This window comes from Zingiber officinale, chromosome 1B (genome assembly GCF_018446385.1).
Source record: "Zingiber officinale cultivar Zhangliang chromosome 1B, Zo_v1.1, whole genome shotgun sequence".
NCBI lineage: Eukaryota > Viridiplantae > Streptophyta > Magnoliopsida > Zingiberales > Zingiberaceae > Zingiber > Zingiber officinale.
This window is the reverse complement of record NC_055986.1, coordinates 108,765,618-108,837,706: the sequence shown is the minus strand read 5'-3', so window position 1 is coordinate 108,837,706 and position 72,089 is coordinate 108,765,618. Positions and strand designations below refer to the sequence as shown.

Below are 72,089 nucleotides of genomic sequence, written 5' to 3'. Positions count from 1 at the left end.
CCCTTTTCTTATAAGAGACAATCACCTGGTACATGGCTACTTCCGTGCTTCTAAGTAGCTTCAAGATATGAAGTTCGACAGCACTTCTCTACTCGAGGAGAGACTCCTTCACATGTTTGAGTTGAGCCCTCTTCCAATTTCTCTTTGACAATCTTTTTTTAATCATCCTGCCTCTTTCCTTTATATATATATATATATCACTAATTAGCAATAAACTTTAATGTTTCGTCACTATATTTTTCATATGAAATTTAAAAAGTTATAAATTAGTGATGAAAATTTAATATTTCATCTTTAATTAGCATAAATTTTTATATTCAGTGACATAATATTTAATTATCGTTAGGGGTGTAATCGAGCCGAGCCGAACTCTTGAATGTTTGAGTTTGACTCATTTATAATCGAGTCGAGCTCGAGTTTTATTTAACGAATATATTCATGGCTCACAAGTTTATTCGAGCTTTTATCGAGCCTAAACGAGCTTAATAAATATAAATTATAAATTTAAATATTCATTAAAAATTAAATTATATATTTAGAGAAAATTATAATATTATTATTAAAATTTATAATTTTATTCTAATAAATAAATTTAATATATTTGTTTATATTTTCATAAGTAGAGTGTAAAATATATAAATTTACATATATTTTACACTCTACTTATGAAAATATAGACAAATATATTAAATTTATTTATTAGAATAAAATTATAAATTTTAATAATAATATTATAATTTTCTCTAAATATATAATTTAATTTTTAATGAATATTTAAATTTATAATTTATATTTATTAAGCTCGTTTAGGCTCGATAAAAGCTCGAATAAACTTGTGAGCCATGAATATATTCGTTAAATAAAACTCGAGCTCGACTCGATTATAAATGAGTCAAACTCAAACATTCAAGAGTTCGGCTCGGCTCGATTACACCTCTAACGACAATTAGTCCGACATGACGATAAGATTAAGTGGTACTACTCTTGGAGCTAGATATTAATTAAGTGAGTTATCAGTAACTCATTTAATTAGTGGACATTAAATATCTTAAACACACTGAAACTAACACACTCATGATAAGAAGGAGCCCAAAATGTAATTTGAGATTGGTGTGGTAGTTCAATAATAGTTTTTTAGTGGTATGAGTTATTATTGATGAACTTGAGTTGGGTGTTCGGGGTGAACACGGGAAGTTCAAGTTCATCGAGAGATCATAATCAATTCCTCCTCTCGGTCCCTATCGTAGCCTCTTATATATAGCCTTATATCCACCCAAAGCCTAGCCTCTTAGCCTATGCTAGGGGCCAGCCCCTATCCTTGCTTGGTGTTGGTTGGTCCTAGGAAGATCGTACCGGTTCCACTGTACAAAAATTTTGTACACATGTCGAACCTTTCCTAAACAACCTATTGTGTTCTTTAAAAGTTAAATTAGGAATCACAGACAGAACTTAACATCATTGATTCTAAATTTAACTTATCTGTTCTTGATGATTTAGATTTGGATCGCAAGCGGAACTTAACACTATTAATCCAAATCCACCTATGTTATTAATTCCATTAAATATTAATTTCTAAAATTGGCTTCCAGGACTATATGGCGAGGCACATGACCTTCTTGGATATAGGAGCAACCACCACCGCCTAGACAAAGCCTTTTAAGGAAAGCTAATATTTAATTTCCTTAAATAACTCTAGGTTTAATAAAAAAGAACAATTGAATCACAAATTCAAAAAATAAAACAAAAGAAACACAAATTCGAAACAAATCCGAAAACTCTAAAATCATATGCCTCTTGTGTTTGGTATTTCCAAAAATAACTATACAAAGAAAACTAGTATGGTGCGGAAAACAATTACTAGTTATACCTTTCTTTGTAAGTAAATAACCTCTTGATCTTCTACCGTATTCCTCTTCTTATCCCAGACGTTGTGTGGGCAACGATCTACCGAGATGAGAATCCACCTAAGCCACCTTCTTCTCCAAGCAAGATTACCACAATAACTCCATGAAAGGATGAGGTTCGACCACCATCAAGCTCCAAGGGATGCTTCCTTTCTCTCCTTCTTCTCCAAGCTAGAATCCGTCCACCTTCAAACTCCATGAGATGATGAGGTTCGGCCAATGAAGAAGAAAGAAAAGGAAGAAGAGAAAACTTCTATGGCCGACCACACCTAGAAAGAGAGGGAGAGAAAAAGAATAGAGTCGTTAGCCATGAAGGCACCTCTACCCCCTCTTTTATAATCCTTGGCCTTGGCAAATAAGGAAATTTTAATAAAAACTTCCTTAATTCTTTTGCCATGAAAAAAAAATTAATTAATTAAAATTTAAAAACTTTTCTCACATATCATGGCCAGCCACTATAAACTCCAAAACAAGGAGAGTTTTAATTAACATAAGAATTAAAACTTCCTAATTTGTTTCCGAAAATTTATAAAAAATTTCTCCAATAATTTTTCCCTTCATGGTGGTTTGTAAAAAGGAAATTTTATAAATTAAAATCTTTCTTTTAAACATGTGGATGATTTCAAAAAGGAAAGTTATCTCTAAAAATTAAAATCTCCTTTCAATCTACAAATAAGGAAAGATATCAAATCTTTTCTTAATCTTTTGTAGAAACTTATAAAAGAGAATATTTAATTTTTTAAACTCTCTTTTAAATCATCAACATGGTTAAAAAAGGAAAGTTTTCTTAAAATTAAAATCCACCTTTCAATCTACAAATAAGGAAAGATTTCAAATTTTTTCTTAATCCTTTGTAGAATGCTATAAAAGGAAAGATTTAAATTTTAAACTCTCTTTTAAAACCATGATATCCACATTAAGAAAAAATTTTAAATAAAAATAAAATCCTTTTTAATATGGCCGGCCAATCAAGCTTGGGCTCCAAGCTATGGTCGACCAATTAACTTGGCTCAATCCTTTGATCTTGGCCGACCCTAGCTTGGGTTTCAAGCTAGCTTGGCCGACCCCATTAGGATGGGTAAGAAGTGGGTATAGGTGGGTATAATTCTCTATATACAAGAGGCTACGATAGGGACCGAGAGGAGGAATTGGTTTTGGTCTTTCGATGAAATTAAGCTTCCCGTGTTCTTCCCGAACACACAACTTAATTTCATCAATAATAATTCATACTACTAAAGAATTATTATTAAACTACCGCACTAATCCCAAATTACATTTTGAGCTCCTTCTTATTATGAGTGTGTTAGTCTCCCTGTGTTTAAGATGTCGAATGCCCACTAATTAAATGAGTTACTGACAACTCACTTAATTAATATCTTAGTCCAAGAGTAGTACCACTCAACCTCATCGTCATGTCGGACTAAGTCCACCTACAGGGTTTAACATGACAATCCTTATGAGCTCCTCTTGGGGACACTATCAACCTAGATTACTAGGACACAGTTTCCTTCTATAATCAACAACACACACTATAAGTAGTATTATTTCCCAACTTATCAGGCTTATTGATTTATCGAGCTAAATCTCACACATTGATAAGTCAAAGAAATAAATACTAAATATATGTGTTTGTTATTATATTAGGATTAAGAGCACACACTTCCATAATAACTAAGGTCTAGTTCTTTTATCAAGTCAGTATAAAAAGAACTTATCTAAAATGGTCTTACTCAATATACTTAAAATGTACTAGTGTAATTTATCAGTCAAGATAAACTAATCCCTAATCACACTACGACTTTACCGATGGTTTGTTCCTTTCCATCTTAGTCGTGAGCAACTGTTTATAATTTATAAAGAACTGATAACATGATCTTCTGTGCGTGACACCACACACCATGTTATCTATGATATAAATTAATTGAACAACTACACTTAACATAAATGTAGATACTTGACCAATGTGATTCTTATTTCTAAATAAATGTTTACACAAAATCTAGGTTTTTAGTATATACTCTAACAATCTCCCACTTATACTAAAAGACTATGCTATCATAAATGTTGTCATACATCTGATTCCCAACCCTTCAACATGCTCATCAAAAGTTTTTGCCTTAAGGACCTTAGTGAAAGGATCTACATGTCATCACCTGATGCAATCTAGGCGGCAACAACTTTTCCTCGTTATACGATGTCTCGTATTGGGTGGTACTTGTGCTCTATTGTGTTTACTTGTCTTATGGACTTATGTTTTCTTCGAGTTTGCTACTGCACCACTATTATTACAATAAATTGTAATAATTTTTGGACAAACCAGAAATCATATCTAAGTCCATCATGAAGTTTCTGAGCCATACAACTTTTATAGTTGCCTTAGAGGTTGCCACATACTCAGCTTCTATGGTGGAGACCGAAAAACATCTATGCTTAACACTCCTCCATTGTTATGGCTTTACCTCCTAAAGTAAACACAAAATCCCGAGGTCGACTTACTATTGTCCTTATCTGATTGGAAGTCTGAATCCATACAACCCACAGGGAGCAAATTATCTGCCTTATAAGTTAGTATATAATCTCTAGTGCCTCTAAGGTACTTTTTCCAGGGTTACTTTGATATTTGCTAACCATGCCCACGGTAAAGCAGATATCCGATCTCGAATACAGCATTGCATACATTAGGCTTCCCACAGCCGAAGCATAAGGAACTGCTTTCATGTCCTCTATCTCCTTTGATGTCTTCGGAGACATCTCTTTAGATAAAGATACTCCATGCATAAAAGGTAAGAAACCTTTCTTGGAGTTTTGCATGCTTAAAACGAGCAAGGATTGTTTCGATATATGAAGCTTAGGATAAGTAAAATATATTCTTTTCTTGTGATCCCTTTGATCCCAAGAATATATGTATTCTCCCAAGTTCTTCATATCAAATTGTTTGGACAACCATACCCTTACTTCTGACAACACTTTGATATTGTTTCCAACTATCAAAAATGTTATCTACATATAGTACAAGAAATACCACCACGTTTCCATCACACTTCTTGTATACACAAAACTCATTCAGTTATAAAATAAATCCATAGGTCTGGATTACTTTATTAAACCGGATGTACCAAGACCTTGAAGCTTTACTTCAGTTCATAGACTGATTGAGCTTACTCACAAGATGCTATTTGCTCTTTGCAATGAACCCTTCTGGTTACTTTATATGGATGTTTTCTTCAAGATTTCCATTAAGGAAAGCTGTCTTGACATCTACTTGCTAAATCTCATAGATAAAAGAATCCGGATAGACTTAAGCATGAATACCGGTAAAAAAGTTTCCTTTTCCAACAAACCTTGCTTTGAAAGTTTCTACCTTCCTGTCTATCCCTCTTTTCCTATTGTAGACTTATTTTCACTCAATGACTTTTACACCATTTGGTGATTTTATAAGCTCTCAGACTCTATTAGAATACATATATTCTAATTCTGTATTCTTTGCAAAGATGCTGCATCTTTATCTTGGAGTGCTTCGTCATATGTCCGGGTATCAGGTTCATGTCTACCAGGGATCAAGTCCAAAGACTCTTCCAAAATATGAATCTTTTAGGTTGCCTAACAACCCTCCCACTACGACGAGACACTTTCTGTAATTGTGTATCATTTGTGATACGTGTTGCAGTTTCTTGTGATATTTCATCTTGTACAGTTGGTACTAGATTAGACATGACCTTTAAGAATAATTTTTACTCATGGGCCAGTGATTCATAGTATAGTCCTTTTCTAAAATTGGGCATTGGTGCCAATAATGACCTTCCGATTTTAAGGACTATAAACCTCTTTTCGTTTTTCTAGGATAACTCACAAACAAGTGAACTCATGTTCAACTTATCAGTGTCTCTCATGTGCTAGACCACCCAAATCTGAATATGCTTCAGACTAGGCTTACGCCCATTCTACAATTCTATGGGAGTAGAAAGTTCTAACTTAGAAGGTACTACGTTCACTTCCGTTTCCAGTGTATATGCTTAAAATGATTTTTGTAATTTTTTGAATAACTCATCTTCGATCTAATTATTCCATAAGAGATCCGGTCAGCCCGTCGACCTGTCTGGACTTCTCCTGCACACTCGGTCAGAGTGTTAGATCAATAGCAAAATCAACTTAACCTATTTTTTCATTCATCAAAATCTGGGTTAGACCATTAGTGCTAACTGCACCAACAATCTCCCCCTTTTTGATGGAATGACAACCTGGTTAAGTTAGTGTAAAATGCAAGTAAAAAAACATTAACAGATTTTTAAGTTAGTTTATATTTTCAATTTGTTTTAGCTAACTTAACCACCTAACCCTCCCCCTTTGGCATTCATCAAATGTAAACATGGATCAAACAAGCATAAATGTAAAAAAAATACAAAAGAAATGCAAACACAAATCAGATCGACTCAGGGGAGTTTAATTAAATATTTTACTCTAAAAGTATCTCTAAATCTTTTCAAAAATATCTAAGTTATATATAAAAAAATTGTTATGTTAAAAAAAACTTGAAGCTTTTCAAAATAGCTAGATTTGAAAGAATTGTTAAGTAAGAAGGATTAGTTTAAAGATAAAATTTAAACAGTTAACCAAATTTTCAAAACCTTTAAAACATGAGTTTTATAGAGATTAATTTTCAAAATAATTTTGTAGGTTGACACGATTCTAGTTTCAAGAAAAACTATTTTGAAGGAAAACTTAGTTTGAAAAATCCAACTAAGTAAAATCAAATTTTAAAAAAAATCTAATTTTTAAAAGAATTTTAAAAACTAACTTTAGCTTTTAAACCAAATTAATTTTCAAACACTAAGTTAAAGGTAATCTTTAAATTTTCACACACTAAGGTAGACCCAATTTTCAAGTTTAAATTTTAAAAAAAAAAATTTAAGATTAAAAAACGAGCTAAGTTTTATAAAAGTTAGTTTCAAAAAATATTTTTAAGAAAACTTTTAAAAAAAATAATTTCTCCCCCTGAACCTGATATACAAAATCTGTCTAACTATTTAGTTACTTACTGACTATTCAGATGATAGAAGCTTTCACTTGGTTAGTCAAGTTAAGTCTAAGTATTGTTAGGACCTTCGGATAGCGGCTAGAGAGGGGGGGTGTGAATAGCCGACCCCAAATTCTCATTTCTTCCTACAATTTAGGTTAGCGCAGCGGAAATACAATGTAGAAACGAAAGTGGAGAAGATCAAACCTCAAACACGATGATATAACGAGGTTCGGAGATGATACTCCTACTCCTCGGCGTGTCCGTAAGATGGACGAATCCTATCAATCCGTCGGTGGATGAGACCCCGGAAAATCGGCTAATAAATACTCCTTCTGGGTGGAGAAACCTCACCACAATCTCTTTTGCAACAGCAATAAAGGAGTACAAGAAATAAAGCAAGAAACAATGGATAATATGAATGTAAATACACTCTACCAAGTTTGCTTGCCTTCTTCTTGTCGACTGGAGTCCGTTGATGAAGCAGCAACTTCACGGATGATGCCAACAGCAGCTGATCAACCAGCCGAGGGAAGCTCACACGAAGCTTCAGCAAAGAGGAGCTCAACAAAGCTCAAATCACAGTAAGGAGGAAGAGCAAGAACTAGAAAAAGTACTCTACTATAGAGGCCCTTGATTTATATGAACCTGCGAAGAAGAAGAAAGAAGAAATCTAGCCGTTGTGTCTCAACGGCTAGACCTAGACCGATCAGGCTCCACCCTGATTGGTCCAGGATGGCTCTGATCGGTCAGGGGACCGATCAGGCCCTAGGCTGATCGGTCCCCAGACCGATCCCTACTCTCACAGAGAGTTGTTGCCGCGATCTCTGATCGGTCTGTGGACCGATCAGGCCCTAGTCTGATCGGTCCCTAGACCGATCCCAACTCTCACAGAGAGTTGGTTGCCAGAGCCCTGATCGGTCTGTGGACCGATCAGGCCATTCCTTCTCCCAATCTGTTTGGTTACTGATCGGTCACCAGATCGATCAGATGACCCAGTGTATCACTGTATCGGTCTGCAGACCGATCCAATTTCCCAGCCTTAAACCCTAAAGCCTTTCTGATCTAGAGAACAAGCTATCGAGCCCTCTCTGACCTAGTCCGGAGAATGAGCTACCGAGCCCTCTCCGACTTCCACGTCCGGTCCAAAGAACGAGCTACCGAGCCCTCTCTGACCTAGTCCAGAGAACGAGCTACCGAGCCCTCTCCAACTTCATCCAGTCCAGAGAACGAGCTACCGAGCCCTCTCTGACCTAGTCTGGAGAACGAGCTACCGAGCCCTCTCTGACTTCGTCCGGTCCAGAGAACGAGCTACCGAGCCCTCTCTGACCTAGTCCGGAGAACGAGCTACCGAGCCCTCTCCGACTTCCATGTCCGGTCCAGAGAACGAGCTACCGAGCCCTCTCTGACCTAGTCCAGAGAACGAGCTACCGAGCCCTCTCCGACTTCATCCGGTCCAGAGAACGAGCTACCGAGCCCTCTCTGACCTAGTCCGGAGAACGAGCTACCGAGCCCTCTCCGACTTCGTATGGTCCAGAGAACGAGCTCCCGAGCCCTCTCTGACCTAGTCCGGAGAACGAGCTGTCGAGCCCTCTTCGACTTCCCATGCCAAGCTTCCATACTTGGACTTCTCGGTGCCAAGCTTGGACTTTTTCGTGCCAAGTCTCCATACTTGGACTTTTCCCATGCCAAGCTCCCTGCTTGGACTTTTCCGTGCCAAGTCTCCATACTTGGACTTTTCCCATGCCAAGCTCCCTGCTTGGACTTTTCCGTGCCAAGTCTCCATACTTGGACTTTTCCCATGCCAAGCTCCCTGCTTGGACTTTTCCGTGCCAAGTCTCCATACTTGGACTTTTCCCCGTGCCAAGCTCCCTGCTTGGACTTTTCCGTGCCAAGTCTTCATACTTGGACTTTTCCCGTGCCAAGTCTCCATACTTGGACTTTACCGAATCAAGTCAACTCAAGTCGGGTCAACCAGGTCAACCTTGACCGAAGGTTGCACCCACAATCTCCCAAGTTTGTATTCTTGTCAAACATCAAGATACAACTTTTCTATTCTCGTCAAACATCAAAATACAACTCGAGTCAGGTCAACTCGAGTCGGGTCAACCAGGTCAACCTTGACCTAAGGTTGCACCAACAATCTCCCCCTTTTTTATGTTTGACAAAAACCATAATCAAGTTAGGTTAACCCGATAACATAACTTAGGTTTTCCAATAATTCTCCAATCAATGTTCTTCCTTGAACATTCTCCCCAAACTCCAATGTTCTTCCTTGAACATTCTCTAGACATTTCTCCCCCTTTTTGACACACATAAAAAAGAGTGAATCAAGGTTAAGAGTTTCTTCCTAATGAAAGTCTCATACCTTTCATTGAAACCCTTAATTTCCCCCTTGATACTAAAGACAATAATCAACTTAGTGATAATCCCATATCACTCATCCTCAGAAATCGAGTAAAAACTCCCCCTAAAAGTCAACTCCCCTTTGACCAATAGGTAAAACTCCCCCTAAAGGTCAACTCCCCCTTGACCATTGCACCAACAATGTCTTGGAGAGTTTCAACCCTTTAGAAATCTAAAACACCAACTTCCACAGCTGAAATTTCAGACAATCAGTCGAAAATCAGCATTTTGGCACGCTCTGATCGGTCACCAGACCGATCAGAACTCCTCTGGATCGGTCACCAGACCGATCAGACTTCCCTGGATCGGTCCAGTGACCGATCCACACTACTCTGGACCGATCAGGCTCTTCTCTGATCGGTCCACAACTCTCTGATAAGAGTTCTGAATTTTTTTCCTCCCGAAATTCAGAAACCCCTAAAAAATTACAGAAAATTCCAAAAATTATAAAATTTTGAGGATACATTCCTCATAACATATATTATCATGGAAAAAATAGTTTTCTATGAAAATAACTTCCATTTTTAAATCTTGATACAAAGTTTGAAAAACTTTGAAATAGCTCAAGGTTAATCCATCTTTGTATCAACTTGCTCAATGATGAATGCTATCACTAGAAAAGCTTCATCAAGGTTTTTCAAATCAATTTTGAAATGATCTTAAACCATTCAATTTAGGACCACAATCTTAGGGCTAAATGTACATGACTTGTACACAAGCTTTCCCTATGATCCTCAATTACGAATTAGGCTCATCTAGGTACAAGAACTATGCACCTTGATCCTAACTCATAATCCTAATATCTCACACACATCTAAGGTGTATCAAACACATCCAAGTCAAATTTGATGTGAGATATGGATTTAGGTCATCTTAAGCTAAGTTCTCATGCATTTTCTAAACAACAATTTGATCTCCATATCAAATTATGTTTTTATCCTTAAATCAATTTAATTGATCATACATGCAAGAGATGATGACATGACATAAAATAATATCATAAGTGGAAACATGTGCCAATGTCATGATGTCATGGCATAAAGTATGAAACTTAAAAAAGGCATGACATATAACTAACCTAAGCATTATCATGACATTTCAAATGATGGTAAATTAGATATGATGTCATGACATGGCATATGACAAACAATATATGGCAAATAACATATAAAGGTATAGAAAATACCTAATTCTAGCCTTAGAGGGTGTTTGGCTAAACTTATTAAAAACAGCTTATAAGTTCGTACAACTTATAAGTTGTTTTAGGAGCTTATAAGTTGTTAGATCTTATTTTAAAAATAAGTTGTTAAAATGTTTGGGTGAACTTATTACAATCAACTTAAAGATATTGATGTGTTTGGTATTATAAGATCTTTTTATTAATAAAATTACCAAAAAGGGTATAATACTATTAATAGAGAGTTTTGAGATTTTTATTAATAGAGGATTTTGGGTGAATTTCTGCACCGGGGGAGAGAAAATTAGAAAGAGGCGTTGGCGGAGAAGATGACACAATGTTGGAAGAAAAGTCGGCAAAGATAAAAAAATATTAGGCTTATAAAAATTTATGGAGGATAAGATGGGGATTTATGAAATTATATAAGGATATTTTAGAGAAACAAATTATTAAAATAAGATCTTTTTTAAAAAAGTAGGGTCTTCCATACTTTTTTAAAAGCAGCTTATAAGCTCCAAAATAGCTTATTTTGACAGCTTATAAGCTGTTTGAAAAAAAATTTACCAAACAAATTTGAAGAGCTTATAAGCTCCAAAACATCTTATAAGTTGTTTTAGAGAGCTTATAAGCTCAGCCAAACACCCTCTTAGTTGCCATTTTTGATAATTTTGATCATTTTGCCATAAATTCTATATTCCTAAGTGTAATAGACCTAAAATCATATACTAAAGACTTTTAGATCACTATGTGCCAATTAGATTGATCTTAGTAAACTCCTCAAATGTGGTTGGCACATCCTAATCACCTTAGGAACAGTTCTTAATTTCATTTTCAAGGCTTGATTACACCTTAAATATTCCTAAAATGTCACATTTTTCCATAAGTAGGTTAACTACCTATCCAATTAAGGTTGACACACTCTAAACCATCTAGCGTGATGAAATCACGCTCCTAGGAACCCAAAACCTATTTGAGCTCATTGGGTTCACTAAATATTCACTAGGGATGACTTCCCTAGCAACCCTCCTAATGACCCTCCTAGGCTTTAAAGCCTTGGTCATTTGGGACTCATCAAGATCAACTCTAGGGGTGACTCCCCTTGTGACCTTGGTGATGGTCTTCCTAGCCCTAGATCTTGTTCCATAATCGAATGGAACATTATGATAAGTGGGCTTGACCACTTGAGATTTAGGTTTGTGACTCAAACCTCTCATGTCCTTGGGCTTTTGCTTTTGACCCTTAGACCCTAGAGTTGACTTCTCCAAATTCTTAAGAGTCTTTTCTAAGGTGTCAAGTCTTGACCTCAAGACTTGATTTTCCTTCTCTAATACCTCAAGTTTTAATTTGTCATTTTTCTTTGAGGTATTCCTAGGCATATGTCTTGTTGTTTTGGGATTCCTATCTAGGTTTTCCTTAACCTTAGATGAGTTAATTCTAGGGTTGGCATTTCTAGTATCATCCTTACCTAGACTAACATGTTTGGCACCTAAGCACATGTATCGGTTTCTATGGTTATCATGCTTATCATTATTGGCAATTGCAATAAAGCTACTAGCATGTTTCTTATTAGAATTGCAATAATGTGCCTTAAAAGATACCTTAGGATTTGCCTTAGCTCCCCCCATAGATGTGCTTGGTCTCTTGTCCTTGTGAGGTTGCCTCCCCCTTGGACATTGACTCCTATAATGTCCCCTTTGCTTGCATTGGAAGCACACCACGTGCTCCTTGCCCTTGCGTATCGGGACTCCGGTTTCCTTGACTTTTGGTGCCGGTGGAGTCTTCCTAATCCTCTTTGGACATTTACTCTTGTAATGCCCATATTCCCTACACTCAAAGCACATTATATGTAATTTACTTGAAATTAAGTTGCTTGAGTTACCTAGGGTTGAGGATGAACATAAACTCTCTTCTTCATCCCTTCCGGAGGTAGAGGCTTCTTCTTGCACCAATCTTGATGAAGAACTCTCCTCCTCTTCTTCCTTAGATGTTGAGTAGCCCTCAACTTCTAATTCCATACCTCCATGATGTGAGCTACTTGGCTCACTTGACTCCTCTTCATGACTTGAATTGGAGCTTTCCTCATGGAACTTAGCCAAGTTGTTCCACAACTCCTTGGCATCGTTATATCCACCTATCTTACACAAGATATCATTAGGTAATGAAAATTCAAGGATTTTCGTTACCTCGTCGTTGATTGTGGATTTCTTCCTTCGTCCACTTCTTCTTCTCGAGAGGTTCTCCCTTTTTATCCACCGGAGGAGTAAAACCTACTCGTACACAATTCCAATTCACTAGGTTAGTCATAAGAAAATACTTCATTCTTACCTTCCAATACGCGAAGTCGTCGCGATCGTAGAAGGGTGGAATCGTGATGTCTTCTCCAAGTCGATCCATTCTCTAGCTTGTGCTCCCCCGGGTGTTAATCCGACGAAGAGCAACCTCGCTCTGATACCACTTGTTAGGACCTTCGGATAGCGGCTAGAGAGGGGGGGTGTGAATAGCCGACCCCAAATTCTCATTTCTTCCTACAATTTAGGTTAGCGCAGCGGAAATACAATGTAGAAACGAAAGTGGAGAAGATCAAACCTCAAACACGATGATATAACGAGGTTCGGAGATGATACTCCTACTCCTCGGCGTGTCCGTAAGGTGGACGAATCCTATCAATCCGTCGGTGGATGAGACCCCGGAAAATCGGCTAATAAATACTCCTTCTGGGTGGAGAAACCTCGCCACAATCTCTTTTGCAACAGCAATAAAGGAGTACAAGAAATAAAGCAAGAAACAATGGATAATATGAATGTAAATACACTCTACCAAGTTTGCTTGCCATCTTCTCGTCGATTGGAGTCCGTTGATGAAGTAGCAACTTCACGGATGATGCCAACAGCAGCTGATCAACCAGTCGAGGGAAGCTCACACGAAGCTTCAGCAAAGAGGAGCTCAGCAAAGCTCAAATCGCAGTAAGGAGGAAGAGCAAGAACTAGAAAAAGTACTCTACTGTAGAGGCCCGTGATTTATATGAATCTGCGAAGAAGAAGAAAGAAGAAATCTAGCCGTTGTGTCTCAACGGCTAGACCTGGACCGATTAAGCTCCACCCTGATCGGTCCAGGATGGCTCTGATCGGTCAGGGGACCGATCAGGCCCTAGGCTGATCGGTCCTCAGACCGATCCCTACTCTCATAGAGAGTTGTTGCCGCGATCTCTAATCGGTCCCCAGACCGATCCCAACTCTCACAGAGAGTTGGTTGCCAGAGCCCTGATCGGTCTGTGGACCGATCAGGCCATTCCTTCTCCCAATCTGTTTGGTTACTGATCGGTCACCAGATCGATCAGATGACCCAGTGTATCACTGGATTGGTCTGCAGACCGATCCAATTTCCCAGCCTTAAACCCTAAAGCCTTTCTGATCTAGAGAACGAGCTACCGAGCCCTCTCTGACCTAGTCCGGAGAACGAGCTACCGAGCCCTCTCCGACTTCCACGTCCGGTCCAAAGAATGAGCTACCGAGCCCTCTCTGACCTAGTCCAGAGAACGAGCTACCGAGCCCTCTCCAACTTCATCCAGTCCAGAGAACGAGCTACCGAGCCCTCTCTGACCTAGTCTGGAGAACGAGCTACCGAGCCCTCTCCGACTTCGTCCGGTCCAGAGAACGAGCTACCGAGCCCTCTCTGACCTAGTCCGGAGAACGAGCTACCGAGCCCTCTCCGACTTCGTCCGGTCCAGAGAACGAGCTACCGAGCCCTCTCTGACCTAGTCCGGAGAACGAGCTACCGAGCTCTCTCCGACTTCCACGTCCGGTCCAGAGAACGAGCTACCGAGCCCTCTCTGACCTAGTCTGGAGAACGAGCTACCGAGCCCTCTCCGACTTCATCCAGTCCAGAGAACGAGCTACCGAGCCCTCTCTGACCTAGTCCGGAGAACGAGCTACTGAGCCCTCTCCGACTTTGTCTGGTCCAGAGAACGAGCTCCCGAGCCCTCTCTGACCTAGTCCGGAGAACGAGCTGTCGAGCCCTCTTCGACTTCCCATGCCAAGCTTCCATACTTGGACTTCTCCAGTGCCAAGCTCCCTGCTTGGACTTTTTCGTGCCAAGTCTCCATACTTGGACTTTTCCCATGCCAAGCTCCCTGCTTGGACTTTTCCGTGCCAAGTCTCCATACTTGGACTTTTCCCCGTGCCAAGCTCCCTGCTTGGACTTTTCCGTGCCAAGTCTTCATACTTGGACTTTTCCCGTGCCAAGTCTCCATACTTGGACTTTACCGAATCAAGTCAACTCAAGTCGGGTCAACCAGGTCAACCTTGACCGAAGGTTGCACCCACAATCTCCCAAGTTTGTATTCTTGTCAAACATCAAGATACAACTTTTCTATTCTCGTCAAACATCAAAATACAACTCGAGTCAGGTCAACTCGAGTCGGGTCAACCAGGTCAACCTTGACCTAAGGTTGCACCAACAAGTATCAGTTAGTGTTTGACTACACTGAATGACTTAATTTGATTAATATTTGTTTGATATTTAACTCCCGGACTTATGTCGATGCACTGAAATAAGCATCTTAAGTCCAGACAATCTGCCTATGCATCTCACCCCTTTCTATGTTTGGTAATCACAAACAAGAGAATCCTATGGTATTGGTGAGATGCTCAAATACTAGTCCTAGGGGAACATGATTTCTAAGTAATTATTCTAGTTTAAGGCTAAAACTATTTTAAAATTCTAAAAATAGAAAATTTTGAAAACATAAAAGTATTTTACCTTAGAATTTGAAAATAACCATTTTTGAAAATAATTTTAAAAAAAATCTTAATCTATTAGACACATCCCTAATTTTCTACGTTACTATATACTTAAGTGGATGAATGTCATAACTCAATATGAAAGTCAAGGTACAATAGTCATGATAACATGTACATAGTGGTAGGGATATCTGTCAGGATGAGGAGGAGGGGTGTGATTCGGGTGGTCTGGCTCCAAGGGAATGGAACATCTCGATCAACTCAGCGTAACGTGTCCAGGCATCCTCTCGGGAACTGGATACGTCTCGTCTCAGGTCTGAAACCTCCTGCCGAAGACTTGTCATGGATAGCTCGAGTCCAATAACTCGATCAGCTAGGCCGGTGTGATGTGCAGGACGGGGTGCTTAGTCTGGAGGTGGAGCTGGTGCCGAAGCTGGAGCATCGTCGCCGAATAGCGCAACCATAAACTCATCATGCTCTGCTGCCTCCTGGGCATCTAGGTCTGGTCGGTGCTATAGCCCCCTCCGCCAAGACATGACGTCGGCATCCTCATCTACGTGGACACCCGCTAATGAGAAACTCCTAGATCCTTTGACGTCGAACTCAGTCATGGCCCGAACATTACCTCGGGTGATGCTAATCTGGCGGTGAGCAAAATATGCCGTCAAAATATGACAATATGGCATATGAACTCGAGCGCTGGTGACATATCTAGCTGCGTAGATAATGGTATGAAATATATGTAGACTAATATCTATATCTAGTCTATGGCAAAGTGCGTACAACAGAAAGGAATGGAATTGACGCATCATCGCTATGTCGCGAGTGGATAATGGTAGTATGCAATAAACTAAGATCCTATATAGTGCATAGTCATGAACTCGAAGGCCAACTGAATTGGTACAGTAAACAAGGTTCCGTAAGTTATAGTGGCTAATCACCTCTATAACTGGAACACAAGAACGTAAGAAGAACGCTCTATCTAGACACTTAGTCCTAATGGCTACATAAATGGTTGACTCAAACTTAACCCTAAGTTCATTAGTGGGGAACCTAGGGTCTATACTAGCAGTCGAGGGCCCAGCACCAGATCTAGAGCGCTTTCTACATTATAAAAGAAACTATACTTAAACAGGTAATCAATGAAATAAAGAAACTTCGGAGAGGAAGAAAAATTTACTGAGGCATCGTGAATAAAATTTTAGAGCTGACGACCTTGGTTGATTCGCAGCAACGGAATAACCGCACAATAAAATTTTATATTTGATCACTCTCGCGGTAAATCTCAAAGAGAGCCTTAGCAAGAGCGAAAGAAAGTGGTGCAAAAGCTGAGGGCGCCCCTGCCCCCTATTTATAGGGGGCTCCGGGCGCCCGAATCGTTCCCAGGCGCCCGGATCGTTCCCGGGCGCCCGGGGCTGGCTGGGGCGGGGCACGCGGAGTCCCTTCCGTGCACCCCGGAAGGGTATACCAGGGCGCCCGCCCCTGATTTTTGACTTTTTTTTTTTGTTTTTAAAAAGAAAATAAAATTTTAAGTTTTAAAGAAAATTTAAGTTTAATAAAAAAAATTTAGGTTTAAAAATAAATTTAAGTTAATTTTTAAAATAAATTTAAGTTAATTTTTAAAATAAATTTTTAAGTTAAAAATATTTAAGTTAATTTTTTTAAAAAAATTAAGTTACTTTTAAGTAAAAAAATTTAAGTTAATTTTTTAAAATGAATTTTTATGTTAACAATTTAAGTTAATTTTTAAAATAAATTGTTAAGAAAAAAATTTTAAGTTAATTTTTAAAATAAATTTTTAAGTTAAAAAAATTTAAGTTAATTTTTTAAAATAAATTTTAAAGTTAAAAAAATTAACTTAATTTTTTAAAATAAATTTTTGAGTTAAAAAAATAAGTTTATTAAAATTTTAAAATAAATTTTTAAGTTAAAAAAATTTTAAGTCTAATTTTAAAATGAATTTTTAAGTTTAAAAGAAAATTTAAGTTTAATTTTAAAATGAGTTTTTTTAAAAAAATAAATTTAAAATGGAAAAAAATTGAAGTTTAATTTTTAAATAAATTTTTAAGTTTTAAAAAAATTTAAGTTTAATTTTAAAATGAATTTTTTTTAAAAAATTAAGTTTAATTTTAAAATGAAATTTTTTAAAAAATAAATTTAAATTTTAAAAATAAAATTAAGTTTACTTTAATTTAATTTTCTTTGACTCAATTTAATTTAATTTAATTTAATTTAATTTCGATTTAATTTAATTAATTGGGTCCTTAGTCATCTCACATGATCTACGTTTTCAATTAAAGAATCTTATAATTTTGTGAGATGAATTAGGTTCAATTTTAGGGTTTTCTTTTTAACTTGTGTTATATTCAGGTTTAGCTTTGGGTTCAACAGATAGGCATTCTCTGGATAAACTTCTGAGCTATGATGAGTCATGATCCGGCGGTAAGAATCCGGAACCCCATAAGGAGGGGTCAACGCCACGGGGAGGTCAAAGGGTCCACTGGCTCGCCGGAAAGGGACGAGCCGACCGGACTCGGAAGAAAGGGAAATCTGATAGTAAAAGGCACCCTGGTAGGGACCAGGGTTCCGGCGCTCAAATGAAGCAGTACATAATGACCGAGCGGAAGGACGTGCCTCCCGGCCGGCGCAAGGAATTAAGGCCGTCCGGACGACGTTCTTCGCTCGCCCGACCGGCCGGACGTTCCGGTCAGGCGGTGGGTAAAAGACGGGAACATCTTCTGACAGTCCTCAAGTCGTATGGCTACGCCATACTCCTAGTCTGACAACGGGGGGTCCTGTTGTCCCATCGAAGAACATGCTCGGACTGTAGCAGTATGGTGTCAGGTAAGCTCTCTGACAAGTGCATACCGGGGTATGGGTTGCTGACACGTATGCACCTCGGTGGACGTGCATTAGTTCCTTCTCCGTCCTATATAAAGAGCCTATTACTCCGCCAAAGGTACGCATAATACAAGCTTGGCAGCCACTTTTTCCACCACTTACCTGACTTGAGCGTCGGAGGGTCGCTGCCGGGAATCCCTTCCCGGCTCGACTTTGGTGCAGGATCGCCGGAGCTTCGTTTGACCAGCCGGAGATCCACTCCATCCAGCCGGAGATCCACTCCATCGACTAGGAGCGCGCCACGTGCCCAGCGTCCTTTGGTTCAGCGATTCGGACAGGATCAATTTGGCACCGTCTGTGGGAACGCTCCTGCATCCGATCGGAAACAATGGACGAGGCTGGACGACAACACATGGTGACGCTCTCAAACGAGGAACTCGACGCTCTGGTCGAAATTAGGGCCGCCAAGCTTGTGGAGCAAAAACAGAAAGCAACAGCCGAGCGGCCGGAGCAGCAGGCAACGTCTGCTTCTGGTGGCCGAGTGGAAGCGCCGCATGCCACCGTTGCATTTCATCGGGCTCTATTCCGCACCCCTGAAGCCGTACCAACTCATAAAGATAGGGGATCTTCTTCGGATGAAATGCCCAGACGAGATGAACGAAAAGGAAAAGCCCCCCGAGCGGACGCATCTCCCGAACGGATCAATCGCCAATTTTCGGAGGCTATTCTACGAGATCCTCTGCCCAAGCACTACGCGTCTCCAACGATCGGCGAGTATAATGGGACAACCGACCCGGATGATCATCTAGGTAAGTTCGACAACACAGCTACTCTCCATCAATACACAGATGGAGTAAAATGCCGAGTTTTCCTCACCACCCTCTCCGGGTCGGCCCAACGGTGGTTTCGGAGACTGCCGGACGGATCAATCACTAACTTCAAGGACTTCCGAACGGCCTTCCTTCACCACTTCGCTAGCAGTAGGCGCTACCAGAAAACTAGCGTTAGTCTGTTTGCCATCAAACAGGAAGCCCGCGAATCGCTCCGAGCCTACATTCAGCGATTCAACACTGTGGCTATGGACATTCCAATAGCCACCTCGGAGACCATGATGAATGCCTTCACACAAGGTCTAGTGGATGGGGATTTCTTCCGATCGCTCATCCGAAAGCCACCCCGGGACTATGATCACATGCTACACCGGGCGAACGAGTACATCAACGTGGAAGAGGCACAAGCGGCTAGGAAGAAAGAAGCCCCAACCGAGCGGGCTCCGCCTGCCGAGCGTAAACAGCCTGCCGTTCATCAGCCGCCCAGAGGACCGAGGGACGAAGCCATCCGATCCACCCACGCCAGATCACACGTACAAGAGGTAGCTGCCGCTCGACCCAAGCCAAAGAAAAGATGGACCTCGATGTTTTGCTCATTCCACCGGACGGATACGCACAACACAAGGGATTGTCGAAGTCTTCCCTTCGTGGCTCATCCTGTTCCTCGGAGTGTCGGACGATGGTCGCCCTCAGTCGACAGGCGACAGAGAACACATGAAGCCGATCGGGCGCGAGCTGATAGGCCACAGCAGCAACAGACTCTCGATCGGCGTCGTTCTCCAAAGCAGGAGAATCGCCGAGCGTCCAGAGAACGGTCCAGACTGTCCGCTCGGGAAGAGGAAAATAGGGGCAATACTTCCCGAGGCGAGATCAACGTTATTGCTGGAGGGCCGACCGGAGGAGACTCCAACCGAGCTAGAAAGGCGAGCGTCCGACAACTCCAGATTCATGCAGTCGGCTGCAGCCAAGAGCGGGCGAACGGACCGGAGATCAGTTTCGGACCAGGGGACTTGGAAGGAGTCGAAGTACCCCACGACGATGCTCTGCTTATCAAAGCGGTAATAGCCAATTACACTATTCACCGTGTATTTGTTGACACAGGGAGTTCAGTCAACATCATATTCAAGAGGGCATTCGATCAGTTGCAAATTGATCGAGCCGAGCTGCTACCCATGACGACTCCGCTCTACGGGTTCACGGGCAACGAAGTCCAGCCGGTTGGACAGATTCGGCTGGCTATCTCGCTAGGAGAAGAGCCGCTCAGGAGGACAAGAACAATAAACTTCGTGGTGGTTGATTCTCCCTCGTCCTACAACGTCATTTTGGGACGACCGGCGCTCAGCGAATTCCGAGCGGTCGTCTCAACCTTCCATCAGAAGATCAAGTTCCCCGTGGAGGACAAAGTGGGAGAAGTACGAGGAGACCAGCTAGCAGCTCGGCGATGTTACATCGAAATGGTCCGAGCAGAGGCCAATTCTGCTCGGAAAACGCCTCGGATCGAGGTAAACGCCATCACCGAAAAGCCACCCACTTTAATTTATGAGGAAAAAGAGGAAGTGCAGATTCATCCAATCCGATCGGAGGCCACCACCTTTATTGCGTCCGATCTGGAGGAGAAGCAGAAAGAGGGGCTGATCCAATGTCTCAGAAGAAATCATGATGTCTTCGTCTGGTCAACACATGAACTGCCTGGAATTTCGCCGAGCATAGCGCAGCACGAGTTACATGTCCGACCGGACGCTCGGCCGGTAAAGCAGAGAAAAAGATATTTCAGCGCCGAGCAGAATGCCATCATCCGGGCGGAGGTAGAAGAGCTTCTGGAAGCCGGGCATATACGCAAGGTCCAATTCCCTAGCTGGTTGGCTAATGTGGTGCTGGTCTCTAAGCCGGGCGGCAAGTGGAGAGTATGCATAGATTTTCGGGACCTCAACAAAGCTTGCCCAAAAGATTTTTATCCTCTGCCCCGGATAGATCAGCTGGTGGACTCTACGGCCGGATGTGAATTGATCTGTATGCTCGACGCTTACCAGGGTTATCACCAAGTGCCGCTCGCCCGCGAAGATCAAGAAAAAGTCAGCTTCATGACGGCCGACGGCACTTATTGCTATAATGTGATGCCGTTCGGACTGAAGAATGCGGGAGCCACATATCAGCGGTTGATGAATAAAGTATTCAGAGAGCAGATCGGGCGGAACCTAGAAGTTTATGTGGACGACATTCTCATTAAGTCCGTCTGAGCGGCCGAGCTCTTCAAAGACATGGAAGAAACCTTCCAAACGCTGCGCAGGTACGGAGTCAAGCTAAATCCCCAGAAGTGTCTGTTCGGAGCGAAAGGAGGACGCTTCTTGGGATACATAGTGACCGAGCGGGGCATCGAAGCCAATCCCAGCAAGGTGAAAGCTCTACAAGACATGCCGCCTCCAAGAAATACAAGGGAGGTGCAGCGTCTGACCGGTCGGATAACCGCTCTGTCCAGGTTTATCTCCAAAACCGTCGACCGGAGCCTTCCTTTTTTCAAGATCTTACGCAAAGCTACAAAATTTTACTGGGACGAAGAATGCGACCGGGCGTTCGAAGATTTGAAGGCATATCTGAACTCCCTCCCGGTATTAGCCAAGCCGACTGCAGGTGAGCCACTTCATATGTACTTGTCTTCAACCGAGCATGCAATCGGCTCAGCCTTGGTGAGATCGAGCGGAGAAGAGCCTGTGTATTTCCTTAGTCACATTTTAAAAGACGCTGAATCTCGCTACACCGGGCTCGAAAAGCTAGCTTTCGCTCTGGTTCTCGCCGCTCGACGCCTTCGTCCATACTTCCTGGCGCACACAATCGTTGTCAAAACCAACAGCCCGCTCGGACGTGTGCTACTAAATCCAGAGGCATCCGGACGGCTCATCAAATGGACGACGGAGCTGAGTGAATTTGATATCCAATATCAGCCCCGCTCGGCGATCAAAGCGCAATCCTTGGCCGACTTTGTGACTGAGGTGCAGAGGTCGGAACCAGAAGCTATGTGGAGAATATATGTGGATGGGTTGTCCACACGTCTCGGAAGCGGGATTGGGATATTGTTACTCTCCCCTCAAGAAGAAAAGATACACTTATCCGTCCGGCTGGATTATAAAGCTACCAACAATGAAGCCGAGTACGAGGCCCTCATAGCTGGCTTGCAGGCAGCTCGGCATATGGGAGCCGGTCGGGTCACTCTTCACTCGGATTCGCAGTTGGCCGCTCAGCAGCTCTCCGGTACCTTCGAAATCAATAGTGCTCGGCTCAAGCTCTACGCTGAAGCCTTCGAGAAACTCAAGGCTGATTTTAGAGAAGTTATTGTACAGAAGATACCCAGAGCAGAAAATCAAGCAGCTGATGAGTTAGCCAAGCTTGCAAGCTCGATAACGCCGATCGCCATTCAGCAATCAATTGAAAAAGTACTGTTAGTAGCGCACGTCGACCGGATGGAAGGCCTTACATTTCCAAGCGATTGGCGGACACCTATCATAGAGTTCCTCCGCTCGGGAGCCACCCCATCTAGTGAGTATGAAGCCCGGTTGCTAAGAAGGAGGGCCGGTCGGTTCACACTCATCGGCGATCAGCTTTACAAGAAAGCTTTCTCTCGCCCGCTGCTGAAATGCGTGAGCTCGGAGGACTCGGCCTACATCCTCCAGGAAGTACATCAAGGATCATGTGGGGGGCATCCGAGCGGCCGCTCGTTGGCCAAGAAGATCCTCTTGGCCGGGTATTTTTGGCCAACTTTACAAGCAGTCGCCGCTCGGACAGTACCTTCATGCCTTTCGTGCCAGAAATATCATAACTTCTCCCACCGACCGGCCGAAGAAATGAAGGCATCAACCGTTTCATGCCCGTTCGATCAATGGGGAATGGATATTGTCGGTCCATTTCCGATGGCGACCGGGCAGAGGAAATTTTTACTAGTGGCGGTCGACTATTTTTCCAAGTGGGTGGAGGCCGAGCCGCTGGCAAAGATCACCGAACAGATGGTTAAAAAATTCATTTGGCAACACATCATCTGTCGGTTCGGCATCCCGCGTCGACTTGTGTCCGACAACGGGCGGCAATTCACAGGGAAGTTGCTTGAAGATTGGTGCAAGAGCTATGGGATTGAGCAACACTTCACGTCCGTGGCTTATCCCCAGAGCAACGGTCAAGCCGAAGTGACCAATCGGGAAATCCTTCGCATTCTACGCACTCGGCTCGACCATCTCGGAGGAAGCTGGCCAGATGAGGTGCCGGGCGTCTTGTGGGCCATCCGAACGGCTCCAAAGGAAGGAACGGGCGTCACGCCTTTCCATTTGGTGTACGGCGGCGAGGCAGTCATTCCGGTGGAAGTCGGCGTTGAGTCCGTCCGGATCCAGAGCTATGATGATGGCAACGCCGAACGGAGGAACATGGAGCTGGATTTGGTCGAAGAGGAGCGAGCCAAGGCGTCCGTTCGGCTGATGGCATACCGGCAGCGGATGAAGCAGAACTACAACCGTCGAGTAATCCCCAGATCATTCCAGGTCGGCGATCTCGTCTGGAAGAAAGTCAGGCCGGTCGGCGACGTAGGCAAACTGGAGGCACCGTGGGCAGGCCCTTCAAAGTTATTGAAAAGCTCCGCTCTATTTGGAAGATGAATCCGGGCGGCAGCTGGATCGACCGTGGAATGCAAATCATCTCCAGCCTTATCGAGCTGGATGAAAGGTGCACGAATGTAATCCATTTTTGTGTATATGCTAGTCGCCTATATACTTGTAATGCAGGAAGCAAAAAGATGAAAACACATTGAGCATTCTCCGTCGAATGGCTTACTAAGTGAAGGCCCCCGAGCCGATCGGCCGGGAGGTTTATATATTTAAAGACTTTGTAAGCAAATAGCCCGTGCTGTTCGGCCGGGCATAAATATTGTTCGAGCACGGGATATGATACAAAGGCCAAGGCCGCTCGGCCTGGTAAGGAGTTAGCCTTGAAAGGCCGACGAGCCCCGTCGTTAAAGATCGAGAGCCGCGCCGACCGGCTATAAATATCCGCGCCGACGAGCCCCGTCGTTAAAGATCGAGAGACGAGCCGGCGTCCATAAACGTCCGAGCGAAAGGCCGACGAACCCCATCGTTAAAGATCGAGAGACGCGCCGACCGGCTATAAATATCCGCGCCGTCGAGCTCCGACGTTAAAGATCGAGAGACGAGCCGGCGTCTATAAACGTCCGAGCGAAAGGCCGACGAGCCCCGTCGTTAAAGATCGAGAGCCGCGCCGACCGGCCGTCGAGCTCCGGCGTTAAAGATCGAGGGACGAGCCGGCGCCGAGCGGAAGGCCGACGAGCCCGTCGTTAAAGATCGAGAGCCACGCCGACCGGCTATAAATATCCGCGCCTTGAGCTCCGACGTTAAAGATCGAGAGGCGAGCCGCGTCTATAAACGTCCGAGCGAAGGCCGACGAGGCCCGTCGTTAAAGATCGAGAGCCGCCCGGCTATAAATATCTGCCGTCGAGCTCAGACGCGTTAAAGATCGAGAGACGAGCCGAGTCTATAAACGTCCGAAGCGAAAGGCCGACGAGCCCGTCGTTAAAGATCGAGAGCCGCCCGACCGGATCTGCGCCGTCGAGCTCCGACGTTAAAGATCGAGAGACGAGCCGGCGTCTATAAACGTCCGAGCGAAAGGCCGACGAGCCCCGTCGTTAAAGATCGAGAGCCGCGCTGACCGACTATAAATATCCGCGCCGTCGAGCTCCGACGTTAAAGATCGAGAGACGAGCCGACGTCTATAAACGTCCGAGCGGAAGGCCTTGCGAAAATCCAGCAAAAACCCCTTTGAGGCGAGGCGCGAAGCAAAAGATGGTTAATCAGAATTAAAAATGCGAGCAAGTGAACGAGCGACGTCCGTGCGCCGAGCGGCTGCTTAGTCGCATGATGAAAGACATTAAAGACAATTCGCTTATCTGGCGTAGCGTGGTGCCGAGCGGAAGAGTTTTAAAGAACACAAAGTTGGGATGAGGGAAAAATTTCTTGCCAAAATAGAAAGTGAAAGGAACAGAAGATTATCTAATATGCAAGCCAAAAAAGTCATTACAGAGATAAGCGGGGCCGAACGGCGGGAATTCAAAAAAGTTTACAGAAACGCTCCTCACACATCAAAATCAAAAAGAGCGTCGGGGATGGTGTCCATCACGCTCGCTAGATCCTCGGGGGGGGGATGGTCAGCTCGGCAGACAGGTGGCCTTTGGTCTTCAGATAGCCCACCGCCACCTTGATCGCCTCCTCGAAAGTGAGGGATATCTTGTCGGTAAATTTCTCTCCGAAGTTTTCTGAGCGGAGGAACGCCTTCCTCACTTCATCCGAGCGGGCCGACTCCCCCTCTTGGTATTCCTTGAGCGCGGAGTGGGCGGCATCACTAGCAGCTTGAAGCTCCTTCAAGTCCCCATCAAATCTCTGGAGATCAGCCGAGCGGCTCTCCTTCTCGGTGGTTAGCAGGGCGTCCAAGTCTTTGATGCGTTGCTCCAGCCCCCGGATCTCCACCTTCATGCGGTCCATATCATTGATGGCTTGTTGCTTCCGAGTGGTCGCCGTCTTGATCTCCTTGTCTCGTTGTTTAATCATTGTTTCAAGCCGAACGACCTTGCTCGCCAGATCGGACACCCTTTTCCGCTCGGCATCCAGCAGTTTTTGGGACTTCTCCAGAGCGACCGTCGACTGCCTGGCCTCCCCCGCTGCTTTCTGTTTCTTCAGTTCATCCTCCAGTTCGGCCAACCGATCGCTAATAGCGATCTGCTCCACCCAGTTCTGCTAGCAAACGTGGGCAGGTTAAAAACTTAATTCAAATATACGAAAAAAAAAGAAAAAAAAGGGGGAGAGCATACCCGGGTGGCTGACTGAAGGTTGCTGTCGCCGAGCTGCCCGGGAGTTAGCGCGGCTATTCGTCGCCGAGCATCCAACCAAGCTTGGGCGAGAGGGCCCGTCAGGGTGATCATCTGCTCAGGAAACACTGGCCGATCAGCGGCAGCCATGTACTCCTCCGAAGGAAGGCGCAGAACGGTTTTAAGCAAATTCTGGCCGCTCGGCTCGCTCTGAGATGGCCCACCAGCAGACGAGGAGGGTAGCTCGCCTAAACGCCTGATACGGTGCAAAGTTCTTGAAGGGATGGAAGACGGCACCTCCGAACTGGCCCTCGGAGAACCCTGAGGGGTCGGGGTACTCTCGAGGGAAACCGTCCCAGACTGCACCGGTGCATCCGCGCCCCGCTCGGGTTGTGGCTCATCAAGTGTAGAGGCAGGGGCGGATTCCGGTCGTCGGCGTTTCCTAGTGCGTAGCGGCACATCATCGGCCGAACGTCCCTCCACCTCAGTTTCGGTAGGAGGTTCTATGTCGCCCGCGGCCTCATCATGAGGAGTTGGGGCGTCTGAGGCTTCGGGGACAGTTGGCATCCCCTCACCTTCTTCGCCTGCCGGATCAGCCGGAGCAAGGCCCCGTTCGGCGGCCTCCTTGTTCGTCACCGCCTCAATCTGAGCGGCCTTCAGTTTGAACTTCTCGGTAGTTTTGGCGCGCCACATGACTTCAACTGCAGGAGCAAAAAATAAATTAGTTAGAACAAAACAAATGGGAAGATAAGGAAACTTACTCATGCTGCAGGGCAGATCGGCTGTGGTAGAGGACAAGCCGAATATGTGCATTACTCCCGGGAGGAGTAGCTTGTCAATATGATAGCGCTGGCCAACTAGCCGTTCGGCTGCATGAAGGTAGGCCGCGTCACCTCTAAATTTGCCGAGCTCCGGTTGCGATGGCATCGCTGTCTGCCACTTGGTGCGAAAAGTTGGCCGTTCGGGAAAACGTATATAGAAAAAATGCTCCTTCCAATGTTTATTGGAGCTCGACATATTATCGAAAAGGACGAAACCTATCCTAGACTGGAAAACAAAAGTGCCCCACTCGGCTTGCTTGGGATAGTAGAAGTAGTGGAAGATTTTTGGGGTTAAGGGAACGCCGTTCAGTTTGAACAAAACTATCACTCCGCTCAGCAACCTAATAGAGTTGGGAACTACCTGGCCGAGCGGAATGCGGAAATAATTGCAAACTTCTAAGAAAAACTTGTGGGGTGGAAAACGTAGGCCGGCCAGAAATTGGTTCCGGAAGAAAACAACAGTGCCGGGCGGGGGATCGTGAGGCCGATCGGACGGTGTGGCTAACACTATTTGGTGGTCGATCGGTAGGTCATATGCTCGAGTGAGGCGCAAGGCGTCTTCCTCGTCGAACCGGCTTTCCATGTTCGAGTACCAAAGACCCGGAGTACCGCCGGTCGACTGCAAGGTACTGGTCATGATCGAAAGGCCAGAATGCGGGATAGAAGAGGAGGGTTCAAGCAATGGAGGAAAACCGACTGAAAAAGATGATTAACAGAAAGAAGAAAGCGTCGGGAGCGAGAAAAATGTCTTACAAGCGAGGAAGATGATCGGAAGAAGTCGTATGGTCGTCGGAAAGCCTGAGCACAAGGTCGCCGGCGAAAGGAGGAACGACAGGGGTCTGGAAACGAAGAGGGCGAAATGCGGCGGAAATGGAGTCAAGGGCTTTATATCGCCGCCCGGGAGCGATCTCCACCGTCCGATCCAGGTCGTTGATATCGAGGTTGTCATCTAGCCGTTCATTTCAAACGGCGGCTGTCCCATCGGAAGTGACGCAACCGCCATACGCTGACAGATGCGCGATCGCCACGTGTCAGCCGGTTACTAGTCGCATTTAATGAGCTCCCCTTACCGTGCGCAGAGCACGTGATGGGTAACATGGGAGAACAACGGGCGTGGATTCCAAGAAAACACAAGGCATGGACAAAATATCGCCGAACGGACAGATACCGCCGCACGGATAAGCATCCTTGTGCCTGGCAGAGCGGCCTAATGCAATGATCATTGCTCAGGCAGATCGGCAGTCCAGTCAGTCGGACTTTGCCTCCTTCGACTAGACTCGAGAGGAAGGCAAGTGATCAGGCAGTAAGAATCCGGAACCCCATAAGGAGGGGTCAACGCCACGGGGAGGTCAAAGGGTCCACTGGCTCGTCGGAAAGGGACGAGCCGACCGGACTCGGAAGAAAGGGAAATCTGATAGTAAAAGGCACCCTGGTAGGGACCAGGGTTCCGGCGCTCAAATGAAGCAGTACATAATGACCGAGCGGAAGGACGTGCCTCCCGGCCGGCGCAAGGAATTAAGGTCATCCGGACGACGTTCTTCGCCCGCCCGACCGGCCGGACGTTCCGGTCAGGCGGTGGGTAAAAGACGGGAACATCTTCTGACAGCCGTCAAGTCGTATGGCTACGCCATACTCCTAGTCTGACAACGGGGGGTCCTGTTGTCCCATCGAAGAACATGCTCGGACTGTAGCAGTATGGTGTCAGGTAAGCTCTCTGACAAGGGCATACCGGGGTATGGGTTGCTGACACGTATGCACCTCGGTGGACGTGCATTAGTTCCTTCTCCGTCCTATATAAAGAGCCTATTACTCCGCCAAAGGTACGCATAATACAAGCTTGGCAGCCACTTTTTCCACCACTTACCTGACTTGAGCGTCGGAGGGTCGCCGCCGGGAATCCCTTCCCTGCTCGACTTTGGTGCAGGATCGCCGGAGCTTCGTTTGACCAGTCGGAGATCCACTCCATCCAGCCGGAGATCCACTCCATCGACTAGGAGCGCGCCACGTGCCCAGCGTCCTTTGGTTCAGCGATTCGGACAGGATCAAGTCACTTGGACATCATTAGAGTAACCATGCCTTTGAGGTTTTCCAAATAGTCCTATCCACTAGACTCAATACAAAACCTTGGTCTAACTGGTCAGGATCCATAAAGGGTAGCTTTGGTCAGTTCCACTTAGCCAAATGCACCGGGTCGAAGCCATATCTTTCTCGACATGCATAGACTAAGCTTCCCTAACGTACTATCATCCAAAACTTCACCAGTATCATTTTTCAAGTTAAACTTGAGTCTCCTTCCTAATTGGTCCTAAGTACCCTGCCGGGTAGATTAGTTTGAGTTACCCTTCCGGGTACGTTAGTTTTGGAGGTGTCAACTATTCTGGAGCCTCCCCCTGAATTATTAGCCTTTAATTGTTCGTTCTAGGTTTATGTTTATTTCTTTTATAGTTATAATTTACTTGATGATTGTCTAAGTTTTGGTGAGTTTTAGAATATTTAGATTTTGAGTTTTTTTGTTTAGGTTTGTATTGTGGTTTTTGATTTGGATTATTTGACTTTACGTAATATATTTTATTTTTAGGTATGTAATATTGGTTAAGTCCTACTTGCGTGGTTAAACATGCTTTCGGAACCCAAGCTTTTCTTGTTGGTTTATGTTGGGTTATTAATGAATTAAATATTTTATTTGAACTTGACTTATAGCCAAGTCCGGTTTTGTTGTAACTTGCTTTTTGATTATTTAAGATTAAGTCTAAATTTTTTGATTTTGTAGTAAATTTTTCTAACATACCTTTTAAATTGTTGAATTCTAATTTTAATGATGAATTCTCTTCCTCAAGTGTTAGATCTTGAGTTGGTTTGTTATTTGTGATTTGTTCCTTGAAGTTTTGATTTTCCTCAAGGAGCAATTTATTTTCTTTTTTGATTTTCATTAATTTATTATTTAAACACGAAATAATTTTAAAAAACTTTTTGTTCAAATTAAAATATACCTTTTCGGAACCTTCGGAAACGAGTACGGACTCGTGGCTCGATTTGGGTTCAGACCCGTCTTCTGATTCGTCCTCCGACTCTGCTTCGCAAGCCATCAGCGCGAGGTAACTTTGGTTCTTCTGATCTTCATCCTCCGATTCTTCCGAAGACGAGTCGTCCCACGTTGCTTTGAGGGCCTTCTTTTTAGTCGGCTTCGTTTTGTCGTTCTTTGATCTCGGACACTCATTCTTGTAGTGCCCCTTTTTGTTGCATTTGAAGCACGCCACGTTCCTCGATTCGGTTGGAGTGCTGATCTTCTGAAGATCCTTCTTGCTGAAGCTCCTTTTCTTCCTGGTGAACATCTTCCTTACCAGGTTCACCAGGTGCTCTTCATCTTCAGAGTTCTGGTCAGAATCTTCTTCAGGTTCAGGCTTGTTCTTCTTTTCCTTGGAGGAATCTGCAAACAAAGCTATACCTTTCTCGGATTTCACAAAATAATTCATCTAATTTAAGTTTAGATAAATTCTTAGAAATTTTGTAGGCATCCACGATAGATGCCCACAAATTGTTGCGTGGAAACGCGTTTAATGCATACCTGATTAGATCTCTGTTTTCCATCTGGTGGCCTATCGCGTGGAGCCCGTTGAGGATATCCTTGATCCTCGCGTGCAGCTGACTCGCCGTTTTTCCTTCTTGCATTGTTATATTAAATATTTTATTTAACAACAAATCTCTTTTTGTTACCTTAGCGTCGCTAGTTCCTTCGTGCAGCTCGATCAATTTATCCCATATAGGGGTGTCAATTCGGGTGGGTCGGGTCAGGTTGGGTCGGGCTGAGTTTTTTTTTTTTAACCCAACCCGAACCCGACCCAAACCCGATTTCAACCCAAAACACCTCAACCCGAACCCGAACCCGACCAACCCGATCAACCCGAACCCGACCCATATAACCCGAAAATTCTATTCAAAATGATTTTTTTGGGCTATTTTCCCTATAATTCTTCATTTTTATCTCAATACTCCATCATTATCATACAAACATGATATTAATATACATAAAAATATCTAAATTTTTAAAATAAAACTTGATTTAACCGCAAAAAAATCCATAAAACCCTATATTTAAGTCAACCCGGGTCAACCCGAACCCAACCCGAAAATTTTTTACTCTCCAACCCTCCAACCCGAACCCGAAAATGTCCAACCTGAACCTGATTTTTTTTGGGTCGACTCGAGTTGGGTCGTCGGGTCGGGTTCATTTTTGACACCCCTAATCCCATAGCTCTTTCGCGTTCTGATGCGGTCCGACCCAGTTCAGCTCTTCCCTTGTCAATTCGCATTGTAACGTGTTGATCGCCTTGTTCGCCTTATTTTCCGTCGACGCTTTCTTCTTCAAGTCTGAAGTCCACTGTTCCGGATCTAGTGGAATTCCGGAGTTGTCAACGGGTGTTTTGTAGGCTTTTGTGACGTTGAGCCATTGGTTAAAATCCGTCTTGAGATACACCTCCATCCGCTTCTTCTAATACGAGAAATCATCCCCGTTGAACAAGGGAGGTCGCACTGTGCTGAAGCCCTCAAGTTGCGACATTTTAATCTGCACACATGAAAACAAATAAGAGAGGTTCCAAGACTTGGTCTTGGATTAGTAGTGCGAGAAAATAAAAAAAAATAAAAAAATAACTAAATCGGTGTTGCACCAATTTAAATTTAATTACAATGGAAAGAAATTTTCAAAAAGGTAATAATACCAGTTTGGAATTATACGAAAAACTGAAAGCCAAAAGAAGAAATTTTTTTTAAAAAAAATAGATCACCCACTTGTCTGATTGGTGGTTGCACCAAATCAGAGTGGTACCTGCTTTGATACCACTTGTTGGATCATGAATTTTGATAGAGGGGAGGGGGGTGAATATCGAATTTAAAAACTTTCGTCGAAAAGAGTTAAGCACAGCGAAAAATATAAGTGAAAAGAAACAAGGCTAACACAAGTTCTTTTTTACTTGGTTCGGAGCCTGTGTCGACTCCTACTCCAAGGCCCGCACTCGTCGAGTGCTTTCATTGGGCAATTCACTAGCAATTTGAATAATTGTTTTACAATTAAAAGTACAGTTGCTAATGAAAAATAAGGCAGTACTGACAAGGAAGAAATCAAAAGAAAAGAGCGGGTTGTCGGAGTTTCACAGCGTCGCAGGAGCACAAGTGAGCAGATCGTTTGTTCTGAGTTGTATTTTGAAGCTCCACCCTTGACCCTTCTTTTATAGGATGCTCGGTGCACCCAGATCCCTTTCGGGCACCATGGTGTGATGTAGCAGGCCCAACCAGAGAGCTCCATGTGTCGACGGTGCGATGGGGATAAAACTTGCCTCCGGGCGCTCGGACCTCCGGGCGCCCGGACCACCTTTCTCCAGAAACTCCTTCTCTTGCAAGACAAGGTTAGTCCAAGGAAAATAGATAATGTATATCTTGCAAAACAAAGTATTAGCACAGTTTATAATTTTAACATAAAGAGTATGACTTAGATTTCGTCTTTCCGAGACCAGAATCTAATCACAATCTCAATTTAGATTTTCGAAATGGATCTAAGTTGGATCGACGCCTAAGTTCCCTTCCCGGGAATGCGTCCTCACAGCCACTCCCCTCTAGTGACTTACCTTTACTTACCTGTTAGACGTCCGGTCAGCCCTTCGACCCATCTGGACTTCTCGCCAGTTATCCGGTTAGCCCGTCGACCTAGCTGAACTTCGTGTCAAATGTCTGGTCAGCCCGTCGACCTGTTTGGACTTCGTGCTAGCTATCCGGTCGGCTCGTTGACCTAGCTGGCCTTTGTGCCAAACGTCCGGTCAGCCCGTCAACCCGTTTGGACTTCGTGCCAGCTATCTAGTCGGCCCATCGACCTAGCTAGGCTTCGTGCCAGACATCCGGTCAGCCCGTCGACCTGTCTGGACTTCTCCTGTACACTTGGTCAGAGTGTTAGATCAACAGCAAAACTAACTTAACCTATTTTGTCATTCATCAAAACCTGGGTTAGACCGTTAGTGCTAACCGCACCAACAATATCTTCTCATTATGGGCTTCCCGTATAACATAGATTATACTAGATGTTAGACCTTCATTCGTCGTCTTACACCTCTATAATGTTGGCCAAGAATGTGAAATAGTTCCACCACTGAATTAACTTCATGACTTATCTCTAACCATCTATTTACCTTGTTCTAAGAGCACATGTGATAGGGCACTCAAAGAACAAATGACTATTCGACACATCTTAATATTAGCAAAGCATACAAGTCTTGTTCTCCTCATATGATAATCTATCCGTCATTCGTAACTTCTCATGCGCTAGTAGACACACAATGAACCAGTGCTTTGACATAGTCCATATCATGGAGGCCCAAGTTATCACTGGCCCCCTTGGTTTGAAGAAGGCATAGACATTAACAACCCCTTTTTTTCATCCATAAATCGTTCAATCATCTTCATGTTTGCCTCCCCAATACCTTGTGAACCCTGTTGAATTTTTCTTTGAATATCCACAAGTCTTTTAATGAGAGGTGAGTTTAAAGGCCTTATCTCTTGTTGCCAAAAACTCACACCTTTGATGTAGTATTGATGAATCTATCTTACCCATACCGAGTCCTCCTTTGATTGAATCTCCCATAACATTTTGCTTAGCTTATTCCATGCATAAAGATCTCTAAGTTTATATCCACCATCTTCTTTAGAAAAGAAAATGGTAGCCAACGATATTGGGGGAAACTTCGAAGTTCACACAAATGTTCACACATTGTCTTTATCTTCTTAACAACTTCGCTAGGAATAGAAAGTATAGTGAGTTAATAATACTCTGTTCCTTAAAGCACCAATCTTACCAACTCTAATCGATCCCCATAGGAGAGAGAGTGCTTAGCCAATCACTTATCCTTTTCACAATGACATCAAGCAAAGACTCATAGTTAACTATTTTCAACTTCTCTACCGTAAGTGGAATACCCAAATATTGAAAGGGGATCATACCCTTTTGGAACTCAATAATCCGAAGTAATTGACCCTTCATACTATCATCAACACCTACCATATATATGTATGATTTCTATGGGTTTGCCTTCAGCTTGGACTCCTCACCAAAACGCTCTAAAAGTCCACTGACACCTTGATGGAGGACTCATCCACCCAAGCAAACATCATCAAGTCGTCGGCGTATGCTAAGTGTGTGATACCAACCTCTTTGCACATGTGATGGGAGTGAAAAAAGGGCTTCAAAGAGGCCACTTGCAACCTCCTTGAGAAGATTTCAATACATAAACCAAAGAGCAAGGGTGATAAGGGGTCCCTTGCCTTAATCCGTGATGTCCGTTAAAGAAGCCATGAATGCCACCATTTAGAGATATGGAGTAAGAAGTCATAGCGACGTACTCTCTAATCCATCCATAATATTGGTGGAAAAATCTAAAACCAACAAAGAACATCATTAGAAGCTCCCAATCAACTGTGTCAAACGCCTTTTGCAAGGCCACTTTAAGCATACACCTCAATGAAGTTATTTTCCTTATATATTTCCATAGTAGTTCTCGGGTGAGACTAACATTATCTCCAATAGGCTGCCCTTAAATAAAAGTCCCTTGGGTGAGGTCCAATAAATATCCCAACACTAATGATAAATGTTCGACCAACACTTTGGTAATCACCTTGTAGAAGATATTACAATAAGAGATGGGTCTATAACCTGTAACCCCCGAAGCATGATCCGTCTAAGAATGATTCCACTATTTAAGCAATATCTCTTCTTGAAAGAACTCTTGAGCAATAGTAATAAAATATGGACCAATAATATCCTAAGTAGAGGTAAAGAACTTTGCCCCAAAACCATTCAAGCCCGACGTCTTGTCATGCCCTATGTCGTGTAGTGCTCATTTGAGTTCCTCCACCCCTACTGACTTGATCAAGTCTTTAACTTGGGTATTCGTTAGTCTTCTTTCAGTGAAGTCATTGCTGTCCATAAGGGTACACATCCCCGGTTGTCTAAGTAAATCATGAAAATAGTACATAAACTCATCCGCCACTTCACCCATGCTTGATGTTTGGTCCCCATTACATTTAGTGAGCATAATGATGACATTCCTCTTGTTATTCCTCTTCACTACATCTTGAAAAAACTTGGTATACTTATCCGTACTCTTCAGGTAGACATGCTTAGCCCTTTGTTAGTAGAATTACTTCTCCACCTCCGCTAGAAGCGTTATCTTCTTCCTTATATCTTCATAATTTGGGGAATGCCTTCTCCTACTACAATACCTTGTTGCAACTCTTCCAACTAAAATTTTGCCCTTCTTGCTTTTTTAGAAATGTGACCAAATTACTTTTTATTTAACTCTCTCAAACAACCCTTTAAACATCGTAGTTTCACCTTTAACACAAATTGAGTATTAGCATTTCCCATAACTAACACCACCCAAGACTCCTATACCACTTTCTTGAAGTACTTATGTAATGATTATTGGTGCGGGAAGCATCCGACGATCAAACCTGTGTTTTGATTATGTCAAAGGGTTCAAAGTTAAGTTATCTTGTTATTTAACATATGTGATTGAGATTGCAAGAAAGTTCTAAGTTTACTTAGGTAAAAGTCTTAGCTGCGATTAGGCAGGTGAAAACCCTAGGGGGTGGTAACCCTAGGTGAAGAAAAGTCCTAGCTGCGGTTAGACAAAGGGAAAACCCTAGAAGGCGGTAACCCTAAGTCCTAGGGGGTGGTAACCCTAGGTGGAAAGCCTTGGCGGGTTGAGGTCTTCGGGCAAAAGTCCTAGAGTTGGATACTCTAGATGAAAAGTCTTGGTGTCGCGAACCAGGTGGAAAGTTTGGACGGGTCGTGGAGCGGACGCCCAGCTGAAAGACTTGAAGACTCGGGCACTGAGCAAAAATCCAGTCGGTATGGAGGACCGATCTGGCAATAGGTATACTCTCCTGAGTGGAGTAGGTGAGAACGCGTTCCCCGTTGAGGGAACAGTATGCGTCGGTTCGACCTAGGGTTTCCGGTCGAAAATATAAAGTCAGAATCGGACAGTCCGGTGATTGTTAAACATCTTTGTTTACCTTATTATTATGTGCTAACTTTGTGTTACAGGGTATGCTTGGTATTTTGGGACTAACGTATCTTGCAGGAAGCGAAAGAGACACTTAAAACCCGGATGAACAGTGTTTGGGGCACCTCCATGGAGCTTGGAGGTGCCTCGAATGTTTTGGCAGAAGCTGCACAGGAAGCTAAGTTGGAGGCACCCTCAAGGAGTGCTGAGGCGCCTCGGACGGCATTGGAGGCGCCCTCAAGGGAGATCGAGGCGCCTTCAAGAGGATATGCTGCGACCTGTACAACCCTTATCTTCGCTGAGGAATCGGCAGAGTTGAGGGCGCCCTCAAGGAGGTTGAAGGCGCCCTCAACGGGATTTATATAGCAGTCTCGACCAGAAGCTTGAGAACAATACAATTCGACAACCCTTCTTCCGTGTGCTGCTCAAGAGACGTTTCGGCAAAGCTATAACAAGACTCCGACAACCAGAAGTTTCAATTTGCTATTTTCATTGTCGTTATAATTGTTATTTCAGTTTTAATATTGTACTTTAAAGTTGTACTTTTTTCGAGCTTATAGTGATTGCCTGAAGTAAACGGTCAACAAGCGTGGGCCTTGGAGTAGGAGTCGCCCAAGGTTCCGAACCAAGTAAAAACACTTGGGTCTTTCTGTGTTGTGTTTTATATTTCCGCTGCATTTACTCGTTAATTTTTTGAAACGTAAAGTGAAAGCCACGAGCGTTATTCACCCCCCTCCAGCGCATCTCGATCCAACAATAATCACATATTAAGAAACTTGAACGGCGGGGTTGAGTGCACAATCCTTTGGTAGAGTATATACATTATGCCACATGAATGATCCAATAAGCATTCGGGTGCCGTGAACTCCACATAAGCATCAAAATCTGCGATCAACTAAAAAGAATTTCACCATACTTCTATCCAATTTACAAGATACCGTGTCGTTGGATCAAGTGAGCCAGCATTTAATGGAGTGAAGATACACTAAACCACATTTTTGGGTAAAAATTTGAAGATAACTCATTTCATAGTTAGTGATCAGAGATCCCCCATGTCTGTCTTGAGTTAATATAATTGAATTGAAATTCTTCACAATCATCTATGGTTTAGAGATAGTCTCATAAAGCTCTATAAGTGCCTCCCATAATGGTCTCCGAAGAATAATGGAATGAAGCCCATAAATAAATGTCACCAAGAAATCTCTTTTGGAAATCTAATACCGAACACGATAATGGATAAATTATTCGGTTGTCATGGTAACCTCCATATCAACCCTCTATAAATCCCAAAGGAGCAATAAAAGACCACGATTGGACATATTAAAATTATAAACATGCCCCATATCTGAAAACCGCCTTTGTATAATTGGGTTAAGAGAATTCTCCACCAGCTTAGTCTCCAATAATGTCATCACCTGAATATTCTTTGCTTGAGGAGGTGTTGCGCCCCCCATGCTTTAGGGACTTGTGAAAGCCCCTAATGTTCCACATAGCTACCTTCATTTGATACCACCTATTCAGGTTGCTCGAACTCATAATTGTCTATCACTTTGCGGAGGTGCAGGGTCTTCATTCAATTTTGTGCCCACCTCTCCATTACACACCGATTCAACTAAGGAGGAAGAAGAAGTACAGTTCTAGGTCACAAATACGGTTGAGGAAGATGATGCCAAAGATACGGGTGCCACTGATGAGGAACAAGAGCCTAAACTACCTGAGACCTCTGAAATGGTGGGCAAACCATCATCATCTTGCGCTTCATCTTGAGGTACTTGTTGTGGGGGGGCATCTGCCGCTCCCCTTGTGTCTCCAACATGACCCAGAGGCCTTTCTACCGTAACCAAAAATGGATCATGCATAGCCACAATTGCTAAGTCATTCAGTACCTTAGGAGTCGCATCATTCGACCCTTGATGAACCGACCTCCTTCGATACCTCAATCTCATTTGACCACGTACTGATTGGAACCTTAGTCATTGAGGATGGTTCACATCTAGACCCTTCCGGTGCCTCATGATCAGCCGCATGTCCTTGGGGTTCTGTCAGAGTTGCCCTCTTATGACAATTCTCCTTGTTATGGCTAATTCTTCGATAATCATCACAAAAGTTAGGCACCATTTCATAGATAATTCTAAGATCTAACTGGGTTTTTATTAGCAAGTGAATTGGAACCTCATGAATCCTATCTTCAACAACCGAAACTTTGATCAAGAGTCTAGCGTACTCCAACCTCTCCTTTGTTCGAGTCAAACTATTGATGTGCAACGTCTTCCCAACCTCCAAGCCAATCACATCTAAGACTTTTTGTGACCAATAATCTGAAGGTAGTCCATATATTTGAATCCACGTTGGGACAAACCTCTCATCTTCATTAAACAATAAACATCTTAACATGGTGGCAAAAGGCGAATACGCTTGCCCTCAGCGCCCCTGCCAACCTGTCCCAGGGCTAACATGGAGGAGGTAAATCACGGGCGACTACTAGCTTTTGGAATAGTGACTAGCACATAAGGGAGACATTTACCTTGGCTTTGTCGAGATTTGAACCTCAGACCTCATGGCGGCAACATTTCATGCGCTAACCACTAGATCGTCCCGAAGGAACAAGGGGTGTAAATGAGTTAAGCCGCTCGTGAGCTATTTGAAGCTCGATTCGATAAAAGCTCGTTTGAGCTCGTTTAATGAGACTCGTTAAGATAAACAAACTAAGCTCAAGCTTCACAATATTCGGCTCGTTAGCTCGTGAACATGTTCGTTAAGCTCATAAATCAACTTTTAAATAAAAAATAATAGTTTTAATATTGAATTTATAGATTTTACACTCTATTTATGAAAAACATAGACAAATATATTAAATTTATTTATTAGAATACAATTATAAATTTTAATAAGAATATTATATATATTTTTAAAATATATAACTTAGTTTTTAATGAATATTTAAATTTATAATTTATAATTTATATTTATTAAACTAGTTTAGGCTCGATAAAAGTTTGAATAAGCTCGTGAGCTATGAATATATTCGTTAAATAAAACTCGAGCTCGGCTCGATTATAAATGAGCCAAACTCAAACATCTCAGAATTCAGCTTGGTTCGACTCGATTACACCTCCGGACAAGAAACATCTTAACATGATCTTCAAGAACATGACATTTCACATGTGACTACTATGATTTCCCTCATCAAATCATAATACAACTTAACTTCAAATTTTTTATTAACATCAAAATAAAATTAGATTATCTAATTTTCATCACCAATATAATGCTTATACTATCTATTTTGGATGGATGACTCAGTTATATTTAATATATTTAAAATATATATATATATTTTCACTTTTATATAATATTTAATAGTAAGAATTATTTGTTTTCGTACCAGATATTGATAAGTCTTAAAATAAGAAATAAGTATAAAAATTTTAAAAAAAACTTAATCAAACCAAGCTTTAATTGGCGAAACGCCTTCGAAGGTTTCTTACCAATTCAATAAGCCGCACCTTCGAACAAACTGAGTATGGTTGATTCTAGATTCTTCTTCCGCCGCCACGTGGCGTCCGGAAGGCACCGCAAACACGCTTCAAGATTCGTGAAGACGGCGGACTCGTGACAACTCGATCGGCTGAAATACCTGCCCCATTCGCAGGTCTTCTCCAAATCTATCTATTCCCAATTTCTCGACGCTTTCTTCCCTTCTCCTCCCCGCCGATGTCTTCCGCCGGTAGCCATGGAGGTGGTGCCGCCGCCGACTCTGAGTACCAGAACTACTACTGCCACCGGTGCCAGCGTACTGTCGCCCTTCCCACTGCTGCCTTCGAGATCGTCTGCCCCGTCTGCCACGATGGCTTCCTCGAAGAGGTAGAATCCCCTAACCCTAGTCCCAGCCCAAATACCTTCTCTTACGACTCCTCTGGAAATCCTGTTCTCCTCCAGCCCTTTGGCCCCTCGTTCTTCTTCTCCTCCTCTTCCTCTTCCCCCGCCCCCGCTAGCTTAGACCTCAGGAACCCTGCTGACCTTGCAGATCTCCTCGGCCCTGACCTTTTTGTCTCCCGCTCTGGACCTGGCGGCCCCACTAGTGCTACTAGCGCGGTTCCCTTCAATCCGATGATCTTCCTTCAGGATTACCTCCAGCAATTAATGTCCGGAGGTGCCAATATCCAAGTCGTAGTTGAGGGCGGACCTGGCGGCGGTATTGGGAACCTAGGGGATTACTTTATTGGCCCTGGCCTTGAGCAGCTTATACAACAGCTCACTGAGAATGATCCCAATCGTTATGGCACCCCACCTGCTGCCAAGTCTGTTGTTGCAAACCTTCCAGACATCAAAATTAGCCTAGAATTGCTTGCCTCTGATGAAGCTCAGTGCTCTGTCTGTATGGATACTTTCGAAATGGGAAACGAGGCCAAGCAGATGCCATGCAAGCATATCTTTCACAAAAACTGCATCTTGCCATGGCTAGAGTTGCATAATTCATGCCCAGTCTGTCGCTATGAGCTTCCCACTGATGATCTTGACTATGAGCAACGCAGGGGGACACCAGCAGTCCCTTCACCACGGACAACTGCTGGAACAAGGGATTCTAGTGGTGTTGGGGCAGCAGCTGGAGCCTTCACTGAAGGGGATTCTGGTAGCCCTAGAATGATTGAGAGAAGGTTTAGGATTTCACTACCATGGCCATTTAGAATGTTTGAGGCGCAAGCAGAAGGTAGCAATGCTGGTAGTGGAGGAAATGACGGGAACAACAGCACCAATCCACATCCTGATCGGCAAGAAGATGGACGCTAAATATCCATCAGAAGATTTGATTTGAGGAGGTAAGGTATAAAGGTACATCTTCTACGAATTGTTTTTTCTTTCTTGTTTCTCTTCAGTTTCTATGTCGAATTTGGTTTTGGATACGTGGTAGTTGATTTTTTTAATGATGTTGAGGTTAGCTGGCAATTTGGCAGTTAATTATATCAAACAGGCTTTGTCAGGGACATAGTTCTAAAGCTTGAAGCAATCTGTTAGCTTGCACTTTAGGATGGAACTATGCATGATAACTCTCTCTCTCTCTCTCTCTCTCTCTTTTAAATTCAAGTCAATAAGTTCATTCACACATGGGTATGTTGGTGCTTTTAGCATATTAGTTGGGCTAATGCTGATAATGGTATGTTTGTCCACTGTATGGTTCTTTATGTAACTGCTGTTTTGAAATGAGGAGCCACAAGACTAAAATGTCTAATTTGTTTGTTAAGATGTTCCAGATAGTAAATGGATGAGTACCTTCTTTGGGGAAGAAAATTGTTTGTGTCAAGTACAAAAATGAGATTAGACATTTCCAAGCACACATTATAAAATGGGTTGAAAATAATAATTTTTTTTACTTTTAAATTTGTACCAATGTTTGACATTTTTCTTTTAGATTATCAGACTTGAAAATTTTACTAAGTTATGGTTGTCTTAAGTATTTGATGTTGTTACATGAATCTTATCTTTCTATTGAGCTACATGCAATTTATATCACATAATTTAAAAGTCAACCAAGTGACTTTTTGTTACATTAACTATTCCTTAATCTTACTTTACGCATTGCAACCTTTACTCTAAGGCTCTGTTTGGTTTGTGGGATAAGGATTAATGGTGTAGGTGGGATAGGGATTAATGGTGTGATAAATAATCCCTTGGGAGAACCAATGATTATTTATCACACCATTAATCCCTATACTATTAATCATATTCCACCTACCAAACACTCTCTATCACACCAATAATACCTAACACCATTAATCCTATCCCACAAACCAAACGGAGCCTAATAGATTTAACTCTTCTAGCTATAAAAAATATCTTATCAACTTTGAACTTGCATCAACTAGCATGCTCATTCTTTGGCTCTACATCTATTTGTATCTAATTTTTTCTTTTTTTTTTTAATTTTATACTTTCTTGTATCCCCTCACACTCATCTTAGCATGCTCATTCTTTACTAAATTACTTTTCTACATATGTTGCGCCCAACATGGCATCATCCTGATCAACAAAGCATGGTAGATTTTCTTTCTAAAGTTCTCTATAATTGTATGTTCGGATTTAATCTCTTTAATTTAGCAAAATATTATCTACACTCTACAAATAGCATAATCTTAGAAATTTATCTTGAATATGGTTAGTAAGTTCATTAATATTAACAGAAAAAGATAGGGACTGTTAATACCTATGTAAAGCAAAAGTTATGTGAAAATGATTTGTCACACTCATAGCAACTCTATGATACCTTTTCTCACATCAACATAATTACTAGATATTCCTTTCTTCGCTAAAACCACAATACTAAATGCTTAGGGGTTTTATTATAGACATTTCAAAGTTAATGAAAATTATATGCAAATCCTTGTTTTTATTAATATTTTCCATTAGTTGTATCTAGTAAATAATAAATGGTTTCTATGGTTGATCTTTTCAAAATTGGTTTAAGAAATGTTTAATTTTCCTTTCAATAATCTTTCCCAAAGTTTCATGGTTTGATGGAATGTTATAATCTGAACAACATTGTACACAGCTACTAAATAACTTTTCCTCCATTCATCTGACATTTTCTTAATTATCAAATTTGAATGAGTAATCTAATTAGCCAACTTGTACCTTGATCTCCTAAAGCTAAACTTCAATAGGGATATGATCCATGCCCTCGTTGCTACCTGTACTTTAAAGCTGCTTTAATCTTAATCTGATAATATGAAAAAATTATGATCCTTGCACTTACCATATTTTTCAACATCTAAACCAAATTTCTATAAAGTTCTCATTAAATATTTTATAAAATGAAAATTTCATCTTTCCTTAATTGCATTATCATTAACAAGAATCTTTTACCTTTTCATCTTTTACACATTTAACACCACCTGAGCCTCTATATTTCTTTCTATGTTTACAGCCCTATAAATATCTCTTCTTATTCTTAGGTCTTAAGACTACTGTAGAACTTATTGTATCTTTTAAAAAGTGTTATACTTGTAACTTTTTTATTGCTTTAATTTTATCTACTTCATACATATTCAATTTCTGCTATTTTTCTAATCTTTAAAAATGTTTGTTTAAACTAATAGCCTTTTGTGTTCCCTGCTCCACTACCAATTTGTTTTTACATGTTACACCTTCACCTTTAGATTCTCCAAGAATTTATCTTGCTTTATTATTGTAATTTTTTGCCTTCAATGTTCTCATAAAATCAACATCATCAAACGTTTCATTCCAGATATTTTTCTTCATTTTATCTTTGAAAAAATGGATATTATTGTTTCCTAAAATTTTACTATCTTCTAGGTTTAGAACATAAACAAAATTTTCTCTTCTTGCAATTTTCATGACCTATATCCAACACTTAGTCAAGGTTGATTAGTTAAGCATCCCACATGTATTGTTTTACACATCTGGCAATTTGTTTTCTTCATACAAAACCTTACCATACTTGAAACTCTTTTTTCTTTTTTCCGATTGAAGGATTGCATCTAATTAGGGTTGGTGGCTAAAAAGCTAGCACATACTTGGTCCAAAATGAAACAAATTTGAAAAACCCAATTTTCTAAGTCCAATTTTGGTTTGGGTTCCAAGTATTTTGGGTCTAGTCTGGTTTAACATTTCTTATATAAAGTTTTTTTTTTTTTAAATGGAACCTAGATTAGTTTCTGGTAAATGATATAAAAAGAGACAGAATAGCATGAACTCTGAAATGAGATGTTGGAAGTGACAAGTAGAAATTTAATCTCATCTTCAAGCATGCACATAATGTCAGCAAACAAATGCAGGATGAAAATATATGGTAAAACAAAGAGATTATTGTGTGTGGATTTGAGATAAAGAATATGAGAGCAGAAGACCTGATACATAACGCTGATACTAAATATTTTAGATTGCTGTTATGATCTTTTCAGTACCATTGCCCCCCTTTTCTATAGGAATCTCTGGTATCGTTTTTGAGTGGGAAGTGAAGCTCACATGGGGTTGGATCTACTATATTTGGACTAACAGTGGAGCAGATATACTGAATAAGAGAGAAATTTGCTCGTCTTAGGGAAGAAGGTACAACTAGAAGGGAAAGGATCACAGTGGTGGATGCCAATAATTCATCCAGTCAACAATTAATGGAAATTTCTTCTCTGATGTAGGATCTCAGCATTAGGACAAGGTTGAATGCATCAATAGCAAGAGCTCCATTGGAGAAGGTGATAATGATGATGGCCAAGAGGCAGAGTGAGGAGGCTTAGTTGGAGCTTGTGTGGTGTAGACAAAGACAAAGCTTTGCCTTTGGTTGGTGACTCATAATGGGGGACACTAAGAGTCTTAATCCAGTGATGCCTTCTTCAATGAAGCTGATGGTCCAAATGACGCAGTCAACTCAGTTAGACAGAGAGGAGGGAGCTGTAGGATCCAAAGGGGTTTTGAGGAGTCTGTCAATCAGGTTGAGGTGAAGGAGAAGTTTTGATGAGGGGAAATCTCTCTTTTTAGGTGAAGGCAATAGCAATACCTTGTAGAGCCATAGTGGGGATGATCTCATGAGGAATTGCTTCTAGCATGGAGTGAGCAGAAGTGTGGAAAAGAATTTTCTGCAAAGGGCGAGGATTTGTTTAGAATTGGGATGCAGAGGAAGGTGTAGGTGTGGATCAAAAGCTTCACCATTGCATCAATCATGCAGATGAATTCTCCCTCTTGAAAAGAAGAAATCCCTATTTTAGATTTGTCTATTGAGAGATAAAAATATGTTATTCAATTGAGAAGATATATACTGATATAATAAAGAACTCCAATAACTAATATCCGATTTGAAGACTTTGTAGCTTGCAAACATTACATCTAACAGGAAGACCCTATGATGATAGTGTTACCAAAGATGTAGTAGCCTGACTATGATACGTGTCAGGTTTCCTGACTATGATTAATAGGTGTACTAAATGAATAAACTGGAGTTTACTTAATTTTAATGAAACCTGAGATACATATTATTATATTAGCTCCAAATTTCAACTGTTGTTTTTGTTTATATATATCTTACTTATTTAGCCTTCTCATTCATAGTAAATTGTCAGATAGTTTGCTTCCTTTAGGCCCTAGAACTGTCATACATAACTTGAACACAACTGATCCATATTATGTGTGAAGTGTTGAATTAAACTAATGACTGGGATCTTTAATGGGCATGTTAGAGTTAGTTCTATCCAACATCGAGTTTGCTGCCTCTTGTTAATCTTGGGGCCTGGTCAGAATAAGACCAACTTTTGCTAATCTAAGATGATCCAATCTCCCACTTCCTCTTCATTGTATCCCACTGTCCTTATGGCACCTTGTCTTACTGCTTCTTCCTATGCCTTCTCCTGCATCTTTCTCTTCTTCTTCTTTTTCCTTCTGTTCTTTCTGCTCTGATCTATATTCCTTTGATGCAAGTTGAGAGAAAAGGAGAACATAGCTCTTTGTGGGCTATTGTTATGATCATCCAATGGTATCAACTTCTTTCCCTTGGATCAAGCTCTACAAACTCACCTAAATGCATAGAGAAATGCCTAAGGTGGGTCTTGGACTCCAGTAAATTTAATGTACTAGAATTGGGCCACTTCTCCACATTGGATCTGATTGAAGACTGTTCCCGTGGCTGGAGGCATTGCTGTGACTTTAATTTGTGGTTCTACTTCCATTGATATCATCCTTTCCTCCATTCTTTGTCGTGTATGATATTTTTCTCTTTATTGTGCTCTATGCAAATCTATATCATTAGTAATATGCAAATCTACATCATTAGTAATATTCAACCTAATTAACTCATTTTTTTTATTACATTGATTGACAATGTTTTCTTTGATCTTCCTTTACTCTTACACCTTTTATTTTATTAGATTCAACACTTTTATGTCTGCCTTTGAATATGTGCATACTATCTCATTTTATTATCGCTTATTTTATTGTTTATTAGAGCTACAACCATTGCCCCCGGGCAATGGTACAGTGGCAGGACACTTTCTCAGTTTCTTGGCATCTAAGGATCGAGTCCAAGCTTTGGCGAATTAATTGATAAATTTCCTTGAATGAGCGATTGACCTAAGAAGGCTGGGCTGATGGGCCGTTCACTATGAGTGCTTTCGGATTTATCCTAGTGGTGGTGGGAAATTTCTGTGGAACGAGATCGGTCACTCTCAGCATTAGTCGGCGTAAGTTGGATAACGGATTCCAACTAAAAAAAAATTAAAGCTACAGCCATTGGTCTCGGACATTAATGAGTATGTTGACCTATCCTTGTAAGTAATGCTTCCAAAAAATAGACTTGAATGACTTTTGGGTTCATTGGCTTTAGGAACTCTGACAAGTTTGCTGGGGTTACCTACCTTTTCTGTACGCTGCATAGCAGAGCAGTGTTTGTGTTGTTTCAAGGGTTGCCACATTCAACTCTTTCAATAGCGTGTGAATGTGCTTTGAATTTTTTTTTGCATTAATTAACTTCTTTTCTTCTGTTTGTTTGAATTTTTTGGACACATCCCTTCCTTTAGAGTCCAAATTAAACTTTCACACACTTTCATATTTAGGTTTGTAGTGCCAAAACTGTTGATTCTTTTCAACGAAGTTGTTTCGTATGACGCCCTCCTTTTCCCCCCTCTTGAGCTAGCCTACAAATTTTGCGCAGCTTCCCCATCCAGGGGAAATATATTTGAGGAGAACATGCTTTTAAAGACAAAAAACATAAAAAAAAAAAAAATGGGTGGAAAAGTGTTTTCTTAATTTAATTGTACCTCCATTTCCAAAAAAGTTAGTATGTAAATGCGTGAGTTCAGTTATCAGTGGAGAGATAAGCTACTTGATACCAAATAGCTATGTATAGATTAATGTTGTCAGTAAAACAGGATGTGACCAAGGTATATAAATCAAAGTTGGCGGTTCTTATCATATGAAATAAACTCACCTGACCTACCACAAGCATGGAGATGATGGTTTAGTTTCGTTTAATTATTTGTATTGTCATGTAATTAACCTTATGCTTTGAGAGAATCATGGACTAATAATTTCTTTTTGAGCGAATTCCCACGTTCTTACGTGATTTCTTTTCCCTTATTTTTGTAGGATGAACCCTGATGCTTTGTTGTACAAGCAACAATTCAAGATTCGCAGCTATGGCAACATGAGTCTTCTGGTTACAGTTACATAAGCAATTTTTAACTTTGTTCGGATTTATTCATATTTTTGCATTCTGTTTTATGATTATCTAAAGTCTAAACTGGTGGGGATTAATTTGTATACTTCTGAATGGGCCCAAAAAATAGATTGGATTTGTAATGTGCTCTTCTTTTTTGCTTTTACTATAGTCTATCTCAAACCTCTTTGAAGAAATTCTTCGTTCCTTCTCCCTCAAGTTTCATCTTCTTATCTTGTGAATGATGTCAGAAATGTTCGTCAATGCTTTTCATGTTGCTTTGTTAAAAGATGGACAAAGTTTAAGAAGGTTATATCATTCCCCCTTTTATTTTCATCTTATTTTTTTTCTTCCTATTCTTTTGTACATTATTTTATGATTTTAGAGATCGATATGTTTGCTATTATTATTATTATTATTTTTTGTTATTAGTATTAATAGGCCGGAATTATCATTGAAAATTTGCTACAACCATTTAAATTTAAAGAATGGAATGAATGTTTAATACATTTTTTTTAACATCTAAACAAATTGAAAAACAAATCATTCTGATTTAATTTGGCCTGAATAATGTAGGGTCATTAAATAAAATTTTTATTTAATAAAACTGTGATATCATTTACATTATTCTTATGATTGATTTCATCTGTGATTTTAATACAAGGTTTATAATCCCTTAATCTTCCTATAAGTATGTTTCTACAAAATCTTAACCATCTACTAATCATTGTTATTATAATGCGACTCATATGACAGTATACTGCTCTAAATTTGTCATGACTACGATCTATTATGTACATTTGGATTAAATAATTTAATTATTAGTGATTAATCTTAATTACTCCGTTGGATTCGAAATTGCAAAACAATAAATGAAAACAAAAAAAAAATAAAAAAACAAGGTAGATGAATATGAAAATTTTAGACTTTAGAAGGACAAAATCGTAAAAGCAACCTTATGGATTTTTTATTTTCTCCCTTTTTCTTTTACTTTTTATTATTATTTAAAAAAGGAGCCCATTCCCAGCTCGACTTTGACCTATTTGCTCCCGATCTATTTCATCCCATTTCCCTTGGATGGAGCTCGGCGAAACCCTATTTCGTTACCTTGATCTCTGAGCTCCATGACGGTGTAGCCATCTTCCGCAGATCGGTTGCCTTCCATGAAGGTGGTTTCTTAGATTTGCGTGCTTGCGATGGCATTGTCTCCTGCGGTGCTTGGCTTACCGGTCCAATGGCGGAGCTGTCTACACCCTGCTGAGAGAAGGAGGGTCTTGGCTATTTTCGGCGCCTCCTATCTTGGGGAAAGAAGGCTCCACCGGGACTCAACTCCAGAGACCAAGTCGCTTCCCAGCCGGATGGAGGTCGCTGGACAGGGGAAGATGAAGATTCTTGAGACGCCGAACGTAGGCAATGGGAAAGTCCGAGATGGGGTAGACATTCCTGTGACTTGCTTTCAGGTGAGACATCAACTTAATTTTTGTTATCGTGTTCATTACTCCTTATGATCTCTTCGTTTGGTTTAGTTCATTGATCTTATTCGTTTGTTTTGGTTCATCACTTGTCACCACTATGCATTTTATATAACTTAATTTGGGTGGGTCTTGTATTTGGCATGCCAGGATCCTTGAGGACACAGAGACTTACTTGTTTCCATACTAAGAGTGAATGTCGCTTGTTTTGCCACAATGTTATTCTTGGAAGGAGTAAGTAGTAGTAGATTTCCTGGAAAACCTGAAAGATAGACAGACATCGTGCAGTTACAAGAGCTTAAAGTACTCTATGTCTGTGGTAGCCTAATGCTACAATTTTCAATATTGATACCGTCATAGTTTGTGTTTATTTCCTAGTTTTTTTTTGCCTATTTGGTTAGTGGTAGCAGAACTTTTTGGTTCATGACTTCAACTGAAGAGTGATTTCACTAAAGCATATTTTTTACGAATAGCCAACCTCAAGCAGGATCAGCTGAGATGGCTCTGAATAAGTTGGTTCCAAAATGATTTTCTCCTGAGAAGTTGGTTGTGATCTTTTATTGGCTCAAGATCGTCCGAAACCCATGAAAATGAACATGGGGTATATGAAGTTGTGCTTTGATTGACAACAAATATATATGTATATAAGGTCTATTGAAAAAGTTGGTTGATATGAATTGTTTGTTTGAGAGAGATATAGAAAATGTGACAGAGATGAGGGATTTAGAAAAAGAAGTATATCTTTTGATTAGCATTTAATTATCTTTGTACGGTAGGATCCATAGTTTGCCTGCTTCAAAGAAGCACCAACTTAGACGTAATGTGTCTGTTGCTGAGATGTGTGGGGTTGAGAAAGAGCATCTGTAAGTATATGAGAGTGATTTCTAAATTCTTTTATTTTACATCTTTTCCCTTGTTTTTTTTACAATTAAATGTTTTACTGGTGAGTTCTGATATTGCCTGTTTGAGCCAATCAGTTCAACCAACAACATACAAGTTATGATGCATGTAAATCCATCATTTGTGTTTCCAATAATTATTCCAATAATTGTTGACAAAGGCTCGTCATCTTGCCTTGTCTTCTATGGTACACCATGTATGGAGGGCTAGAAATAAAAGTTTCTTTGGTGAGGGTCAGTTAGATTGTGAGAAGATTTTCAGCCGTATGCAAATTCATGTATACCGGTCCTTGGGAGTATACGCTGATTTGACTCTTTGTCATAAGTCACTCCAAACGGCCAATTCTTATACTCTTGGTCCGAGCTATAAAAATTTTAGTTATAAAAAAAACAATTATTCCAATAATTGTATATCCATTTTGACCAATGGGCGAATGTGCAAGCATAAGTTTCATTCTTGTTTGAGTAATAGCTCCAATATCATGCAAAGACTAGTAGAGAGTTTGTGTGGCTGGAACTAAAATAGCTACTATCAGAGTAACAAAAAGAAAAGCAACAATTTATTTCCTGATTTAGCCTATTGATTCAACCAATATGCAATAATTGATTATTTTGATTTTGTTTATGCACTCTATGGGCTTGGGTATAGTTCTAATAAATATCATCACAAATTTGCAGCTTCTAGGTGTTACGGTGAAATCTGAAAAGGATGAGATTGTTAAAGCAGTAATGGAGTTGAAGAGTTCAGCAATTGAGGACGGCTATACAACTGACATAGTTGTTTCTCGACAGGTCTATAATGGTGTTTTTGAATAGTTTGAGCAATATAGAAGCTTGAATGAGAACATTGTAGTAGTATGAAAGTTCAATGTATATGTGTAGGAGCTCTTGATGGATATTAGGGATAAACTTCTATTTGAACCTGAATATGCTGGAGATGTTAAAGAAAAAGTTCCTCCAAAATCTTTTCTTCGAATTCCTTGGTGTTGGTTGCCTGGGGCTCTATGCCTTTTACAAGAGGTAAGCAAGACTTCTTCCATCTGATAAATAAGGGCGTTGGAAGTTTGGTTTTTAGTAACCATTAACTATATGCAGTTGTGGATCATTTTTTAAATTGACATGCAAATACTCTTGAAGTATTAATTGCTTTATGAAATCTATCATCAGTTAGTTTAATCATGTTCTATATGAACTTGGTGAAGTAATGCTTTGGTGTAGCACTAGAAAGATATTTCGATTTTAGTTATTGTGTTACAACTAAATGAACCATTTGGAACATCTTTAGCTCGACAGACATTGTTAACACCCAAATAGTCTTGTAGGAAGTTTCATGGGTATCGTGTTGCAAGAAGAATGGAAGGTGTCTTGCTTCTGTTTCATTGTAGGCTTCACATCTGAGATTGTTATCCACGTTCACGCTTATTCCTTCACAAAAGTCCCTTTGTCACCTGCTTTGGTTAAAATAATCTTCAATAATGTGATATCCTAGGCAATGCCTATGCCATTTATATGTTTACATACCATAAGAGACTTATAAAAACTTTGAAATAAAATGGACATCATATGTTAATAATTTCTCATTATAATTATAGCATGTGATAACCAATAAGATAAGTGACTTTGATGCACTTTGATTTGTTCTATTTGGTAGATTCAGAATATTGGAAAACATGACTAATTTTTCATCTTTAAAGTATCATTTTGTAATTGAGTTTAGATCTATCATAGCATGGTACAACTATTGTATCATGTCGTGCCAACATTCGACATGCTTTAAATCCTTAAGCTTGTGCTTTAGATCAACTAATGAGTTTTAATTGTAATCCTCTTGCATTTAGCTTACTTCCAAATATAAGCCTATGATAATTAAAAGTCAAATTAAAATTGTTATTTACTAGTGGTGAAATATGTATCATGCATCAAATGAGAATATTGGTTCTTGGAGCTTCATTTCCTAGTTTGATCAATAAGATCTAGATTAAATAATGCTCCTAGAACTTCTGGTAGTAGAACTACTTTCACCAATTGTCCATAAATATATATTTGTTAACTATCTGGAGTTGGATTTAGATTGTGACAAGTAGAATTGGAAAGGACATTGGTGGAGTTTAATTTAAATTTTGACCTCATGGTTGTGAGGATTGAGATACTACCCATGAACATTAAGAGGTTCATAGGTTTGGATTATAGCATTAGAGTGTGAGAATGTAAGATTCTATAATTTTAATAAAATATTTTAGGATTATATATGATATATTCATCATATGTATTAATTAATATGTAGTATTAATCTGAACATTTAAAATATTATTCAGATTATAAATATATGAAAAATACAATATAATTCTTAATGCTCCATTTTTTTATTGCAAGTAGTAACTTCATAAGATGAGTGATAGTGATAAGAAGGATGATAATGTCAATAATTAAAATCTACTTGAAAGGTAAAAGAATCTTGTATAATTGAAAAATACATTTCAAATTCTATAAAAAAAAAGGGCAACCCGGTGCACGAAGCTCCTGCCATGCGGGGTCCCGGGGAAGGATCCATTGTACGCAGCTTTGTACGCAGCTTTACCTTGCTTTTTGCAAGAGGTTGTTTCCATGATTCGAACCCGTGACCTTTTGGTCACATGACAACAACTTTACTTGCGCCAAGGCTCCCCTTCACATTTCAAATTCTATGACATGAAAAATTATTTTCTATAACAAATATCAAATTTTGAAATGCATACTGAATGTATATACATCTCTCCGGTCAGGGTATTTGGGATTGAGATTTTACTTAGGAATGATAAGCATGAGATTGGACCATATGTTCATAAGATCCTGAACTATTTCAGCTCTTATGATCTAGATCATTTAGGTTAGTTTGGACCGTAAAATCCTGTCTCTAACGCAATCTTTACTACCTTGTGTGGCTTCACTGCGCTTTGAGATTGGACCTATTAAGGTTGCTTATAGATAGCAAATTCAGAGAAAATTTAGACATATGTAGAACATTGATAAAGATAAAGTGGGATTGTTAGTGCGAGTGATTTAAGCAATGCCTTCTGCAGATATGTGTAGAGTGATATTGGTTGGACAAGATTTTGGTACAAGGCTAGAGGAAAGGGAAGTATTACCAAACATGCCCAGAGGTTCTTGAATATAGATCTCAAGTTTTTGCCCCATATACATGCCTCTGAACAAAAGGGCTTACTCCTAACTAGTAGACCGATGGTGTGTCTAATACTGGAGGGCTTACTAAGAAGGTCACCATTACATCATATTGCTAAGTTGTGAGATTTTCTTGTTGATGATTATAGGCCCTTAGGCTTCTGAAGGAGGAAGATGACCAAATCGGTTAAAGAATCAAGCTTGAGGTTGCTGGATCTACCCAGAAGCAAAAACAAAGATATCTAGAATCTTCACTCTGAGATATTATTCTTGGAGGAAGCTGAGATGATAAGAGAAAGCTAACAGAAGATGAATTGAAGAATCTGCAATTTGCTGAATTTTGTGCCTGTAGAGAGATGCAGAAGCAGGTGATGTTAGTTCTCACAGAAGAAGAATTTTGTGGAAAAGAATTTGCGTCGGAAATAGGAAAATTGGTGGAATCACTATGAGGGTGCAGTCGACAATTTGTATATGTAGAAGGACACTGATATTTTCTGCAGTGGAGGAGAAACTAGGACACTACCAAGAAACAATAGTGAGCAACAAGTCTGATTTCAAAACCCAATCAATCTCCTCTCTATCTACAGTGACGGAAGGACTGAGTAAATGCCCTGCCAAACTGACGGTGGCATGATGCTAAGAAGTAGCTGCAACAAAGAGGAACTGTGATGAAGATGATGCATATATTTGTTATGCAGAAATTTGTAAAGATTTGCTACGAGATGAAGCTGATGAATTGAATGTGGTGTGTACAATAGCATGCATTGTGAAGATGAGAGGGGATTATCCAGGTGCGTCAAGGTTCATTGTGCAATGCAGACAACTGGTGTAAAAGACAACACAATCATGCACGGGAGATCCTCGGAATGGGAGTTGATGCCATGTCATTTGGAATTTTTCTCTAGTGCTGTACATATATATGTTATCTTTTGATCGATTTACATAGACCCTTTAACTATTTACCAAAAAGCCATAATAGATGCAAAAGTAAACCAAGTTCAATGTCCAATCATCCAATCAAACACATCGGTTGATAAAAATTCATAGAAATTGAGACAATCCCACTTCATGGAAATCCCATCAAAATTGACATACTCTGATGCTATTGAGGTGTGACAATATGATTGACCTCACCGACTCGGTATGCTATACCTATGGGCATTCAAACTGTTCTTCCCAATTGGTATAGTTGGCATCTCCAACTTCTATCCGCAGCTGCATAAATATGCACTGTTATCAATTAAGCGCTTACCAACTTTTTCATTATGTCAAAACAGGAGATGAAATTCTACTGTAATCTTGCCTACTTTGCATTGTTTTCTTCTGAGAAATGTGACAGGTGATTCGAAATCTGATGCAGGTAGGAGAAGAAAAGCTGGTTTTGGAAATTGGCCAAGCAGCTTTGAAACTTCCTAATGCAAAGGCATACAACCATGATTTGCTTTTCTCGATGGCTTTAGCTGAAGTAATGCATTAGCCAATATATAAATTCAATTATTTTGTACGATTGTTTTATTGTGTTTGATTGTTTTTCCCTCTTTGACAGTGTTCAATTGCCAAGGTTTGTTTTGAAAAAACAAAGATTTCTGAAGGTTTTGAAGCACTTGCACGTGCTCAGTATCTATTAAGGAGTAGCATCTCTTTGCATAAAATACCATTATTATCACAGGTAATTATCCTTCTTAATGATTTACTTGAGAGTTCTGCATGAAATGACTGTTTTTGATGGAGCATTCTCAGATTGAAGAATCCTTAGAGGACCTTGCGCCTGCTTGCACATTGGAGCTTTTGAGTTTGCCACATTCTCCTGAGAGTACTGAGCGTAGGCGTGGAGCATTAGCTGCATTGCAAGAATTGGTTAGACAGGGTCTGGATGTTGAACCTTCCTGTAGAGTTCAAGATTGGCCATGTTTCTTAAGTCAGGCTATGAATAAGTTAATAGCACTTGAAATAGTAGATTTGCTTTCTTGGGATACTTTGGCTGTTATTCGCAAGAACAAAAAATCAATCGAGTCTCAGAGTCAAAAAGTAATCATTGATTTCGGATGTTTTTATTTGGCCATGATGGCTCATATTGCTCTTGGGTTCTCAACAAGAAATACTGAGATGGTATTATCCTTTAGCCGGTGACAATGGTTTGTTACTATTTTATGCCATTATTTAATCCAAATTTCATGCTTATATTAATGTAGATCACTAGAGCAAAAAACACATGCGAGTGTTTAATTGCATCAGAGGGAGCAACAGACTTGAAGTTTGAGGAAGCTTTTTGTTCGTTTCTTCTTGGCCAGGTATTTTATTCTGGGTTAAACCTCTGTCATTGTTCATTTACATATTTATTTATGAGTTGCTTTGTCTTCAGCATGGGACGATGGAGGCTATTGAAAAGCTTAACCAACTTTTAGTTATTAGAAGTTCTACCACACACAATTCACTGTCGAGTATGAGCGTAATGGAGAAGAACAAGGACACGGGCTCTCTCAATCAAGCATTGGTATGTGTGTTTTAATCTGTTACATTCTATCTTTATTGAGCTAAAGATCACTGTCAAGCTGAATTTCTTGGCTACTTTGGTAATTAAAGTAGTTTTAGGTGTTCGAGTTATGTGCCAATTTCTACCTAAAAAATAGTAATACTTTCAGAATAATTTACATCTATGATAATTGCTAAAAGCAAGCATCTAAGTTGGTCCAATGACACATCTATCAAAAAGATTATTTGGTTAATGAGCTGTATACATGTATCTTTAATTTAATTGTTACTGATAAAAGGTTTAATTTTGTAGTCTTAATTGCATTGTTTGATTCTAGGATTTATTGCCCAAGTTTCAAATAACCTCTTGTAACTTCTTGGAATTATGAAAGTTTTAGTCTCTTAAATATTGTTGTACAAAAAGCGAAAAGCACAGTCAGATGATTGTTGCTGATTCTTGAATTTTCTGCATAATGTAAAACTGGACCTTTTCAGGTCAAGGTCATGTTAGCATTTTAAGCACTATAAATTTAGTTGAATTTTATGAGGGAAATGGTAGACGTGATTTGGGATCACTTCCATGAACTGTTGTGTATAAGCATATTAGTTGCTGATCAGAGAATTTTCATTAAGGTTGAAATTGTCTTATGCCAGACGAACTACTGAAATTTACCAGGAAAATTGGTTGAAGGACGAAGTTCTTTGTCTCTTTCCAGATACACGAGATTGCTCCCCTTCTTTGGTAAGTCTTTGGAGTGGACTGATGTCATATTGTGTAAGGTGTTTGCACAAATATCTAAGTTTTAAGTGTACAACATAGACCAACTTCTTTGGGAGGCCAAAGCGAATTCTTATCACCGGCAATCAGCAAATAGCTAAGAAAGCACTTGCTTCTACCATCCAGTCTGTATCATCGTTTGATCTTTTACCTGAGCATGGAGCTTCTTGCGGACAAGCCTTGCATGTTAGTTCAACGAACCATCTGGGTGAAGCTGTCAAGCAACTTGCACCGGTTAACTTGCAGATGCAAAAGGCAGAAGGTGGCACAGCTGGTACTGCTTCCTTGCGATCTCAGCTGAAAAATCTTGAGTCTGATCGTAAAAGATTCTGGGAAAGTTGGTTTATGAAAGGAGATACAGCTGGAATGATTGCCTATATGACTCTTTTTGGATGTATATTACTGGGTTCGTTTAAGCTCTTTGCTTTGCAATTTACTCATTCTAGAATTCCACATACAACGAAATCATATCAACCTCGCATTGTTAGTGAAGCTGCTGATATTAAATATTGCAAACCTGGCTCTATAGACCTGGGTATAACTAGTCAAATGTGGAAGTTCTGGGTAATGTTGAGCGAAAACTTTCAGAATAAAATTAATTTTGGAAGTTTGCAACAGTCATGGCCAAGTCAGGATGTTTCATCCCCTGTTTCAGCTTCTGTTGCAATAAATAAGCAGGAAATGCCAATCAAGGAAGCAGAAGCACTGGTAAAACAATGGCAATATATAAAGGCTGAGGCTTTAGGTCCTGAGCATCAAATTCAGTTGCTTCCCAGTATTCTTTCTGGAACCATGCTTATGAAGGTAAAATTTGAAGTACATGTTCTTTCCCCTTGTATCTTAACATCATTTATCTTATTTGGATACATGTTAGTGGCAAGATTTAGCCTCGTCGGCAAAAGTCAGATGCTGTTTTTGGAGGTTTGTCTTATTACAAACTTCTATTGTGCGTGCTGAGATCTTATCAGACGGAATTGATAGTGAGATTGCCGAGATTGAGGCTTTACTTGAGGAAGCTGCTGAGCTTATTGATGGTACTGAGGCCAAAACTCCAAGTTATTACAGGTTCTTCCTCAAACTAGTATAACCTAAAATCTGTTATATTACTTTCCGATGGAATTAAAAATCTGAAATTAAAATCAACAATTAGATTTGTGTTAAATTTAAATGTAACTATGTCAATGGTTTATGCACCTAAACTACTAGACCTTGCTTACTTAATGTGTTTGTGTTTAATTACCATATCTGAAATTTCATATTATCACTACTTAAAGGTCTTCTGGTGGTCAGAGCTAGCATAGTACACTTACATATACATGTTTTTGTAATTTATTAATCTGCTATAGCCATCTCAACATTTTTATCTATGCTACATTAAGGCTTTGTAGTTAATATTTTTTATTAATGGCTTGATAATAGATTTTATCTCCTTTGATTTTCAATACTGCATATAGGATGTCTATTTTGGTTCCATTGGGTTCACATTGACCAACACAACTAGAACTCCGATGTGGGAAGGGGTTGACTAAACAAAAAAAGTTGAAGAGAAAATAACCTAAGGAAAATATAAGTTTGATGGAATAAGAGATGAACTCCTCCTGTTGGTCTCACATGGTTAGGTGAGTCCTATTAGGTATTGTTAAATAGCATGGGCTCCATACTCTTAAATGCTTTGGTATTTTGAGTGAAGTTGGGTTTCTCATGGAATCTTAATATCAAACCAAGTCATTTACCTTGTGCAATGTTTAAACTGAGGAGGCATGAGGTAATAAACAATAACTTGTTCAGGGATATGATTAAGGCCGTCCTCACATGCTCAAGTTCCAAGGGATCCCCTATATAATTGAAACTCAATGTAGGTGTCCAAGTGTACTTAGGCTTTAGTTGATAGCTCTATGTAATTTACCCATTATTTTTTTAATTATGTAATCCTCGCATAACAAAGTGTCATTACCAGAATGTCACAATTTTTATTTTAAACCTGTAGAGGCACATAGCAATTACACAAACCTTCTTAGTGCTTTATTTCAACTGACACGTCTTCATTGATAGGGGATAAGCTTCAAAATGCCTCCTAAGAATTAATTGCTTTTTAAAATGCCCCTGAGGCTTCATTATTGTCAAATGCTCCCAAGTTATTTTCATTTTGCTGGCTAAATGCTTTCTTTCGATAACAACTGATTGATTTGAGTGGTAGTTTAGAAAGGCAAAATCAGCAATTCGATCTCAGAGGGGAAATTTTGATAGCAAAATATAAATGTTTGGGGACATTTTGACATTAATGAAACCTTTTGAAAAATTAAACTTTGCGGTTGTTTTTGGATATTTTTTCTTGTTGATGTTTTGTGCTTGTTTTTGCAGTTTAATTTATTATCCCCTTTTATAAAATAATGCTCTCAGTTTTTTTTTGGTCCATTCGTCTCTCTAATTTTCTTTTATTTTGCAAGTTACATTTTGCATGTATGTTAGATATGTGGAGTACTTGAGAGCTGATTACTCTTTTCTACTAATACATGCCCAGCTCATACAAAGTTTTCTATATTTTAAGAAGACATGAAGATGGTTCGTGGAAATTCTGTGAAGGCGGCGTCGAGAATCAAATATGACCCTGCTCAGATGCAGCTTTTTCTACCGCAATTTGTAGATGAGCCTATTTTAGCTCGAGATTAAACATCCATGCAGGTGGAAAAGTAATAAAGCACGGAATTTCGAAGATTAGTTGATTTTTTTTTTCTTTTTCACTATAATTGTGGATTCCATTGTTGCTGAACCAAGACAGAAGTTTCAATCGTGTGTATAAATGGAAACCTTATTTCTCAGTTGCTATTGAGTGGTATTCTCATGCTAATCTTGACTCTTGAAAACACGGCCCAACAGTTCATTCTGCTAAATTCATTTATTAACTCTTCTTTGGACAATCTGCAAAGTAAGGCAATGGAAACAGACTTCAATTTTGCAAAAAGTGCATGTTTTGATTCGTTTGTATGCTTGGATGATTCTTACCTAGGATTTGATTTTAGAAGAATTGTGAACATCTTCAATTACTCATCCTTTTAACAGTACCTAGTTTGAATAAGATCCTGCAGCCATCCCAACTTGCATATTGCTTTTGGTGATGCTGAGGTGAGCACACTAGGCTTTCCTCATGCTGCAATGACTCGGAGCTTTCCTGTCTCGGAGCCATTCATCTGTCTCTTTAAACCAGCAGGTAATCTCCTTCCTGTGAGTCTCAGTGCCTTAAGTCAGCTTATTCGTCACTTTTCGACTGGTAGCTCTAGCTTTCTTCCTTCTTTGTGGTCGTTGTGGTGTCTTTGCCTTTTTTGCACAAAAGAGTGCAGGAATCTATGGATTCCTTTCTGGTACCGGATCGTGGTGGAGCCCAGGAGAGGTTTAATTTGGGTGGGTGCTGAGTGCATTGAAAGAGAGCTTTTGGAAGATCTGTGGCATAGTTCAGTCGAGGAAACGTGGGCATAGGCTACATTGGCTTCTGCTGCACAACAAGATGCATGGAAGGTGAGTCAGCAGCTGTGGCTCCATTGCTTGTGGCCACCCAACTCCACTTAAGCTCCTCCTCTTGTAAGTTGCTTTTGTCTTGGTGCTTTGCCTCCATTGCTGCAATTTGCCTCCTTTTTTTTTTCCTCATGCTTTGTCACTGTCCATTCCTTTTTCTCCTACTGTACTAACTTTTTTTTTTTCTTTCTTCTTTCTTCTTTCTTTGCCCTTTAATTTGTTGTCCTCAGTGTTGTTCACTTTGCTCGTGTTGGTTGATGAACAGACAAATTAGGTTTGAGTTATTGGAGAATTTTAAGTCTAAAGAAACAGGTCTGTGCAAAACTCAATGATTCAGGCAGGGAATAAGTCTGAAGCTTAGGGGGAAATTGAATTTTGAGTGTTGCTGGGGGCATTTTGACAATCTCAAAATTATGAGAGCTAATTTTAAAATAACATACACTTGGTTTTAAAATTTATCCCAAAGTGCTTATTGACATTTTTCATGAAGAAGTTTGGAGTTTGATAATATTGAAGAAAGTTCATTAATAATTTATAAATAAATTTATTTATTAACATTTAAAATCTCAATTATGATTTTTTAATTTAAATTTATTTATCGTCTCGTAACATTTACTCCTTTAATGACATTGTAAAGTGAAAGATTCAAAGTTCCCTTTTTCGACCTAAAATCTTGGGAGTTTTGGATTCTTTTGGATTCATATGATATAGTCAGCTTTGCCTTTTGGTATGGGTCCATTTTTTGGTCGCATTCTTTTTTTTTTTAAAAATTTTATTTTATGGTATGTGACTTCACGGAGCCTTTTGATGGTCATGAACTTATTGCCTCTACAATCACCCAAACTTCATGGTGAATTTTATACTTAAAGAGACTTTTTTTTTATAAAAATATGTCAATGGGATTTATTTATGTATTTTTAGTTTAAATTAACTATTTTGCTATAGTGGCAAAACAAAATAGTTAAGCAGTCATTGGCTATGTGTGTTAGTGGGCTGTGGGAATTTATCACGTTACTTACTAGGTGGTATAGTGAAACTGGCTGACCAACACATGCAGTTTAGGTCAATTAGATGATGTGATTCAGTAAAGTCTATTAGATTAAGATTAATGAAATTGATTAGGTCGTATGATCCATCGACTTTGTGGAGATTGATGAAGCCTTATAGAGTAGTTAAGTCAAGTAAACTCATCGAGCCAGGTATGGGTAGGATAGGCCTATCATGCCAAATGAGATAGGCGATTGGACAAATTAAATGAATAAATTCCGTTGAATGGGTCGAACGAGTTAATCATGTTGTTTATCCTGAACAAGACCCCTAAAGAGTGATTCTAGCAAGTTGAATGAGTTGACTACTTGACTAGCTCTACAATGTGAGCATCCTAAATGAGTTGAGAAACATCAATCATTAACATAATTATACATTAACTGAGTGAAAAACATGGTAATGTTACATTAGTGGTTTCCTTATGATTGTCTCACGTTATTGAGAAAGAGTTCAATAGAAACTCAAATTGACAAGTACATGGATAGAATCCTGCAAAGATAATGAAATTCTCTATTGAGTTTTGATCCCCGATCATTATATTCATTATCCTATGTACTTATCAATTGAGCCAAATGAGTTGAGTCCAATATAATTGAGTGTGTTTAAGTGTAATTTTAAATTTATTTATTAATAATCTTATCTAGTAGAGTTAGATAGAAGCTTTTTATCAAGCTTAATTAATATTATTATTGTTTTTATAAATTAGATTAAATCTTTATCTAATATATGAAAATTATATTACTTTTTAAATTTTCAATATATTATAAATAATTTAATATTATTTTATAAAAATAATTTTTAATTAAAATTTACATATATTAATCAATAGATTTATATATAAATTATTGTGTATGTATATTAACAAATTAAATTTATTAATGTTTGAATTTCTTTATTTTATATATTCTTTTATGAACATAAATAGTTTTTTTTTATCATAATTGAATATTAAATTTAAATTTATTCTCAAAAATGAATCAAATAAAATATTTAAAATAATAATAATTTTTTCATTTCAAAAATTAATTTCTAATAATATACATATCAACTAAATATAGCCAACAATTTTGTCCATCTAAGCCACTCTATAAACCAAACAAAGAAAGTTTAAAAAAAATATTTTTTTATCTGATAGATCTTGTGAATATTGAGCATGGATCCTTCGATCCGTAAAATATAGATCAGAGGATGAATCATTTTTTATTTATTTTATACGTGAAATCATCACTCTCTATCAATGATGAAAAATAATTCATGCTTTGATCCACTTTCACGAATTCGAGGATTTGAGCTCGTGAATATTGGTCGACAATCTCAGAAGTCCGCGTTGAGGGGGACGCGATCTAGACAAAGATCACAACGCGAGCTGCCAGCCAACTTCCAGTGTTCTTGGAAGAAACAAAAACAAAAACAAAAACAGAGGATGTGTTAGATTGAAGTTGAACAACCCACCCAGCGAACCTTTGCTTCCGTTTGGAATCTTGCTCGAAGGCCACCATGAGAGTTGACGCCGCAATTTTAAACTCTCTGGCCGGCCCGTAGCCCCAAAAAACCAGCTCATGATGTGCGCCGCAGGATCTTGCCATCCCCACCGCCGCCATCGTCGGATCCACGTGTCGACGTAGTACGACCAACGCGTGGCCAGGATCTGCCATCCAACGGCCCGCCGTCCCCATCGGCCGCGAGAATCTTTGCCGCGAAATGGCATTCGCGTGATTAACCTCCATCCCAGGGGCGATTGTCAACTAAACTAGTCGAGGGAGAGGCGGAAGTGGAACGGGAAGGGCACTAACCCCCAACTTGCTGGCTGCCCAAAGTCCAATCTTTCGAGGAGGAAAGGAGGGGGCGATCGACATTGGGGGAACAGGCGAGTGGGAATTCCTTTTGTTGGTTGACAGCGATTAAGGGAATCGGGGAGAAAGGGTCGAAGGGGGAAAAGGGCGGTGGCCGCGCGAGCAGGCGGTATCGGCATCTTATTCCGTCTGCGGGATTCATATCTGAGCTTTCAAGCTCCAAGAATCCGGTTTTCTCCGACCGCTGTGCTCGGGAAGGAAGCGCCTTTTCCTTTGCTTTCTCATTGTGGAAGGAAAAAAGCAGCGGCGGTGCGGTGAAAGAACGAAAGCTGGAATCTCGCTACGCTTCTTCTCTCGCGCAGAGCCACCGTTTACCTTTGGAGGAAGAGGAGGAGGAGGAGGATGTCAAAGGCAGGTGATTGTCGTCACTGGTATCTTGCTGGTCAAGGCTAGGGTTTTAACTCTCGTAAAAATATATATATGAAAATGGTCTTTCTTCCCTCTCGAGCTTCTTGTCATCTTTGATTGAAGTTAACTGAGTCTTCGTACTGTTCTTCTGCAGGAACTAACCTTCATCCTTGTGTCTATGGGTCATTCCACTCCGATCAACCATAGTCGAGCTCCTCCAGTTTGGAACTTTGTTCCACTTTAAGCTAGATTTCAGAGATTCTTCAGAAAGCAATGAAGAGTAACTTGGGACGTTTTCGAATTGTGTGATAAAAGTGTAAAGTGTGATAGGTTTTTATTGCCTTTGGAGTTTAGCCGGTAGAGATGGCAGCTGATTCTAACATGGGTTCCTACCAAGCCAATCTGCCTCCTTCCTTCCATCATCCTCTCATGGTTTCTTTTCAGTCAGGCGCTAGAAATAGCTCGAGGGGCTTGAGTCCTGATGAAGTCTGCAGTTTGGGTGGGAACAACAGCATGGTTGGCATGTTTAATTCTCTGGGTTCTGGCTTGATCAATCATATGGATGCGACGACTTCAGTTCAGTACTCTGCGGGATCTATGCTACGTGAACCAGTGCCAGGGTTTACACATGTGTCAGGGTCGCCCGCATATTGGTTACAAGAAGAAATTGAAATTTTGCACATAGGCCTTATCAAGTATGTTATGTGGCATGCCATCTCTCAGAATTCTCTTAATTGTTGTTTGTTTTTGCTGTTTATCATGTTTTAGATTTATCTTGTGTGTTATGGCTAACATAAATGGTCTTGATTGTTTTTGTTGTTTATTTATGTTTCAATATTAATTTGTGTTGGTGAAAGACAGATATTCTCATCTCGTTGGAATACGAAAGTACACAATGATATCTTTTATGTTGCCTAAGAAGACTATAAGGGATGTTGCATTGAGGTGCCAGTGGATCACAGTAAGTTCTTTGTTCACAATGATAACTTTTATGTAAAACTCTGGGTTTCATTTATGTTTTCTATTTTGTAAATATATCGTTAGCTAGCTTGAATTCTTAAAATGGCCTTTTCCTTTTGGGCTTAAGGCTCTTGCACCAGTGCTACTTCTGGCTGCTGCCTCTGGCTCTTCTTACCGAGAAAACTCGGTTTCAATGTTTGTGCTAAACTATCATTCAATATTCAAATTGTCCTTTCCTTCACGTTGAGTTTAACATGTGGAATTATATACTCTCTACCAGAGCGACTTATACTCAACTTCTGACCCAGAAGCATGCTTTGCTTCGCCCTTTTCTATCATTCCACACATGACACATATTTTGTTATGTTGAAATATAATTCGTTCAAGAGGATATCTCTAATCCCAGAGCCCTCTACAATTGTTGCCTTAACTTATACTGGACTTAGCAAGTCGGGCAATGGCATCTGCACACAAACATAACGATCAATCATTTTCCATTGGAAAAAAAAACTTGTAGCTTGTCATGCTTACATTACTTCAACTTATATTTATTTGTCAACTATAGAAATAAAGCAATATGCAATTAGTGACCAGTCTGCCTCACTTGGCTTATTACCGATTCAAAACCAATCCTTTAAGAAGTGAAGCATATAGTTAGGATACTATGTTTGGTCGGATGATCTTTATCCTTTTTCATGTTTTTTGGTTGGATATTTTTCTTTTTAAATATGATCTTAAAATTTAGAGATTTTGGAAAGCTGAAACATGAAAAATAGTTCTTTTCACTTTTCCTTTTTCTTTTTTGGAAATGTGAAAGGCAGTGGCAGATTTCGTAATGAAACCAAAACCAATCCCATATTAGCTTTCCATTTTGTCCATTGAAATTCCTTCTCCCTTTCTATTCTTTCTTCTTTTACAAAGAACAACCATGTGCTAACTCTGTTCTTACAACATAAGTGGATTCATTAAATCTTCTTGATCTTCAATAAGAACTCAGCCATGCTTCATCGATATTTTTTTTCTTTTTACTTTTTCTTTTTGTTTTCAAACAAAACTCCAAAATATTGATATGTCAATGTATGGATCATAGTGGCCTTCATTTCAGTTAAAGTTTGCTTTCTTTGTCTATGTCCGATATAGATTGTTAGTTCAATCAATCATCTTTTTCTACAACAAAATTTATTTATGAACAACAATATACGTCTAATGTCCAAGTAATTATCTGTTTTAATACAACGATAAAATAAAGTTGAATGCACTTTCCTCTGGCTTGTGTTGATCAATGAATCCTCAAACCTGGAGGTATCAACTTAGAGACCATACGATTAAAGACACGTTATTGTTATTAGTGCTAAAAGATCATTAGGCATCCTTTTATCTATTTTATCTCTCCACCAACACATTGATCTCTCTTGCAGCACAAGGAAAATGGAAAAAGACAGAAGACGAAAGAATTTCATACAGCAAGAAAGGCAAAAGATATGCAGGTAACTCTTCGACATGTTTTCATCTGATAATTGTTTTCCAATAATCAATTCTCTTGTGTGCCAGTTTGCATATATTGGTCATAGGAATTGTGTTAAATGCTAATGAGTTTCTCATCAGCTTTTAATAAAACAGAAGACTCAGTCACATGATAATCTGGTATTCATGCATACCCGACCTATTTAATTCATGTTCGGGTACCAAATTATGCTTAATAATCAGGTTTGGGTCTTGTTTATGTTTGTTTACGACATGTACATGTTTATCATCCAAAGCAGGTATCGAAACAGGTTTAGTGGCATATATTTAATCCAATGTGATCTAGATAATACCCAATCCACTGCCATCCCTATCCCGCTTATTTACATGCGATCGAAATGTAATGTGATTATGCCTTTAGGTAAAATGTTTTTATTCATAAACATGTACAAACATTAGGAGAGAATTATAGCAACTGAATCTTTCAACTTTATCTTGATAGCGGTTTCACAATTAAGCTTATAAGCTTGTTTGCATTCCTAAAATTAGTTATAGCTTATTGGTTCCTTCAACAATTTATGATTTTTATCAGTGTTCTTCTAACACTTTAGGATAAGATCGGCGGTGCTCCCTCAGCAGCCAATATTTCCAGGGCTCCTAGATTGCTTTCAGGGAATCGTATGAAGATCCAGGATATTATACCATCCGAAGGTTAGTTTTGGAGCACTCGAGTCATATCCTGAAATTTTTGCACAACATACTAAGACTTGTTGCTTTTAACTCTTTCTTATTTAGTCTAAATAGCTTGTGATATACTTAACGCCGATCGGTTGCACCTTGTATCAGATTCGCTTGTTTCTGCTTTTGATACTATAATGGTTGCATGATTTTCTTGAACTCTAATTAGCTTTAGTTGATCGTGTTATGCCATTTTTGAAAATGTTATGCCTCGTTCCATACTCCCCTCTAGTTATCCAGTAACTGTATATTTAGTTCATACTTGATGGAATGGAATGGATAAGAGACATAATAGGAATATTGTATTCTTTAGTTTGGTTCATTGAATAGAATTGAATGAATCATTTCATTTCTACGTTTGGTTGGTAAAAGTTCGGCACATCCATTGGCTTAGCCAACTTGCTCGGTTTGTTTGGTCCGACCTAGTTTGCTAGGTTCACTATACTTGCCCTATCCACCTAGCCTGCATGGCCCGCTTGGTCCACCGTGTGTGTTCAAAATATGTATTCTTGGAAAATTAGATAGAGTAGAAATAGATATTCTTTGGAGAGTGAGAAAAAGTTAAAGAACCATTAAGGAATAATAATTCCATTGAAATTGACATTCGGTGTTCATTTTTGTTAACCGATTTAATAATACTTATACGATGAAAATTCATAGGAAATTGAATAAGCTATTCACGTGTTTTGATTATCGTTTCACTTTGTTTTTTTTCTTAACTAGTGTTATGTTGTCTTCTCTCTTTTTAGTTTGTCATTATATGTTTCTTCCTTGTCATACAGCTCCCTCTTTAGAGCGTATTTTGGATGAAAATGATAAAGTTATGGACGAAATTGTAAAAAATATTAACCGAGGCACGGTATGTTTTCTTATCCTTTTGTAATTGTTGCTTTTCTATGATTTGAGTCTTCGAGTCACATTTTTTTTGGTGGAATATATTAGTCCAATCGTATTCCTGGTCGTAATGGCTACTTTCCTCTTCCATCCTACTCATCCACCCAAGTAAACAAATGACTTCGGAAATTTGTATTCTTAGAGATGCTCCTAAGCATTTAATTAAGATACGTAAATCGTAGTGTTACATCAATGTGTTGATGATTTTTGAGATTTTATGGTTTAATAATCCCTTGGTAACTAGCTAATTAGTTGAATAATCTACTTGTTTGCCAAAGGATATGAGAAACTCTAGTTCTTTGTGGTTCTTATTTGTTCATTATCTATACTTTTCGGTTACTAAGTGTGTACATTCTTGACGTTGCAGTTAGAGGAGAACGTTAACATATTTCGTTATGTGAAAAATAACATCTCGATCGTCAATGATAGGTGAGTTGCCTCTTCTCCCTCTTCTTCGATCACTTTCATCGTATGAGATTACATTGTGCGAATTATGATAATTCGTAAAGTGTCACCCCTACTACTTGCAGAATAAGTGCAATGTCTTCGACATTGGACAAATTTCCTGGATCTATGAGACAGATGCCTACTTTGCAAGTATTTGTAAATGATGAGCTTCTCGCAAGTCTTATCCATCGCACTGGAAATGTAAGATCCTGTTTTGCGTTTTACATAGGAGTTTTAAGGTTTTGACAAGTCTAACATGAACTTTCATACGATGGAAACATCGAACTGAGTCACTTGCACATTTTTCATTTCGGAAGGTTACCGGCCTTGCTCCTCCCAGAAAAAGCTATCGGTTGGACGCAACGAGCATCAGGCCGAACATAGGAGGATTTAGAGAGCACACATAAGCTGTCTGTGTTCATCTGCCGACGAGAAAGCCCCCTGTAACGGCTCCAAACCATGGAATGACATTGGGCATCAAATTCTCTCTGAAGCTAAATTGTTTGCTGGATAGTTGGGGGTGTAGAAATCAATAGGTAGAGGAAAGAAATAATATAAAGTTTTTTTATGGTCATTAGGGGGCTCACCTCGGTGCGGAAAAAACAATGGTATCTGTATGTTGTCGATAGGTTCAATCCGGAAAATGTGGACTGAGAAAAGGTCATATGTTTCTTGATCGATCGTTGATGTGACCAAGTGTATGACGAAGCGTATGGTGTTTATTTCCGATGATCGATCGTTGATGCTTCTTCGGAGGTTGTGTTTGTTGTTATCTCATGTAGGCAAGGTCGAATGTTGGTTTAAGTTAGTAGGACTTAAATTTGAGTAAAATAATATCATACTTACACCTACATTAAAAATGAGGCAATTTTTCAAAGGGTGTCTTTGAAGTTTGAAAATGTCTAAAAGATGCACATAAGTTTTATTCTTCTTAAAAAATGCATTTGATTTCAATTTTATCCGCAACTATCGACATTTGTTTCTTCTCTTTCCTATGCGTGCCACCATCTCTCTTGTCTTTCCTCTCCTATGTTTTTTTCTCTCGAAGTGATTTATGTCAAGTGGTAAGTATGGCGACATAGGTTGCTTGAGATTTTGAGTTTGAGTCCTCTTAGTAATAAATAAATCTTTCTTTAAGGGTCTGTTGATTGAAGTACTGTCTTGACAGTAGGATCTCTTATTAATACAGTGATATTGTGTCTAAAAAATCTCTTAGCAGTTTTTTGATATAGGATCGTTTTAGCGGTGAGATCAGTCACTATAAAATGTTTATCTAGATAATTTTTATCTTCAGGGTTGTGATGTCATGGTAGGACATTCAAGTTGTCACTTAGTTATCCACGGTTCGAATCTCAACTATGATATATTTGTAGAAATTTTTCCTCCAAATGGGGGACGTAATCAAAAGATGCTGAGCTTTTGGGTTGGCCGTCGCGTGCGCTTCCTTATTTATCCTGGTGATCGGTAGAAAACTTCCCTGGAACCGGACTGATCACTCCTAGAGATAGTCAAAGAGGCTAACTAGGATTATTATTATTTTTTTCCATCTCCTATTTGAATATACAATATTTTTTTTCTCAACTTTTTTTAAAAAATTATATCATCCTCTAAATTAATTTATTTATTTTCAAGAGGAGGTTAATAAAATATTAAAATTATTTTGTTCTATTTTTTTTAATATCTTCTATTTTTTAATATCTAATTATAAAATAACAAAAATTTAAAATAAAATAAAATAAATAACATGAACAAATTTATTAATAAAAATAATTAAAAAATAAAATAAAAAATTATTTTGATGTTGATTTTTAAAAATTAACACTATAGTTTAAATATAAGTGATTATGGTGTCGATTTTCAAAGATTAGCACCACAATATAGGTTATGATCACACATTATGGTGCTAATTTTCAAAGACTAACGCCATAGTAGTGTTGGTTTCTAAAGACTAAAATCATAGTGTTTTGAAGGTTTCAAATCGTTTTTAAGGATTTGAAAGAGTAAATGAGGGTTTATTTGAACTTAGGTTCATCTAATAAACTCATAGGAGTTAGAATAAGTCTAATTATGTCTATTAATAGATTTTGACTAAAATTCATTAATGAACCTAGGAGACTTAGGGGGCGTTTGGTTTGTATTTTCCACGTTGTTTTCTGTTTTCATTTTCTGAGAAAATGAAAAACGCGTTTGATTTGCGTTTTCCACGTTCATTTTTAAGAAAATGAGAGAGTGTTTTCTAAGAAAACGAAAAACGCAGAAAAATCATTTTCTAAAAAATGAAAAACGCGCATTTTTCAGAAAATAAAAATAAAAATGGGACAAACCAAACACACCCTTAGATTTTTAAAATTTTATAATGAGATGATAGTATGAAGTATGTAGAAGGGATATGGTGAGAAGTCCTAGTCCTATGTCTCCTACATGAAGTTATAAGCTCGTGTCAATTGACATAAAGTTTGAAATTTTCTTAACTTTTTGAGCAATGTTATGAATCCTTTACGATGATAATGGAGGGCATATTTAGACTCCTGAGTACTGTAGAAACCTACATGAGTTGGAATGAGCTCGATCGGAGCTCTTTATGTCCATCAATGAGTTTTGACCGAAACTCATTAATGGACCTAGGAGACTTAGATTTCTGAAAACTTACAATGAGATGAAAGAAGTTAGTGTGTATAAGGTATATATGGTGTTCAATACTGGTCCTAAGACATGTAGGAAAAATTATAGTCACGTACCAACTAGAACAAATGTTGGTGTTTATTTTTGAAGATCAATATATAGTATTAGTTCTGATCACCAATAGTGGTGTTGGTTCACTTTGGTACTAGTCTTTGAAAACTAGCACCACAGTGCTATGAAGATTTCAAATTGTTTTGAGCACTATTGGGACGACTTTAAAAGAGTAAATGAGGGTTTATTTGGACTTGGATTCATCTAATAAATCCATAAGAGTTTAAATGAGTTCAATTAGAGCTCTTAGGTCCATCAATGATTTTGACCAAAACCTATTGATGGACCTAGGAGACTTAGATTTTTGAAATTTTATAATGAGATGAAACTGTGAAGTATGTATAAGAGATATAAGGTGAGAAATCCCAATCATGAGTCTCCTATACAAAATTATAGGCACATGCCAATTGACATAAAGTCTGAAACTTTGTAAACCTTTTGAGCAATATTGGAAATCCTTTAAGATGATAATGAAAGACATATTTAGACTTATGGGCATTGTAGAAACCTACATGAGTTAGAATAAGTTTGATCGGAGCACTATAGTCAATGAGTTTTGACCAAATTTATTGATGGACCTAAGGGGCTCAATTTTTTAAAATTTTATAATGAGACGAAAGTGTAGAATATATGGAAGGTATATATAATGATAAATCTTAGTCCTCAATCTTCTACATGAAGTTATAGATTCGTGCCAATTGGTACAAAGTTTGAAACTTTCTAAACCTCTTGAGCAATACTGGGAATTCTTTAAGATAATAATAGAGAGTATATTTAGACTCCTAAGCACTGTAAAAATTTACGGAAGTTAGAATGAGCCTAATCAAAGTTCTCTAAGTCCATCAATGAGTTTCCACTAAAACTCATTAATGGACCTAGGTGACTTGGATTTCCAAAAACTTGCAATGAAATGAAAGTGGAGTATGTAGAAGGGATATAAGGTGAGAAATCCTAGTCCTGAATCTCCTACACGAAGTTATAGGCTCGTGTCAATTGGTATAATGTCTAAACTTTTCTAAACCTTTTGAGCAATATTGGGAATCTTTTACAATCATAATGGAGGGCACGTTTGGATTCTTGGGCACTACAAAAACTTACATGAGTTGGAATGAACCTGATCGGAGCTCTCTAAGTCCATTAATAGATTTTGAGCCAAATCTATTGATGGATGTAAGAGACTTGGATTTATGAAAACTTGCAATGAGATGGGAAAGGTTAGTATGTAGAATGTATATATAGTGTCCAATAGTTGTCCTAAGAAACTAAGAATCGTAGGTAAAATTATAATAGTATGCCAACTAGAACAAATGTTGGTGTTGATTTTTGAAGATTAGCACCATAGTAGTGCTGATTTTCATAAACCAGCACTAGTGTTCACTGAGGATGAAACATGTGAGAAGGATAGAAAAAAGGCCACACCAAAGTTTCAGTACTACGGAGAAACATCAACTAATTATTATTTTAGTGCCAATACATATCATCAAATAAATTGTAATATAAATTGTCCTATAATGCTACACAAGAAAACCATGACAAAATAAAACATAAAACTCAATTGAAATCTAAAATATTTCACTCAACACATGTTGAATAAAAGTGAATGGAGAAGATGTGGAAGAGGAAAGTGGCTCCATTATGAATGAGACTTTAGTCCCATACTAGGAGTTTCATGGCATGATGGTTGGTTTATATTGATTCACATGCATTGAGGATGTGAACAAATGTATGGGGAGAGACTCTCTCTCACGCGTGGGTGCATAGGGGGTGCAAATCCAGGGCCCGGATTGCACTGAACCATGTTGACTCGTGTGCGGGCACGACCTGCGCGTGTCGAATGCTGGACCGGTCAGGGCAAAATTTGCCCAAGGGGAACAACCAACATTTTGCCACGTAAACATTTTTGCTGCTGGGTAACTGATGCATTAAAGTCGAAATTAATGTACAATCAAAATGGTCGAATGATAATGAGTGAAACGATGGGCGTTTCACTACTTGACAAAGTAATGGTCACTAATCAACCATTAACGCTGTCGTTGATCTGAGCTCCTATATAAGGAGGCTGTGATCACAAGCAAAAGATAGACAACAACACAAGCTTCTCTCCACCTTCATTCCCTCGTTCTCTGTCGTGCAACTCCTGCTCGGCAGAGTGCCCGTGATAGCATTTGGGTGCCTCTCAATTCGCCGTGACCACTAGTGCTTGGTGGAATCACGGTCAACCGTTGTATCCTGGGAAACAGATGACTCGAGAAAACCTCGAAGCACTGCCGGAGGTGGGGCAAATCTGTTTCAAGGAAACTGCGACTCTCGTAAGCCTCGGTCAGTTTTCCCGGTCGGTCTCTTCATCCGTCCAGCCTGTCTGCTTCGCCCGGTCGGCCAGTCTGCTCGCCCGGGCTGCCTTTCACCAGACCTGTCTGCCTTTTGCTCGGCCGGTTTACTTTGCTCGACCTGCCTGTCCAGACATGTCTACTCGCCCGATTTGTCTTTTGCTAGACCTGTCTGTCCGCCCGACACCAGATCGCCCGGCC

The 72,089-nt window shown here is 39.9% G+C and overlaps 3 protein-coding genes across 8 annotated transcripts; all 3 read left to right on the top strand.

The window, feature by feature from the left end:
- The first annotated feature begins 39,275 nt into the window (after window positions 1–39,275).
- LOC121971373 (E3 ubiquitin-protein ligase RING1-like) lies at window positions 39,276–46,953 on the top strand. 6 transcript variants are annotated; one of them, XR_006109128.1, is made up of 3 exons: window positions 39,276–40,449; window positions 45,579–45,882; window positions 46,718–46,953. XR_006109128.1 is itself a non-coding variant. In XM_042522633.1 (2 exons), exon 1 carries the CDS (start codon window positions 39,344–39,346, stop codon window positions 40,418–40,420), a length of 1,077 nt encoding a protein of 358 aa, XP_042378567.1. In that variant the 5' UTR covers window positions 39,276–39,343; the 3' UTR covers window positions 40,421–40,454; window positions 46,718–46,953. The 6 variants fall into 6 exon arrangements, 3 of the variants coding, with proteins under 3 accessions (XP_042378567.1, XP_042378559.1, XP_042378550.1); XR_006109130.1 differs by having other exon boundaries at window positions 39,276–40,454; XR_006109129.1 differs by having other exon boundaries at window positions 39,276–40,462.
- An 862-nt stretch (window positions 46,954–47,815) lies between these two features.
- LOC121971368 (plastid division protein CDP1, chloroplastic-like) lies at window positions 47,816–58,386 on the top strand. Its single transcript, XM_042522603.1, has 12 exons — window positions 47,816–48,247; window positions 49,837–49,950; window positions 50,041–50,178; window positions 53,678–53,782; window positions 53,864–53,986; window positions 54,058–54,426; window positions 54,510–54,608; window positions 54,680–54,811; window positions 55,466–55,531; window positions 55,610–56,371; window positions 56,442–56,632; window positions 58,089–58,386. Exons 1-12 carry the CDS (start codon window positions 47,984–47,986, stop codon window positions 58,171–58,173), a joined length of 2,448 nt encoding a protein of 815 aa, XP_042378537.1. The 5' UTR covers window positions 47,816–47,983; the 3' UTR covers window positions 58,174–58,386.
- A 3,294-nt stretch (window positions 58,387–61,680) lies between these two features.
- Window positions 61,681–67,727, top strand: LOC121971358. The gene is made up of 9 exons (XM_042522593.1): window positions 61,681–62,332; window positions 62,480–63,020; window positions 63,187–63,286; window positions 64,704–64,772; window positions 65,361–65,460; window positions 66,270–66,346; window positions 66,749–66,810; window positions 66,912–67,029; window positions 67,146–67,727. The coding sequence occupies exons 2-9, from the start codon at window positions 62,689–62,691 to the stop codon at window positions 67,233–67,235; spliced, it is 948 nt and encodes a 315-aa protein (XP_042378527.1). The 5' UTR covers window positions 61,681–62,332; window positions 62,480–62,688; the 3' UTR covers window positions 67,236–67,727.
- The last annotated feature ends 4,362 nt before the right edge of the window (window positions 67,728–72,089 follow it).

Excerpts from the sequence above, each read along its gene's own strand:
- LOC121971373 (XM_042522633.1), top strand. The coding sequence starts at position 39,344 with ATGTCTTCCGCCGGTAGCCATGGAGGTGGTGCCGCCGCCGACTCTGAG.
- LOC121971368 (XM_042522603.1), top strand. The coding sequence starts at position 47,984 with ATGGCATTGTCTCCTGCGGTGCTTGGCTTACCGGTCCAATGGCGGAGC. Across the intron at positions 53,783-53,863 it reads TCTCGATGGCTTTAGCTGAA|TGTTCAATTGCCAAGGTTTG; the intron begins GTAATGCATTAG and ends CCTCTTTGACAG. Across the intron at positions 54,427-54,509 it reads CAACAAGAAATACTGAGATG|ATCACTAGAGCAAAAAACAC; the intron begins GTATTATCCTTT and ends ATATTAATGTAG.
- LOC121971358 (XM_042522593.1), top strand. The coding sequence starts at position 62,689 with ATGGCAGCTGATTCTAACATGGGTTCCTACCAAGCCAATCTGCCTCCT. Across the intron at positions 65,461-66,269 it reads GGATATTATACCATCCGAAG|CTCCCTCTTTAGAGCGTATT; the intron begins GTTAGTTTTGGA and ends CTTGTCATACAG. Across the intron at positions 66,347-66,748 it reads AAAATATTAACCGAGGCACG|TTAGAGGAGAACGTTAACAT; the intron begins GTATGTTTTCTT and ends TTGACGTTGCAG.